At 41.1% G+C, this 70,788-nt stretch overlaps 1 protein-coding gene across 1 annotated transcript; it reads right to left on the bottom strand.

The window, feature by feature from the left end:
• Nucleotides 1–27,457: 27,457 nt before the first annotated feature.
• On the bottom strand, nt 27,458–42,518 carry MAT1A (methionine adenosyltransferase 1A). The gene is made up of 9 exons (XM_081268825.1): nt 42,362–42,518; nt 38,793–38,870; nt 38,410–38,532; nt 35,252–35,364; nt 34,492–34,635; nt 30,061–30,279; nt 28,745–28,927; nt 28,267–28,400; nt 27,458–27,686 (listed from the first exon to the last, which is right to left on the bottom strand). The coding sequence occupies exons 1-9, from the start codon at nt 42,453–42,455 to the stop codon at nt 27,584–27,586; spliced, it is 1,191 nt and encodes a 396-aa protein (XP_081124951.1). The 5' UTR covers nt 42,456–42,518; the 3' UTR covers nt 27,458–27,583.
• Nucleotides 42,519–70,788: the final 28,270 nt, after the last annotated feature.

A 70,788-nucleotide genomic window follows, 5' to 3' on the forward strand; every position in this document is an offset into this window, starting at 1 on the left:
CTAAAGCAGCTTTTCTCTGGGTCCCCTTTTTATTACAATTTTTCTCATCATTATAGATTCACAATACGTCATTGATTATATAACTTAAAACTTTGCCAAGACATGACATTTCCTTAACCATGATTGAGAGCACACCGATCTACATTCTTCCAGGATATGACCCCCAGCGATACAATCATCAAAGTACAGATTCATCAATAAAACATGTCACCAATTTACATCCTTCAGATTTTCCCAAGATTTACTATTTTTCCCAAGATGTTATTTCCTTATTAACTAATGTCAAACTACGTAACCAGACTCTAAGTCTCCTAATTAATCATTAACCTAAAGTACACCTGCACTTTATTTTTAATCTAAAATTCCCATCTAAAAAAGTCCCTTTAAATCTTATATTTAAAATGTCCTAAAGTTTATGAATCATCCTTAAAGCATATCAGAAACCTATATAACTAAAGACTTAATAATTTCTAAACTTAAGAATCTAAATAATATTTTTAACATTATTCTAAAACTGTGTCTTATAAAGCTATTTTAATTAATTCCTAAATTTATTCTCATAAAACTGGTTGAGCTGCTTTCTCAGAGAGTTTCTTTTGTTTCTCAGTCAAGGTACACTAGTTCTCAAAGAATTTGTTTCTCAGTCAAGGTGTACTAGTTCTCAAAGAGTTTGTTTTTCAGAGGATGATTGTTGTCTGTTATTAGGTTTGTCCACAATGTACTAAGATAGAAGAATAGCCTTTTATTTTGTCCTTGATATGTTGAGGGGTGGGTAGCAGAACAGCTTCCAAGGCATGAACTACCTGTTCTGTTCTAGCCATCTGAAATTTAATTGTTTGGCATTTAACATACATACTCATGCCTCCTGTGAGAAACATAAGCATGAAAATGCAAAGTCCCAATTACATAAAAAAGGGTCTCATGGTTTCGGTTACCCACCAACCAGTGTGGCTTTGCCAGCATTCATCCTCACTGTGACCCTGTCAAGACAGTGGGAGAGTGGCTTTGCCAACACTTTTTCTCACTGTGACCCTGTCAAGACAGTGAGTGGGGCATCGCCTTCACCAGATTCCCAGTGGGATGGATTTGTGTTTTAGCCTATGTCATTGCCAGCTGTGGCATGGGCCTGGGTGCAACACTGAGACTGAACAGGTTCTTATGACTGTGAGACTCAGGCATCACCCAGCTTAGAGTCAGCTTTGGTAATCAAGGGACTGCCTCCACCACTGCCCCAACCTTAGACTGCCTAACCTGGAGCAACACTCCATTCACTGATGATAGGACAAGCAGTCAGTGCAGGACTTTGCCTTGGGGCTCAGTGCCAGGCTGGAGAAGCTAATACTGGAAAGATCCTAAGAGCCTCCAACCTCACGCCAGCACCTATGAACAGAATCTGTGAAGCAGCCCCAGTGACAGGCAGAAACACATTATATCAGTCTATTGAGTTTTTATTCTGGCCAGCATCATCTGTGGTTGCTTGCAGCAGGCTTCGGCCATGTATCCACTCAGCCCATGGCACTATGGGCCTTGGCCCTATGCCAGTGCTGTGGTCTTGGCAGGCAATGGGTTCAGGGCATAGCAGTAGGTGGCCATAGGTGTGGCATAAGTGCCTAGAGCTGGACAGAATCCCAGAGTACTCAACCACAGGCTGGAGACTGTGAATGAAGCATCTGGGAAAGGCTTGGGGGAATAGACTCTCTACCAGTTCATGCTGAACAATACACCAATTGCATATTTGGGGCAAATATGGGCTTGGATCACCCTCTAGTGTTAAAACAGTGACATTGCACCAATGGTAGCCTTGGCAACAAACCTGAGCCGAGGACACCTGTAGTGCTGAATTAGAAGTGACTATAGGCTTAGAGAAAATAAACAGCCTGTTTAAGATTTCTGGAAAGACAGGAACACAGACAGGTCACAACGACTGGGATGAATACTTATATCTTTAATGCCCAGAAGGTGGTGCACACCAAGCATCGGAAACATTCAGAAAACCATGACCTCACCTAGTTGTCAAAATAAAGTGCCAGATACGGATCTAATAGTAACCAATATGATAAAACTCACAGATGGAGAGTTTAAAATAATCATTTTAAGGAAATTCAATGAGCTTCAAGAAAACACAGAGAAACAATTCAATATTCCAACAGAAAAACTTAACAGAGAGAAGGAAGCAAATTTTTAAAGCATCCAAGAAAAATCCTTGAGCTGAAAAAAACTATATTAAGTAGAATTTAAAACACAATACAAGACATCCATAGCAGAATTGATCAGAGAAATTAAAAGTAAAACCACAATGAGATACTTCACTTCAGTAAGAATGGATATGGTCAAAAAGACAAAAGACAAAAGTGCTGGTGAGAATGTGGAGAAAGGAGAACTTTTGTACACTCTGAGCAAGAATGCAAACAAGTGTAGTCATTATGGAAAACAGAATGGAGGTTCCTCAGAAAATTAAAAATAGAACTATTTGATCCAGCCATCCTGCTACTTGGTATGTACCAAAGGAAATGAAAGTAGTATGTGGAAGAGACATCTGCATTCCTGTGTTCACTGTGGCGCTATTCACAATAGCCAAGAAAGGGAAGCAATCTAAATGTCAACTGATGGATGGATAAAGAAAATTCCATGCCTGTACTTAATGGAATGGTATTTACCCCATAAAAAGAGAAACCCTTCATTTGTGATAACATGAATAGAATTGGGCATAGACATCATTATGATTAGTGATAAAAGCCACACACAGAGAGACAAGTACCATATGATATAGCTCATGTAAAAAATAAAAAATGTTGATCTCATAGAAATTAAGAGTTAATGGTGGTTGTCAGAGTCTGTGGAAAGCAAGAAGGAGGGGGTGGGTGGAGTTTGTCCAATGGTGATTATGTTGCAATTGGGAGTAAGAAGTTCTGGTGCGCTGTTGCACAATAGGGTGGCCACAGAGAGTGACCGAGTACTATATGTGTCAAAAAAAAAAAAAAAACAGAAGAAAGGATTGTGAATGTTTTTTCTATGGAGTAGTGATAAATATTTGAGGAGATAGATATATTTTACCTGAGTTCAAAATGCATACATGTATGCAAACATCGCATGGTTCCCCATTAATAGGTATGATTTTATGTTTTTATGTTAGTTAAATTTTAAATTATTTACAAAGAAAATGTGATCAAGAGAGTGTAATATTGGTAAAAATATAGTAAAATAGATCAGTATAACAGAATCTAGAGAGCTCAGAAACATAGTCCACTTGTCTTTGATAAGTGAGCAAAAGTGACACCGTGGAGAACAGGTCTTCTTTCTAACAGTGACAGTGGAACAGCAGGACTTCTACATGTGGTGTGGGGGTGGGGGACCTAGACACCTACCTTACACCCTTCACAGAAAGTAACCTAAGACACATCATAGAGTAAATGTAAAATGTGAAACTATAAAACTCCTAGATCATCACACAGGAGAAAGTCTCGATTTGGATTTAGCCATGACTTTTTAGATGCAATCTCAAGGCATATTTCATGAAAAAAAAATGGATGATTTTGTCTTCATTAAACCAAAAGTTTCTCCTCTAAAAAAGATACTCAAAAGAGACCAAAAACTTTCTATGTTTAGTGAAAAAAGAAATTTGCATTCTCCCCCACTCCAAATCACCTGTGTAGGGAGTGGGACATTTAGACTAAGTCAAGGAAGGGTGATGCAAACCGTGACATAGTTCCCCATACTTTAAATAGGATACCAATTCTGTTAAAACCAAGTTCTACGTCTCATGTAGAAACACTTCCAGCAATCTTTTATTAGAGAGATGGGGAAGAAGAAAAATATATAAGGATTACATCCTAGTGACTGGATGTTGGATGCCTAGACCAGATAGATGGAATGGAGAAACCAAATACGCCCAACTGACTTATGACAGAAGGACCAATTCATTCAATGGGTCAGTTTTTCAACACTTGAATAGAGAATGATAGGATGCCCACAGGTTGGAGGATTGGGGGAGGAGGAAGGGAAAGGGAGGGGAGGGGGAAGGGAAAGGGAGGGGAGGGGGGAAGGATAGAAAAAGAGCAGGGGCAGCTGCCGCAAGCAGCTCTCAGGCTGAGACTCTGCCTGCACCTATCTCCCCCCACGAAAGCCACAGGTTGGGCTGCACCAGGACCCCAGCCTGGGGGATGTAGACAAATGGTTGGCCACTTACTCTGTGGAAAGAGAGAGCTTTGAATTGACTGCAAGCTTCTCAGGCTATTCCCAGTGAGGGTCTTTGACTCCTGGGCTGGGAGGCTCCTTGGAGCTAAGCCAATGGACCAACAGTGAACAAGATAGTTAGCATCTCCCTGGCTGCTCAGGCCAAACCTTCAGGATCATATCTCAAGGGTCCAATTTAAAGGAAGACATTCCTAAAGAATGGGCATCTACTTTTTTTTTTTTTTTTTTTTTTTTTTTTTTTTTTGCTATCCTCAGAATTCAGTGGGAAATAGTCATGTGGGGACCAGGCATCAGATTATAAAAAGTCTTGACAAGTTTTCATCATTCTAAAGTATGAACCAAGGTTGTGCCACCTGACCACCACAGAGACACACAGACTTTATTCCTTCCTTCATTTGCTTGTTTTCAACTTCACTATATTTCCCAAGTACTACCTGGTGCCAGCGTAAGGGTAGGAAGCCCAAGGGAGGAAGGGAGAGCAGAACCTGACACAGATGATGGGACATGGAAACAGTGTGTGGGGCAAGGCTCTGGAGAAGACAGAGGGGCCACCTGCATGGGCAACCCCTCAGCACATCCCTGGGCCTCTGAGAGTCTCATGATCTACCTCATTGGGCTGAAAAGATGATATATACAGCAATTCAGGTTGAGCATGTGGAAGAAGACTGGTGTGGAAAAAACTTGATCTATACTGAAAAATGTGCCACTCCTACAAGCTGGCGAGACCTGCTGCCCACATGCCACGGGGAGAAAGACCCTCATCCCAGACAAAAACAGGTCAGCACAGAGCAAAGGGGCAGAGGTTGTCCTCTAGAGGGACCCGTAACAGGTAATACAGAGTTACCTGAGGGTAGTGTTATGGATAAGTATGAACCAGGAAGCAACAGGCTATACAGTGGTAGGGATGTGGGCTGGTATCCCCAGGCTGAAGGGCTCTGGGAGGACCCAACGAAGAATTGGTTCCCAAGCCTGAAACCCTCCTCCAAAAAGAGAACTTCAGCCCCCAAAATAACTGTTTCCATACCAACAGAGCCTGATGCCAGATACCACTTTTCATTACACCAGCAGTGTGGCCAGCCATCCTTTCTGTCTCCCATCAGAGCACCAGCCTAGCATGCGAGGCAGGACAGAGAAAAGAGAAAACAGATGCATGCCAAAGTCCTCTCCATGCTCAATGGGGCTCTGCTTATCACTGATAATGGTGATCCCTGCAGTGGGCCTCAGGTCTTACACCTGTAAAAATGGGCATGAAGACAGCTGCTCCCAGTCGACACATAGGTTACAAATACTGTGTGGAATTGCACCTGTGTGCATTAGCCTTACCTGCAAAGCAAAGAACTTCCCAAAAGAGAAGGGGCACTCTCTGGGACAGGAGAGGAACATAGGAATACCTAGGCTCTGAGAAATCTGGTTGGACTGATAAAGTAACATCCGTTCCAGCAACTCAGGGCCCCTCATGAGATTCACAGAACTCTGAAAAGGGAGCCCCTGCCATCCACAGGGAATGTGTGGGTCAGTGCTTCCCTCTTCTGGCTGCATGAAAAACTGCAGGCAGTTGAGGTACTGTGCAAGCATTCTGTATCCCTCTCTCCTGGGTGGTTCCCTCCATTCACAGAGGGCTACTTTGCATCCGCTTCCCTGATAGGATAGGAGACAGTTTAATTATCTAAGCCTCCCAGTGAGTTTTCTCCTACTTCCCCTGCTTCCCCTGTGACCTGATCTGATAGGAACAGAGTATCCCTTCTGGCTGCTTGTTCCATCCCTATTTGTCATCAGAGCCCACATCAGTGCCATAGCCTTGGAGAAGCCCAACACGAACAACTATCCATTCCAGAAAACCTGCGAGGTACTGGATGTTAGCTAGACCTTTATGTCTACCGCATCCTCACGAGGCTTACCTCAAGCCTGGAACTATCTTTACTCTCTTGTAACAAATGGAGAAACTGAGGCTGGGGGAGGCTCTATAGTACACTAGAGGTAGCTCAACCTGAAGGGTCTGGAACCTGGTTCAAACCTTGCCCTGCCTGACCACAGAATCCTTGTTCATGTTTCTCTGAAGACCTTAGTGCATGTTCTGCCCACAATGGCCACAGCCATGGATCAGCTCTGGTCAGGCTCAGTCTGGATTTCCACTCTACAGGCTGACCTGATCTGGACCTCTGCTCCCAACACTGATCACCATGTTGCCCAGAGGCTCTGACTTTGTTCTTGGCCCATAAGTCACACCCAGTCCTGTACAAGCAGGCTGCTGATCTCAGCAACACTCATTTCCTAATACTTGATCCTTAGGCAGCAGACACCCAGGGCTTGGGGCAGGCAGGCTTTTCTGGTCCAGATGCCCTAGTGAAGTGGAGCAGAGCCGAGGATTCCCAGAATATACCAAACTTTTGCTGCCATAAGCAGCTGAGCTCAGTCCAACCCTGGACAGGGTCCTGGCAGTCAGAAGGCAGCTGGTCTGCTGGGCCCAGACCACTGGAAGCCCTCAGTTCACACACCTGCCCTGCACAAAGTCAGCACATCACAGCCATCGTCAAATCAACTTACATTTGTGGAAAGCAACAGATAGCCTCTACTCTTGTCACTGAGCAGCACAGAAGCATCAACACAAAGTATTCCAACATTTCAAAAGTCTCTGGTGGTTGAACTGCTCCCAGATAATAGCATGTTGTTTAGGACACAGAGGTCTGCGTCATCGAATTCAAATGGACTCCTGGTATGTTCTAGAAATCGTAATATAATAAATAGCATCAATTCATCAAGTACTATTCATAAATTTGTAGCTCTGCTGAGATTCAATTTGAGAAAAAGTAAAACACATAAAAAGTTTTTAAGCTAAAACATTTAATTGATAATTTAAAAATACATTTAAAGAGAAGAGAGAAAATAGGGCCATGTGGTGACTAGGGAGTTGGGCCACCAGGGTCATATGGAGGCTCAGTGAAGCCAGAAGATGACACATTTCCATTTTTTGAATGGTTAAGTCCAGTTCCTGAGGAAAGATAAAGAGGATAGTGACCCCATCTTGAAAGCCAGCTCAAGGGTTCCCCAGGAGGAGAAGGGGAAGAGGATGTCCTATTGCCATGAACAACTCACATGAGTGCACTGGAAATAGGCTTTGGGAATGGAGAAGGAGGTGACAGGAGAAAGCCTAGAAGCCAGCATGGGACATAAAGGGAGCAGAGTGAGGGCTTTCTGTTTTAGAGGAAGCCAAATCCTGTGTCCAGTGTCCTGAATGAGACCAAATTCTCCTTAACAAGTGCTCCTTCTGGATCATAAACTGCATGAGGTTTCGTATATACAGGCTCACATTTAATCAGTGTTTCCACTTTGTCTCAAGTGTGCATCTCCTGTCTAGAGATGATGATCATGATCTTTCTGCTCAAGGAATGGACCTGGCTCCAAGAAGAAGAAATGGTTCTTTTAGTCAGCTTTCCATCACTGAAACAAAACACATGAGATAAGCAATTTATAAGGAAGAAATGTTTATTTGGGTTCATGATTTCAGTCCATGGTTGGCTGCCTCCATTGTTTTAGGCTTGTGGTAAGGCAAAAAGCATAATGGCACATGATAGAACAAAGCTGCTCAGCTCATGGTACCAGAAAGCAAAAGAAAAGGGAAGAAGCCAGGCTTCCAATCTCCCTTTCAAGTGCACACCCTCTATGACCTAACTTCCTTCCACTAGGCCCCACCTCTTTAGAAAGGTTCCACCCCCTTCCAGTAGCACCACCAGCTGCCGATAAAGCATTCAACACATGGGCTTTTGGGAGATATTTAAAATTCAGACCAGATTTTCCAGATTTTCTTTGAGACCCTTGAATCTGTAGCTCTAGCTGAGAAGGTGGACATGTCCAGGCATTAGACATTTCTGAGTTTCTGCCTTCTTCTATCCCAATGTGAAACATCATGACCCCTTTCCAAATTCACTAGAACTAGCACTGAACTGAACCATGCCTGGTGGGTCCCTGGTCCCTCTGTATAGAATATCTTTCTGTCACTGGTTGAACAAGAGAACCATCCAACACTGCCTGCCATGACACCCTCCCTAACTCCCACTGAGATCCAGGAAGAGCAAAACTTGGTCTCACATTCCTAAGGTTCTTCTGCCAAGAAACTGCACAGTGACTCCTGGATCGCAGACAGAAGGGCTGTGTGGAAGGCTGAATCTCCTTGCTAGTTCCCCAGGCTGCTGCAGGCCTCCCTGGGCCACCACAGCCAGCTGGGTCACAACACTGAGATCATTGACCAGGGCTCTGCCCAGAATTGAGCCTATGCCTGGCAACCAGGGAGAGGGGGCAAAGGATGGCAACAACAAAGTCACACACCTTTGACTTCCTTGCGGAAAGGAGGAAGAAATGAGTAAGTGCCTGAATGAAGGAGGCACAGAGTCATCATTTGCCATTCCTTAGAATCCACACATTATCATTCTCCTGTCTTATCAGTTGCTTCTCTAAGGAAAGCTTAAATCCCAGGAATATCTGAATGATATAATTAAAATACATATATGTACAATGTAAATTTAAATATTTAATTTATTGAAATAAATACAAATCTATACCTTGATATCAGCAGGCAAACACACAACATTTATTAAAATTCACCATTGGGATTACAAAGAAAATTTTTGAGGCTTTTTTGAAAAGTGCAAATAATGGAAATTTTTGTCTGCAGTTAGCTGTCAGTGAAACTAGAAACAAGTAAACAGTTGAAGACAAAAACAAAAAAATGGAAATTTTAGAACTTCTTGGATTAAGAAGTCATCCAAACCAACATGCAACTCAGAAAGTTAGAAGTGGAAGAGAAAAACATAAGGAAAGCACAAATTAAAATATCTTCGAATCAGGAATCTAAAGAATTTGATGCACAAAATCCAAAAGCTAAGTACAAAATGACTTATTTTTATTTGTTTATTTTTTTTTCAATAAGAGGCAGAAAAATGCAATTTCATGGAGGTGGAGACATCAGGAAGGGCCTCCTGGAAGGGACAAGGCATACCAGTAGGAGGGGACCAGGGTGGGCTACCGGGTTCTCTCAGGCCCAATAAGAAGATAGAACATCTCAAGATCACCTACCAGGTGAAGAGGCCTCCCCTGCCCACTACATCCACTATCCCATCAAAGGAAGGCACTGGGCTCAGGGAACAGGGAGGTACAAGATCCTGGGGGTCCTGGAAGGGACAGGGGCTGATGTCCATGGTGCTCCACACTCTTCCCAGAGGAGCCTCTAAGAAACCAGAGCAGAGCTGGGAGGCCAGGGCTGCCAAGAACACACCACGCTCAGAACTAAAAGAGAGACCAGATTCTGGCCCCAGGAATAATCCCTCCAGAAACCAGGGACCAGGCTACTGTCAGGGGAGAACCATCTCAGAAAAGTGGAGGGAAATATTGGCCCATCCTGGCCTGCTCCTGCTCTCTACTCACAAGTGTCCTTACCCGTGTGAGCCTCAGTGTCCTCTGTCATTTGGGATCCTGAATAGCCCCTGCAGTGGGGAATTCTTGTCCTCTCAGGCTGCATGATTGGCTCAGTCACTGCATCCTTGGATGTGAGGGCTTCTCGGGTCTGAGCCTGTGTCCCGGGGTCTTTGTGGGGCTAAGTGAACACCCTGAAGTTAGCCCCCTTCAGACTCAGAGACAGAGGTGATCCCTGATACTCAGTAGTCAGGAAGGCCCCCTCCCTCCAGCCAGAACACACTGGTCTTGCCCTCCTACCACCTCCAGGCCAGAGCTCAGCCTCCTGACCCACTGCCCGGGTTGCTAATTCCTCCTCCTTATTTGATGGCACCTCTGACCCAAGGATTAGCCAGGTGAACAGGATATTGACACTTCAAGAAGAAAGAATCAAATTTCCCTCCAGAAAGTTTGTACCAAGTTACACCCCACTAACTATGTTTAGGGATATCTCCTTCCTTCCTTCCTTCTTTCCTTCCTTCCTTCCTTCCTTCCTTCCTTCCTTCCTTCCTTCCTTCCTTCCTTCCTTCCTTCCTTCTTTCCTTCCTTTCTTCCTTTCTTTCATTCTTTCTTTTCTTTTTTGTGAGTCCTGGATTTGAAGAACTTTTTCTTGTTTCTTTTTGTTTTTGCCTTTTGTTTGCCAAGAAAAAAACATGGATTTTTAAAAAGTTTTTATTTTTTAAAATGTACGTGCAGTAGAGCAACTTCTGTTTCTTGTAGTTTTTTTCATTTCTTTCATTATATTTGTTCGTTCCTATTCTTATATTCTGTTTATTTCCCATTGAACTTTTGTTACCTTTTTATTGATGTGTAGTTCATTCAATGTGGCATTACAGATGTTTTTTAATGTGTCACTTATCTTTGCCCTTTATTTACCTTTATTCGTGCATTTTTCTTAATGCATGTGAATTTCATTTTTATGAAATTAAATTTGGCAAGTGATTAAATGTTTGTGTCTTTGCTGTGTTATCAGATTCCCACTTTTGTGACAAAATACCTGGGAACATCAACTTAAAATGAGGAAATATTTATTTTGGCTCATCATTCCAGAAGATTCAGTCCATAGTCACTTGGATCTGTTGTTTTGGATCTGTGGTAAGGTAGGACACCATGGGTGGGAAAGGCTTCATCTCTAGAATCTCTTGCAAGGTTAAAACCACTGTTTTAATCAGTTTTTTCATTGCTAAACAAAAAGACCTGACAAGAACAATTTTAGGAGGAAAAGTTTATTTAGGTCTCGTGGTTTCAGAGGTCTCTGTCCTTAGATGGCCAACTCTGTTGCTTTGGGGCGAAGGTAAGGCAGAACATTATGGCAGAAAGGTGTAGAGGAGGAAAACACCTCAGAACATGGGACCAGAAAGCAGAGAAGAGACTCCACATGCCAGGTGCAAAATATATACCCCCAAAGGACATCCCCAATAACCCACCTCCTCTAGCCGTAGCCTACCTGCCTACAGTTACTACCCAATTAATCCCATGAGGGACTAAGACTCTCATAATCCAATCATTTCATCTCTAAAAGTTTTTGCATTGTGCCACATGTGAGCTTTTGGGGGATACCTCACATCTAACCCATAATCTCTATCACACAATTTTTATTCCTCAGAAAAATGCATTATTTTAAATCCAATGCTAAGGACCAGACATCTTCTCCTGGCACATTAGTCAATACAGTATAAGGGCTTGATAGTATACAGAGTGTAAGTCCTGAACTGCCTCATTATGGTGGGCAGATCTTAATTATCTTTTGAAAATAGGCTGCATGCCCTTCTGTGTTTCCGGTCTTAGCATATGATGATTTACTTATCAGGTTGGGCATATCTTGCTCTTCCTGGAGTCCTGTTTGCCCAAACATTGGTCTTCACTTTCTTATTGATTTCAGATGATGGTGGTTCTGGCCTTTTCTCTGGCAGTCCCAGCAGGACCATCTCTAAACTTTGGGATTATTCCAGAGGAACTTGAACACTGAACCACCCCAGAGCAAAAGTCACTGGGCAGAGATCTCGGCCCAGAACAAAACAGGACATCTTGGCCTGTACATGACACTGTGTTTAGGAGGTGGGTCCCAACACTCCAATGGCTATGGAAATAAACAAGCCTGAATTTCTCCAGAGATATAATTTCGATTAGTTTGTTCCCCATCATCAGTTACACTCAGGACTTCTGTGGAGAAATGTAGGTTGAGTGTCTCAATCCATTGGAGCCCCTGGTCCCCTTTAGTCCTCGTCAGAATATTTATCTCTTTATTAAAATTGCCCTTCCCTGGAGAAGGCTCCTGGCCAACCTGAGTTCCCTCTTCAGTATGAAACAGTGAAAGCCCCACTATTTCAGCTCTCTTCTCCTTTTTTACTTAACTGGTTCATTTCTGCCTCATATCTTTTTTTAAATTTGTTTTTTAAACACTCTTTTTCTGAATTCAGATAAACTCCTTGCATAGAGAATTATACTTGTTAATTTGAATTTTTAAATCTTAATGACCTTCCTTTTTTAAACAACAACTCAGAAAGAAGGCGATCTTGAATTATTTTTCTACAAACCAAAACTGTATGGAAATACACGAAAAGAACCAATTAGATATATAGTCTTTTATATAGTTCAAGAAGCCAAGAGTACTTGGATTTATATGTATTGATGGATGTTTCAGTATTTCAACTTACTTAGAAGTAATTTAAATGTTTTATCTCTATAACATTACTTTTGGACTTCAACAAACAGGCACCTGTGTTAATTTAACAGTTTCAGTTTATGTTGAATTCTCATTTATATGGAAAGTCAACTTGAATAGAATTTCTTGGGTAATTTTATCACAGGGACATAATTGCATGAGCGTAACATACATAAACACATATATACACAAAAGCCTTCAGCTTTAAAAGACATAATTCAAATTATGTTTCTGACAAAATGGAACAGTTAAGGTTGCCTGTTCAGAATAAATAATTCAAAATTGCCTTCTTTCTGAGTTGTTGCTTAAAAAAAATCTCCTTTAATACTTTTTTATAATCTTATGAAGACTGTCGACCAAATTTTTCAGGCAAGTTTTTTCAAGTTCATGTAGCAACTTGGAATTTTTTTTAAAAGTCTCTTTTCCCCTGTTCCCCTCAGTATCAAATAAGTTTATCTCATTTGGGATGACTCTTGAGAGTTTTGTATTTCAGTTAAGACTGTCTGAAATACCAAACTACTGAGTGACCTTGGATAACAAAATTATCTTACTATAAATAGAAGGACAGCAGAAGAAAAAATATACATAAATCCAAGGGTCTTAACATGTAAACCCTATCTGCAGTTTAATAATTATCTTAAAGGTGTTAGCAAGAAATGTTATAAATTGGGCATGCTGCTCAAATTACAAAAATTAAACTAGTCATGAAGACTCAAAAGTGGATTTACCAGAAACAGGCCATTTGTTGTTATCATAAGCTCAATAGTATTAAAAAGGCACATGAGATACCAACCCACAAAATTATAACTACCTTATATTAGACAAAGGTGCTAAAAGCATGCAATGGAGAAAGGATAGCATCTTCAACAAATGGTGCTGGGAAAATTGGAAATCCATATGCAATGAAATGAAATTGAATCTCTTTCTCTCACCATGCATAAAAGTTAACTCAAAATGGATCAAGGAGCTAGGAATCAAACCAGAGACTCTGTGTCTAATAGAAGAAAAAGTTGGCCTTAATCTCCATCACTTGGGGGAAGGCCCCAAATTCCTTAATAAGACACCTATAGCACAAGAGTTAAAACCAAGAATCAACAAATGGGACAAATTCAAACAAAAAAGTTTTTTCTCAGTAAGAGAAATAATATGTGAGGTGAATAGGGAGCCTACATCCTGGGAATAAATTTTTACCCCTCACACATCAGATACAGCTTTAATCTCTAGTGTATACAAAGAACTCAAAAAGTTAAATAACAAAAAAAATAAATAAATAACCCAATCAACAAATGGGCCAAGGACCTGAACAGACACTTCTCAGAAGAGGATATACAATCAATCAACAAATACATGAAAAAATGCTCACCATCTCTAGCAATCAGAGAAATGCAAGATAAGATACCATCTCACTCCAGTAAGAATGGCAGCCATTATGAAGTCAAACAACAACAAGTGCTGGAGAGAATGCAGGGGAAAAGGTACACTCATACATTTCTGGTTGTACACTCATACATTGCTGGTGGGATTGCAAATTAGTGCAGCCAATTTGGAAAGCAGTATGGAGATTCCTTGGAAAGCTGGGAATGGAACCACCATTTGACCCAGCTATTCCTCTTCTCGGACTATACCCAAAAGACCTAAAAACAGCATACTACAGAGACACAGCCACATCAATGTTTATAGCAGCACAATTCACAATAACTACACTGTGGAACCAACTTAGATGCCCTTCAATGGATGAATGGATAAAAAAAAATGTGGCATATATACACAATGGAATATTACTCAGCACTAAAAAATAACAAGATCACGGCATTTGCAGGGAAATGGATGGCATTAGAACAGATTATGCTAAGTTAGCCAATCCCTAAAAAACAAATGCCAAATGTCTTCTCTGATATAAGGGGGGTGGCTCAAAATGGGGTAGGGAGGAAGAGCATGAGAAGATTATCACTATATAGGGAAGAGAAGTGGGAGGGAAAGGGAGGGAGAAGAGGAATTGCACGGAAGATGGAAGGAGACTTTCATCGTTATACAGAATACATGTATGACGATGTGAGGAAAAAGAAAAAAAAAGAAGTGTCACATTAGATTGGATAGAGAGAAGTGATGGGAGGGGAGGGGAGGGGGAGACGGGATAGGAAGGGCGGCAGAATAAAACAGACTTTATTATTGCTGTATGTATATACTTGACTGCATGACCAATGTGATTCTGCAAACTGTACACTCAGAAAAATGAGAAATTATACCCCATCTGATTCAAATGTATGATATGTCAAGATCATTGTACTGTCATGTGTATGTAACTAATTAAAACAATTTTTTTTAAAAAGGCACAGGAGAAATCCTTACCAATAAAGTAGAGCTACCAGCATCTCTGCCAAAGTTGTCCCTAGGAATTCTGGGGGAAGTTGCTATGGTATATTTGAATCAAATCCTGTCCATTTCTGTCTCCAGGACCCATTTTCTCCAGATTACAATACATATCGTGACTAAACACTATTCCAATAGAAAATCATCTCTAGAACAAAAGCCAAACCAAATGCACAGAGTACTCTCCAAGCAAACAAATTTCCCCCTGAAAGTAGACGGTAGTACTAGTCCATAACATTTTATCTCACACCAATTGGTACTGCAAATGACCCAAGCAATATCTAAGTGTCTATTTAGCCCAAAAGAGCAGAAGTAGAGGATTCCCAGTGTTCACACCAGTGCAACTTTACCCAGTCTGGAGTCGGTCACCTTCCCTTCTTCCTAGTCTCCCAAAGACTTTTTTTCCACCCACAAAGCGGTTGTAGGCAACTGATGCTGCAAGGAGGAGAAAAGGCAGAACTTCCTAAACAACTTCTGACAACTTCTAGGAGTTCCCTGAAATCCCAGTCATGGAGTCAGCTTGTCACTAGCAGCTGACACTCATGAGCAATCGTTGTAGCATAAACCCAAAGAGCTGCATGTCCTAGAAAGCACTACTCCTGGCTGGTTTGCCAAATTTGTTACTGGACCCACTCCTCTGCTTACCACTTGAAAGTCAATACCCGGAGACAAGATTTGGTAGGAAGAAAAGCAAGTCTATTTCAGGGCTAATCCTCAGATGATGGTGCAGACAATCACCGCCCCCCCCCTTAAAAAAACTATTTTGTAGCACTCAGGTATGTGGAGGGAAAGGAGATGCAGTTGTACAACAGTCAGGAATGCTGGGTCTTCATCATACAAAGTGTGCCTTTATTTTTCTTTGACTAGAGCAATAAAGTAGATCTTGACCTCTTGCAGTGAGTTTTTGTAATTTCTTTGGAAAAACATTATTTTTCTGAACGCTAAACCTTACAAAAAGTTACAAGCTTTACATTAGTTGAAGCAAAGAACTGAGGATTGGAGAAAGTGAGACACATTCTAGTGCTATCTCAGATACAGATATTCTGATGTTCTGGTGATTCTTTAGCAGATTATTTAATAATTAACTTCTTAATCACTTAGGTGCCTTTCTTTTTTTTTTTTAAATTGGTTGTTCACAACATTACAAAGCTCTTGACATATCATATTTCATACATTAGAATCAAGTTATGAACTGCCATTTTTACCCCAAATACAGATTGCAGAATCACATCGGTTACACATCCACATTTTTACATACTGCCATATTAGTGACTGTTGTATTCTGCTACCTTTCCTATCCTCTACTACCCCCCCTCCCCTACCCTCCCATCTTCTCTCTCTACCCAATCTACTGTAATTCATTTCCCTCCATGTTTATTATCCCATTCCCCTCACAACCCCTTATATGTAATTTTGTATAACAATGAGGGTCTCCCTCCATTTCCATGCAATTTCCCTTTTTTTCTCCTGTTCCCTCCCACCTCATGTCTCTGTTTAATGTTAATCTTTTCTTCCTGCTCTTCCTCCCTGCTCTGTTCTTAGATGCTCTCATTATATCAAAGAAGACATTTGGTATTTGTTTTTTAGGGATTGGCTAGCTTCACTAAGCATAATCTGCTCTAGTGCCATCCATTTCCCTGCAAATTCCATGATTTTGTCATTTTTTAGTGCTGCGTAATACTCCATGGTGTATAAATGCCACATTTTTTTTATCCATTCATCTATTGAAGGGCATCTGGGTTGATTCCACAGTCTAGCAATTGTGAATTGTGCTGCTATGAACATCGATGTGGCAGTATCCCTGTAGTGCGCTCTTTTAAGGTCTTCAGGGAATAGTCCGAGAAGGGCAATAGCTGGGTCAATTGGTGGTTCCATTCCCAGCTTTCCCAGGAATCTCCAAACTGCTTTCCAAATTGGCTGCACCAATTTGCAGTCCCACCAGCAATGAACAAGAGCACCCTTTTCCCCACATCCTCACCAGCACTCGTTGTTGTTTGACTTCATAATGGCTGCCAATCTTACTGGGGTGAGATGGTATCTTAGGGTGGTTTTGATTTGCATTTCCTTGACTGCTACAGATGGTGAGCATTTCTTCATGTACTTGTTGATTGATTGTATGTCCTCCTCTGTGAAGTATTTGTTCATGTCCTTGGCCCATTTGTTGATTGGGTTATTTGTTTTCTTATTGTTTAATTTTTTGAGTTCTTTGTATACTCTGGATATTAGGGCTCTATCTGAAGTGTGAGGAGTAAAAATTTGCTCCCATGATGTAGGCTCCCTATTTACCTCTCTTATTGTTTCTCTTGCTGAGAAAAAACTCTTCAGTTTAAGAAAATCCCATTTGTTGATTCTTGTTATTAACTCTTGGGCTATGGGTGTCCTATTAAGGAATTTGGAGCCCGACCACACAATATGTAGATCGGAGCCAACTTTTTCTTCTATCAGACGCAGAGTCTCTGATTGGATATCTAGCTCCTTGATCCACTTTGAGTTGACTTTTGTGCATGCCGAGAGGAGGGGATTCAGTTTCATTTTGTTGCATATAGATTTCCAGTTTTCCCAACACCATTTGTTGAAGATGCTATCCTTCCTCCATTGCATGCTTTTAGCTCCTTTATCAAATACAAGATAATTGTAGTTTTGTGGATTAGTCTCTGTGTCCTCTATTCTGTACCATTGGTCCACCCGCCTGTTTTGGTACCAGTACCATACTGTTTTTGTTACTATTGCCCTGTAATATAGTTTGAAATCTGGTATCGCTATACCACCTAATTCACACTTCCTGCTTAGAATTGTTTTTCCTATTCTGGGTCTTTTATTTTTCCATATGAATTTCATGATTGCTTTCTCTATTTCTACAAGAAATGCCATTGGGATTTTGATTGGCATTGCATTAAACCTATAGAGAACTTTTGGTAATATCACCATTTTGATAATGTTAGTTCTGCCTATCCATGAACAGGGTATATTTTTCCATCTTCTAAGATCCTCTTCTATTTCTCTCTTTAGGGTTCTACAGTTTTCATAGTATAAGTCTTTCACCTCTTTTGTTAGGTTGATTCCCAAGTTTTTTTTTTTTTTTGAGGATATTGTGAATGGAGTGTTTTTCCTCATTTCCGTTTCAGAAGTTTTGTCGCTGATATACAGAAATGCCTTTGATTTATGTGTGTTGATTTTATATCCTGCCACTTTGCTGAATTCATTTATTAGTTCTAGTAGTTTTTTTGCAGACCCTTTTGGGTCTTCTAGGTATAGAATTATGTCATCCGCAAATAGTGATAATTTAAGTTCTTCTTTTCCTATTTTTATGTCTTTAATTTCTTTCGTCTAATTGCTCTGGCCAGTGTTTTGAGAACTATATTGAATAGAAGTGGTGATGGGGGCATCCCTGTCTTGTTCCAGATTTTAGAGGGAATGCCTTCAATTTTTCTCCATTCAGAATGATGCTAGCCTGAGGCTTAGCATAGATAGCTTTTACAATGTTGAGGTAAGTTCCTGTTATCCCTAGTTTTTCTAATGTTTTGAACATAAAGGGATGCTGTACTTTGTCAAATGCTTTTTCTGCATCTCTCGAGATGATCATATGGTTCTTATCTTTAAGTCTATTGATGTGGTGAATAACATTTATTGATTTCCATATATTGAACCATCCTTGCATCCCAGGGATGAATCCTACTTGATCATGGTGCACAATTTTTTTGATGTGCCTTTGTATCTGATTCTCCAGAATTTTATTGAGGATTTTTGCATCTAGGTTCATCAGAGATATTGGTCTGTAGTTTTCTTTCTTTGAGGTGTCTTTGTCTGGTTTCGGAATCAGGGTGATGTTGGCCTCATAGAATGAATTTGGTAGAGCTCCCTCTTTTTCTATTTCCTGAAATAACTTGAAAAGTATTGATATTAATTCTTCTTTAAAGGTTTTGTAAAACTCCGCTGTGTACCCATCCGGTCCTGGGCTTTTCTTGGTTTGTAGTCTTTTGATTGCTTCTTCTATTTCATCCATTGATATTGGTCTGTTTAAATTGTGTGTATCCTCCTGACTCAGTCTGGGCAAATCATATGACCTAAGAAATTTATCAATGTCTTCACTATCTTCTATTTTATTGGAATATAAGTTTTCAAAATAATTTCTAATTGTCTTCTGTATTTCTGTAGCATCTGTTGTGATATTGCCTTTTTCATCTCGTATGTTAGTAATTTGAGTTCTCTCTCTTCTTCTCTTCATTAGCATGGCTAAGGGTCTGTCGATCTTATTTATTTTTTCAAAGAACCAACTTTTTGTTTTGTTAATTTTTTCAATAGTTTCTTTTGTTTCAATTTCGTTGATTTCTGCTCTGATTTTAATTATTTCTTGCCTTCTGCTACATTTGCTGTTGTTTTGCTCTTCCTTTTCTAGGGCTTTGAGATGAAGTGTGAGCTCATTTATTTGTTGGTTTTTCCTTTTTTTGAGGAATGACCTCCAGGCGATGAGTTTCCCTCTTAAAACTGCTTTCATTGTGTCCCATAGATTCTGATATGTTGTGTCTGTATTTTCATTTATCTCTAAGAATTTTTTGATTTCCTCCTTTATGTCTTCTGTAACCCATTGATCATTCAGTAACATATTGTTCATTTTCCATGTGATGTAGGATTTTTCCTTCCTTCTTTTATCATTGATTTCCAGTTTCATTCCATTATGATCTGATAAAATGCATGGTATTATCTCCACCCCTTTATATTTACTGAGGGTTGCCCTATGGCATAATATATGGTCTATTTTTGAGAAGGATCCATGTGCTGCTGAGAAAAAAGTAAATCCACTTGATGATGGTTGATATATTCTATATATGTCAGTTAAGTCTAGGTTATTGATTGTGATATTGAGGTCAATAGTTTCTTTATTCAACTTTTGTTTGGAGGATCTGTCCAATGCTGAGAGAGGTGTGTTGAAGTCACCCATAATTATTGTGTTGTGGTCTATTTGATTCTTGAACTTGAGGAGAGTTTGTTTTATGAACGTCGTAGCGCCATTATTTGGTGCATAAATATTGATAATTGTTATGTCTTGTTGGTGAATGGTTCCCTTTAACAGTATATAATGTCCTTCCTTATCCCTTTTGATTAACTTAGTCTTGAAGTCGATTTTATTCGATATGAGAATGGCCACCCCTGCTTGCTTACGAGGACCGTATGCGTGGTATATTTTTTCCCAACCTTTCACCTTGAGCCTGTGTTTGTCTTTTCCAATCAGATGTGTATCCTGGAGACAGCATATTGTTGGATTTGTTTTTTTAATCCATGTTACCAGCCTATGTCGCTTTATTGGAGAGTTTAAGCCATTAACGTTTAGAGTTACTATTGATATATGGTTTGTACTTCCTGCCATGTTTGATTATTTATCTCTTTTTTTTCTAATTTAGTTTGTTTCTCCATGATTAGCTTTCCCCCCATCCTCTGTCTTTACCGAGGCACTTCCCACTGGTGGTTTTGGTTATTGTTTTTCATTTCTTCCTCGTGTAGTGTTTTGCTCAAGACGCTTTGCAATGCTGGTTTTCTGGCTACAAATTCTTTTAGCTTTTGTTTATCATGAAAGATTTTTATTTCATTGTTGTACCTGAAGCTTAATTTTGCTGGATACAGAATTCTTGGTTGGCATCCATTGTCTTTCAGTGTTTGAAATACGTTGTTCCAGGATCTTTTCGCTTTCACTGTCTGTGATGAAAAATCCGTTGTTAACCTTATTGGTTTACCCCTAAATGTAATCTGCCTCCTTTCTCTTGTAGCTTTTAATATTTTCTCTTTGTTCTGTATATTGGATATCTTCATAACAATGTGTCTTGGCTTTGGTCTACTGTGATTTTGTGTGCTCGGTGTCCTGTATTCATCTACAATTTGTATATCTGTTTCCTTTTTTATTTCTGGAAAGTTTTCTGTAATTATTTCATTCAGCAGGTTACTCATTCCCTTGGTATGACTCTCTGTACCTTCCTCTATCCCGATGACTCGTAAGTTTGGTTTTTTTATGTTATCCCAAATCTCTTGGATGTTTTTCTCGTGATTTTTTACCAGTCTATCTGAGTTGACTAGACTCTTTTCAAGATGATATATTTTGTCTTCATTATCTGACATTCTGGCTTCTACTTGTTCCACTCTGTTAGTGATACTCTTGATTGAGTTTTTAATTTGGTTTATCATTTCCTTCATTTCTAGAATTATTGTTTGATTTTTTTATAATCTCTATCTCCTGATAAAGATGCTTAACTTCTTCTTTTATCTGTTTATGTAATTCATTTTCAATGTGATCTTTAAGGTTCCTTTCCATCTGTCTAAGGTATTCCTTGAATTCTTTATATGGCCATTTTTCTGATGACTCTAGGTCCTCCTGAATATTTAGGCTGTCCTTCATTGTTTGTACTCCTTTTCTTCCTTGCTTTTTAATGCTCATGTTACTTCTTGTTCTGTTTGACTGCTGTGTTACTGTTTACTCTTATAAATTTATTTGATGCTTGGGAGGAGAGATATTAGAAGGGAAGGGAAGAAGTCACTAAAGAGAATGAGTGTAGGCAGGTAGAATTCAAGGAAGGGGGAATAAGAAAATTGAAAAGAAATGAAAAGACAAAAGAAAAAAGTGAAAAGAAAGAAAGAAAAAATTAAAAAAGCAAAAATTTAAAACCAAAAAAAAATTATAATGATAATAAAAAAATGGAAATTAAAGTTTAAAAAATAGTAGTAATAATAATAAAATAAAAAGAATTAAAAAAAATGAAACCATTAATAAAAAAGTTAAAGAACAACAACATCAACAACAAAAAATGAAAATAAAATTAAAAAATACTAATAATAATCATAAAAAAAATAATAATAAATGCAGTCATGGAGCTCGATTAACTTCTCTTCCAGTAGGTGGAGCTATGCCCACTGGGCCAAGCTTCTCTTCTTGATAGGTGGGATCCAATCACTGTGCATCAGCTCTTCCTCCCAGACTGTGCGGGTCTCCAATCCTGAGTGCCTAGGGCCTTCTCTTGTGTTTCCTCAAGCCAGGCCCCACTCACCTGTGACCCTCACCACAATACTGGCTACACGCCAGGTCTGCTGCTCCTGGGAGCCTTGTTTTCATGGATGCCTGGGCACACCCTTTCTGTTTGCCTCCCTCAGACCCTAAGTTTGTAGAGCTTGGGGCTGAGGACCCCCAGTGAATTTGTTTGCCCTCAGGTAGAAACTCCCCTGGTAGCTGGTGCAAGGAACCTCAGTTATCAGCACAGGTGGGAGCGGTAGCCGGGAGTTCTGCGCCGCTATCCTGCTTCACTCCTGATTCCCTCGGTCTGGCTATCGTGCTCAGTTGGCCTATACCTCTGTGAGTTCAGGTGGGCGGACTAGTTATTTCAGCGGGATCATTAGTGCTGAGTCACGAGAAGCAGGCGAACCGGAGCTAGAATGTAGCCGATCAGGGCTCTGTGTGTTCTGAGAAGGCCAGACTATTCGCCCCGGATCTACTTCAGCTCAACATTGCCTAGTGGTCCTGAGCAAACAGCATTTTGATAGTTTACTTCTCCCTATGCCCGCGCAGCTGAAGGGGTTAGAGACTTGATCTCTCCGCGTCCACCACCATTTTGGATCACTTAGATTTTAAATTGTCACTCATCAGCTGTTCCATTTTACTCAGCGGGTTGGCGGCTTACTCGCACGGTGAAGAGTGCGGCGGCTGCGGCCCAGGTGCGGCCGTCGGAGCGCCCGGGGAGGGGGTGCGGCCTGGGGGAGGGGAGGCAGCCCCGCGGGGCCCACGCGGGGTGTCTGAGCACGCGAGAGAGCGGGCGGGGTGGGGGAAAGAAATTGAGATCTAGATTTAGGGAGTGAGCGTGGGAGGAGAGATGGCGGGGGAGAAGGAAAGCGGGAAGGCGGAGTGGAGAAGGAAAAGGGGCCGAGAGAGCAGGGCAGCTCAGGGGCTGCAGCCTTACTGCTTGCGCTGGAATCATGATGGACTCACTCCACCTTGGCTGGAGTCGTGAGGGATTCACTCCACCTAGGCCCCTTTCTTGACACGGTGCTGAGTCTTTGTCGACAGATCTCCTTTAATGATCTTTACTTTTTCTTTTAAGACGCGGCAACACACGCTGCGGGCGCGGCGGCGCAGAGCACGGAGCGGCTCACTCCTTAGGTGCCTTTCTTTAGAATTTAGAATGCTGGGCAAAGGGAGGGGAAGAAATTCTGCCAAGGTTCACTCCCAAAGAAGCAGTCAGTGTTAAAGTAGGAGACTTCACAGCTCAGAAATCAGGTATCTGTCACAGTGCCTCTTACACTGTGCCTGGGTCACTCCTACTCTGGAGAATTGCTGAAAGTTCACCACCACTCCTCTCATCTCAAGAAAGCACTGCTGAGATACTAAATCTTTTACGCACAGTCTCCCTACATTCCCCTACTTCTCCATCCACTATTACTTCTAAATACCTCTATATGCCTTTCAGTACCAGCTCCTGCCTCCCCATGTACAGTTCATACCTCCTGAGTGCCTACCTCCGTTGATGTCATACTCCTCTGGCCCATCTGTGGGAAAGGGGATGTGTCATTTCAAGTAACTCATGGTTACTTCTAGTGTTGAGAGAAATGCTGAGTCATCATTGTATAAATTCTCACAGGAACAGTGCTACTCTCTCTGCACACCTGAGACTGGAAGGACCAATCAAAGGGTAAGCAGGATTCTCTAGTCCTTTGGAACTTCTTTTCTAAAAAGAGCTTAGGAGATGGGGGAAATGAGCATCTCATTCTCTAAGGTGGACAAAGTTACATCAAGTACATACTCTATGCCAGGCCCTGTACTAGAGCCAGGAATGAAATGAAGAAAGAGAGAGAGAGAGAGAGAGACAGAGAGAGAGAGAGAGAGAGAGAAGAGAGAGCACAATAGATGGAGGGAGGACCAAGGCCTATAGGGCAACAGTCATAAACAAGCCAGCACTAACATCAGTAAAGAATTAACTTGGAAGAAAACTAAATGTGGTGATGGGTGCATTGATAAGCTTGGTTATGGCAATCATTACACCTTGTATTGAATTATTACATTGTATACATTGAATATATACAATATTTATTTATCAATTATACCTCAATAAAACTAGGGAAAAAGTTTTCTTGTTTTCATACATCATCTTCAGTGTATGAGCTATTATTATTGCCATAACATCATTATTAATAATAAAATGGTTACTTAAAAATAATTATAATCTTTGATATCTTAGTGTCAGATAAAGATGGTGTTGTGCTTTGGATTTGGAATGTGCCCCAAAGTCTCATGTGCCCCCAGTGTAGCCATGTCCAGAGGTAGGGCTTTGGGAAGTGATGGATCATGAGGGTTTGGACATCATCAGTGGATTGACCCATTGATGGCTGATTGGACCCACTGGGAGGTGAGACAGTTGGAGGAAGCGGGTCCTGGAAGAGCTGATCTTCTCTACAGCCCCATCCCCTGTCCTGCAGCTTCCTGGCTGCCCTGGGCTGTGCAGCTTTTCTCTGCCACATCCTCCCCCCATGATGTTCTGTCTCACCTCAGGCACAGAGTATATGCATCCAGCTGACCAGTGACTGAAACCATGAGTCAAAAGAAAATTTTCTTCCTCTAAATCGTTCTTGTCTGGTATTTTGGTCACAGTAATGAAAATCTGACTAATACAGATGGGGTTGAGCATCATAAGTTATGGAGGGTATCTGGGAGTATCTTTATACAAGTTGATTTGTAAACTGAGACTGAAAACAATCAGAAGAACTAGCATGTGAAGAAAAGAAGGGAGGCTGGGCAGGTATGGAAGGGTCCAGTGAGGGGGTTGGGCCCCAAGGGAGTTAAACAAGGAAATATATTTTGGCATATTGTGTTGAACACTGAACAAGACCCTGAAAATGAATGGAGGGGTTTTTCAGAAACATAAATTTCATCCAAAACTTATAGGATAAGATGGAAGCATCCACAACAGAATGATGAGCAAAAGTCCTGAGGCAGAAATGAACTTGGCCTGTTTGGAGAAGTCAAAGAACCCAAGGAGTGTGGAGTGAGATGTGGTGGCACAGAACTCAGAGTGTGGGCAGAGAAGTGGGCCTGGGAAGGTACGCAAAGGAGTGACAGCCTCGTCCCACACTTAGAATTGACCTCCCATGCTGGTCACTCCTTCATACCCTCCTTTTCTACTTCTTCATTTCCCTGGCATTTTGACACTTGAGGGTCCCATGGACCAGAAGCTGACTCTGTTGTTTCCAATAATTATTTGCCTTTTCAGCCCAAAAAAAGCCCTTCTTCCACAATCATTACAATGCGTTTCAAAGGGTTTTTTTGTTCCCATGTGTTCTTGCAAAATGGGTATGATTTTCCGTCATGTGCAAATCTCATTGCATGGCCCGTGCCGTGGCTTTTCCGGGCCCAGAGTCTCCTTCATACAAGACCGAGGGCCTCCTGTCTTTTGCCTTTGCCTTTCTACTCTCTTCTCCACCATGGTCCCGGGCCTCTGCTATATCTCTCCCTCCCTGGTACCCAGTTCAGTTTCCTCCTCAGTGAGGGGAAGAGCCACAGAGATCTGCCTTCCACCTGTGTCCCAGAGCTGACTCCTTCCTAGACCAGCTGCTTGTGGGAAACTCCCAGTTCCAGTGCTGCATGACTGGGGTTCCTGCAGCAACTGGTTATGCTCTTCATAGTTGAGAATATGGGAAAAGGAAATGTGCACCCACTAGAAGGTCTGGCTCCTCTCTCTGCAGACCACACCCCTTCACCCACACACTTGACCACTGGGCCATATTCCCATCCCTTTTTTGTGTGTGTATTTTATTTTATTTAGAGACAGTGTCTCACTGAGTTGCTTAGCTCCTTGCCATTGCTGAAACTGGCTTTGAACTCATAATCCTCTTGCCTCAACCTCCCCAGCCTTTGGGATTACAGGCTTGCGCTACCATGCTGGGCCTTACTCAACCTTTTGACTAATGTGGCCTAACTTCTGCCAACCTTACTGTGGGTAATGCACAGTAAGTAAGGTGGAAGAAGGAGACACAGACGCAGACTAGAGGCAACCATGCGTATGGTCAAAGGACTGAGATGCTCTGAGACTGAGGAGCCACTGGCCAGCCTAGGGCCCTTGTCATACTCCCAACACTTTTTGGTCCTTGGGTTTTTATGTGTAAAATGGGGTTTATAAGGATGTCTACTTCAGAGGGATGCAGGGAGTCAACACAATGACTCAACCCAGGAGCTGGCAGATGAGAAAACCTTAGTCCGTGGTGGAGTCGGGGTCCTACACAGACCTGGGTTAGGGTAACCCAAGGGCAGAACCCAACTTCCCTGGGGATGGGGAAGTCAGGTATTACTTCATGGAGAGAGCCGCTCTGGGGTTGGCAGACAAAAACTAAGCATAGGGTAATTGCTCCTAATGAGTTTTTATTCACCACCGTAATAGGAACTATGAACAAATAAATGGTTTACTTTTATATAAACAATGTTGGCCAAAAAAGATCTTGTTTCTCTAGGGGATAGGGAAAGTTTAAAATTTTGAATTTTTAATCCAAATAGAGCCCGAGTTAGAGGAACTTGATCACCTGCAATCCTGACCCTCCCTCTGCTGCAAGAGACTCGAGGGTGGTGAGGCAGCTGGGATCCCTATGGACAGACTCCAGCTTCTGGGTCACTCACTAGCTCAAGGGCTTGATGACCACTGGGGCTTGTGTTTTATCTCCTCTGCAGAGTTTCCCCTCCCTCAATTGAGAGTGCTGGGGTCTCTATGCTCCCCAAGGTACAAGGGAGCAGTGCATCTGCTCCGTAAATGAGGCTTCCTGGGCTGTCTCTCCCAGCCAGATCCAGTGCTGTGTCCCCAGGAAGCCCTTTCCTGAGTCTGCATCCTTGGGAGACGGGGAGAAGGTGGAGGTTTACTGTGTACAATCCAGGTTGAGGATGGATGGGGTGAGTAGTGCCAGCCATGGATGGAAAGGCAGAGGGACAAGTAGCTTTAAAGACTCAGGGGTCCAAGGACCTCCCAGGCCCTTTAAGGGGCAGTGTGTCCCCCAAAAGCTACCCTAGCAAAGGCAGAATATCCTCATGACATCTCAGACAACCATTCCTCCACCAGGAGGCAAGCCCTGCACTGGATCACTATTTAACATTGGGTGTCTTGGCCTTAGCCCTGGAAGGGGACTCTGAGGGGCCTGCACACTTACTCCAGCAGCACTCAGAGCGCAGAAGGCACAAGGGCCAGAGATGTGGGAGGACTACTGAGTCAAAGATCCTCGGATCACATCTAAGTCCTGACACGTGTGGCTGTGAGACCTTGTGAAAGAATTTGCTCCTCAAATTCCCTCTTTGTAAATGGGGATAATAAAAGAGGGCTACCTCATTATGTTGCTGGAATGAATATGTGAGGTCAGTACTTAGCTGGATCCTCACACATTCAGATGCTCAGGAGATATCAGCCCGTTATCCATAGCAGACACTGAGCCATGTAGGGGGTTTGTGAAGGCTGTGGCTCAGCAGGGCAGGGGCAGATGTGGAGGGGAGGCCCAGTATGCCCAGAACCACAAGGGTCCCAAGGTGTGTGTACTGAACTGACCTGGGCACACACCCAGGGTTGAGGAGCTGGCCAGGGTCTAGATTCTGGGAAGAGATGAGTGAGGAACTTTACTCCTGAAAGGAAGAATCTTCCCACTAAATCAACATTGACCTTATCTGAGGGACAGGCAGGGGAACATCGTGACTACGCTCACAAGGAAACTGGACCTGCAGCACCAGGAAGCCACCTGCCCCCTGCCATTCATGGTGATAACAGGATGGACCAAAAATTAGAGGGAGCTGACTCTGCCCTAGGGGGTGGTGGGTGGGGAAGGCACACCCCAGGAGGGTCTGGGAGATGTGAGAGTTCAGATTCTGCAGAATAGGAGCATCCAGGGTGAGGCCAGGCCTAGCTCCCACCAACTCTAAAACACAAGCTTCTTCGGAACCTCCCAGGGGAACTCGCTCCTTCCAAAATGACCATAGCACGCCGTCTTCTGGTAGATTGCCTTCTTCAAATCCAAATCCCTGCATGTTTGGCAGAAGAAAAGGTCGTTTATAAATGGAAAAGAAATTTCTTTGAATACAAGCATAAGAGCAATTCATGGGCAGGCCTTTTGTGGGGCTTTGCCACCCATGTGCATGCTCTATGTAGGCCTCAGCACTATCTTGCTCCACAGCTTAGGAAATGGAAGCTCAGATGTTCAGAGACAGCTGAGCACACAGATGCACCAGGAACCAGGATTTGAACTCTGCCATTCTCCTCTTTACTCAACTCCACTAGATTGGCCCAAGCCAATGTCAACTGGACCAAGCTCCAGAAAACAGGAATAGCATGAGAAATGAGAGCATGTGGGAAAGGACTTGCCTACTTGATTCCCAGCTGTTTTGCCTTACAATAACTTTTCTGAGCTCCCCCAGCTGCTCAAAGATGGCCCCACTCCAGTTAGCATCTGCTGGGCCAGCAGGGATCTCATGCAGCCTCCTTCCATCTGAAAACCGGACATTCCATGCTGGGGGTGTGCATGGTGCTGGGCCAAGAGCTCAAGATCCTCCTCCTTGGGCTGCACATCTGAGCAAGGGAGGGGCAGGGTTCCAGCACTTTTACCGGACAATGACGCCTGGTCGGAGGTCGAAGTTCTTGTTCACCACATCTAGCAGCTCCCTCTCTGTCTTCTGAGAGGTTCCATAGGTGAAGATGGAAATAGACAGTGGCTCCGCCACACCAATGGCATAGGACACCTTCCAAAAAGGCCAGGCTCAGTAACTGAAGCTTCTTACAGAGATGTCCTCAGGCCAAGGCCAAGGGAACACACTTCTCCTGCCCCATGGGTTTTGCCACCTTATCTTACCAGCAGCCCCCACTGTCTTCATGAAGTCCCCTTCTGTAATGCTCATCTCCCTGAACACTTCTGTTCTGCCTCCCTCAGCTTTCCAGAGCACTGACCGCTCCGCCCAACCCATGACACAGAGTCACAACTATTCGCAAATGTGTAGCTTTCTGAACATCTTATTCAGGGTGGAGCTGGACCAGGGCCATCAACAGGGACAGACAGGTGGAGTCAGAGTGGGAGGGGGTGGCCTACCTGGACAAGCACTCTCCGGCAGAGCCCCGCTTTCACCAGGGACTTGGCCACCCAACGGGCAGCATAAGCTGCTGAGCGGTCCACCTTGGTGTAGTCCTTTCCAGAGAAGGCCCCACCACCATGAGCACCCCAGCCGCCATAGGTATCCACAATAATCTTGCGGCCAGTGACACCTGCATCCCCCTGCAGAGGGAAAGAAATGGAAGAGATGAGAACCAGAGCCCTGAATGACTGGAGAGGGACGGAAGTCCTCAAGAAGGAAGTCATCTGCAGGGATTTCTCAAAGACCCCTTGGCTGGTAATTAACCAGAAACCTCAGGCTTTTGTCTGCTTTGTCACTGACCAGCTTTGGGAATCAGGTAACCGATCAAAATCTCATTATAATGTACCAAAGATGAGCCAGAAGTTGCCAGGGGACACAGCCACCCCATGCCCCCTGCTTTTGTTTCTGGGTCCATCATAAGGAGAAATCCAAAAGCAGATAGGAATATTACCACCATAAATGTAACTTTGGGCTATGACCCTGGCTAAGGAAATGCCATGTTGCCCACGTCCTAAGTGTGTCCTGTGCAGCATCAGTCAATAAAAATGCCTTTTAAGGGTGGAGGGTCTATGTAAAATCATTTGGGGAGAGTCTGCTTTCTCTAACCACTCCTTTGGGACATCCACAGTTCACATTGGTGTGTTCAGGCTTTTGAGAAGTCCTGCAAGAATGAACAGTAAGCCCGACCCTTCTCTTACCCTGTGTTTCCACACTACATTTGCTCCCCGAGCCTGATATGGGGCTCACCCCTGTGGCAAGGCGTCTGTGGTCCTCTGGAAGCTGCAGCAGTCAGCTGCCTCTCAGAGGTACTCTGCCAATCTCCACCGCCTCACTCCTGTGGCTCAGGGGAAAGCAGGCAGCAGGTGTCCCCACTCAAAACCCCACCCACCATGTTGCCTACCAGAGCTGGAGGCAGCCACGGTAGATACCAGCAAGTGCCACAGTGGAGGTGTCAGCCATGAGCAGGCACCACAGCTAGGATGCATGCCCCAGCAGGGAGAGGCAGTGGCAGCTGTGGACAGGTAGAATGGCATATGAGATGGCCAGAGTGGAAGGGTCAGGCAGCGCTAAGCGGGAAACTCCTAGAGACAAGTCACACATTCCTGGTGTACTGACAGATACTCAGTAGGCCCCCACAGAGTGCCCCTAAATATAAAATATACTCTCTTTACCTCTTTTCTGCAGCCAGACCTAGCTGAGCCACTCAAAGCTATCTCTAACCATCTGTGTGCTTGTAGACATAAGCAACTTCAGGAACCAAGACCCAGCTCACCTGGGGACCTCCGATAACAAACCGCCCACTGGGCTGCAGGTGGTAAACGGTGTCTTCATCCAAGTACTTGGCTGGCACCACAGCCTTGATCACCTGCTCTTTCAGGGCTTTGCGCATGTCCTCTAGCGTAATGTCTTCATTGTGCTGCACAGAGATGACAATGGTGTGGATGCGCACAGGGATGACTGCGCCATTGTCCTGCATGTACTGAACTGTCACCTGTTCACAAGAAGTGCAGGGGAGGCATGGTGAGGTTGAGGCCTGAGCTGAAGGCACATGGTTGCCAGGCAGATATCCAGCAGGCAGGCAGGTATCCCAGGGATCAAGTGGGACCTCTTGCCTGCAAAGGGCTTCCAGAAAGTTAACATGTCTTTATGTTTGAAGTTCCCTGGTACTATGTACAATGGAGCATACAGCATAGCTATTCCCATGTGTGACCACACTTAGCATGACTTAAAGACTTGAGTTGCAGCTGGGACCCATTAAGCAACTCCTTCTCTTTTATCTTAGAGGTTCCTGGACACCAACAAATGTCTCTCTGGTCAAAGCTCTCTTCTGACCCTCCATGTCCTTGGGGCAAATTATCTCTGCTACTACCAGTGACTACAGGAATCCACAGGCCATATGTCAGTGGCCACAACAGGGATATCTTGGCCCCTGGCTATGAATGTTTAAGGGAAGACTTTGGCCAGAGAGACATCTATTGGCACCAAGAGCCTCTGAGACAGAGGGAGGAGTCTGATTAGTGGCCCCAGCACCCTCAATGGAGGAGCCCTGAGAGTGTCTGGGGCCATCAGACTTGCCTGCTATAGTGACGACATGAGCAGGATCCTGGCCAGGGGATTGAGATGGAGTGGGTAGCAAGCTCTGGACTGCCTGCACCTTGGATTTTTGCCAAAAGAAGGGAGGGGCTGAGGGGCCTGAAGGGAGGGAGCCTTCCCATGGTGCCCGGGCAGGGCAGGCCACAGGCACAAATCTAATATTCCTTTCCACCATAATTGGCTGGTTCTGTGTTCATCCTGTGCATTATCAATTCATGTTTAAGACATCACAAATGAGAAAAACAAAGCAATGGAAGGGAAACGATTTGTGTGATGTCTGTTTGTGAAGGGCCAAAGAGCCAAACTCTGCTCAGTACAGACAAAATGCTTCCCACTGCAGTACAGACAAAATGCTTCTCCAGAGACCCCTGTCCTTTACTGACTCATCACTGAGTACAGGAGCCTGATGTCCCAGATGGATGTCTGTTGGTGACAAAGAAAAGCAGCCTGGGCACTGGGTTTTCAGAGTGAATGGAAAGGAGGTGGTGAGGATGGCAGATGAGGCTGGGAATGGAAATGAACATTGGTTGAATATGCCTGGTATGCTAGAAGCCATGCCAAAGAGGAGAAGCTGTTACTACCCCATTTTACAGACTAGAAAGCCAAGGCTCCAGAAAGTAAGAGACTTGGTCAAGGTCACACACAAGAGCTAAAAGGTCTTATTTGGAGTTAAACGGCCTGATGTTTAGGGTTCTTTTCAGATGAAGTCTGCTACTTAAGACATCTGAAGCATGAGCTAGACCAACCCTGCTTAAGGCAGTGTGTACCTATAAGAGTGATGCCCATAGGACTTGAAGGCATGAGATGCCTGCAGGGATACACCTATGCTGGATAACCCTGGGATGGACACTGGCCCATAGCATAGGACTACTCCCTACCTGAGGGCCTGTTCAGGACCATAGGGCAGCAAGCATGCTATGTTCCCATAGCAATGTCTCTATCTTCCTGTGGCACCTCAGATATCCATCAAATGCTGACTCTTGCTCTGTTTCCTGCCTGGTCTAAAGAGCTAACGGGTGGGATCCAGAAGAAAGGAGAGCAAAAGCCCTGGCCCGCCTGATGCCTGACATTAGTGAGATGGGAAGATGTGCACAGACATCAAGCACTAACCTTAAAACCTCAGCTGTCCACACATGGGGCCCCATAAGAGGGTGTTGAAGGGTGGGGTTTCCCAAGACAGGAAACTCTGGGGCAGGCTCTTGCACCAGATGTGCTGCATGGAGCCTCAGAACAAGGATCAGTTCTGAGCTGCCCAGGCCTGTTCCCACTGCTCCCCTGGAGGACTCCACCCCTCATCCTGGCAAACCACATGCAGTGTCCTTGCAGAGTGGCAGAACTGAGTAGCAGAGCAGAGGGATCTAAGCACTGCTCTTATCTCCTCATGTCAGCAAGATATGGGGAAAAATACACCAGGGAAAACATAGCTCTGACCAGGTACAAAAATAGCCATCACCTTGCCACCCAATTCTCAGTATCAGCAGCAAGAATTTGTTCAGGTGGAAAGACTCATCCCGTTCACGGTCAACACTGGTTAGATGGTGAAAATCCTTTACAAACAGGGCATAGGGAAGGAGGCCTGTGACCGGTTACTGGCACAGTGCCATTCGCACCAAGAGAGCACCAGGAGGGAGCCAGGCACTCAAAGCCCTCCAAGGGGCTAGACAGGGCACCAACTGGCCAACCTGCACCCTCCAACTGGAGCTGGCTCACAGCCCACTGTGGGAGTGAGGCAGACCCTGGAATTTATAACAGCATCTTAAGAGAATTCAGTGCATGCTCACATGAAGGGAAGCCCTAAAAGAGTCATCCTCCCCATTTTCCTCAATGACCCTAGACTTGGACACTTTCTATTTTTTTATCTGAGCAAAACAAGGGAGGCTCTTCTTATTTCAGCTAGCCAGAGAGGTTGATCCTCCATTGCTCACTCTCACCCCCAAAAAGGGAAAGTCCAGTCAGTTCCACTGACTTCCTTCATCCATGTTCTGGAATTTCCTTTCTATGAATCTCCATCCTGCTTCTAAATCATAGCACCATTTGAGGGCATGACAACTTTTCTGTGTCCCTTTCTTACAGTACCATCGAAATCTGTGTTAGCTCTCCAGCTCCACGGCCTCGAACAACAACGAGAGAGAGGCTGGTGATCCCACCTCCCACCTTGAAGGTCACGTGGATAGCACAAGAAGGGCTTTCTTCTGGCCATGAGCACACTTCCTGACCCTAGATACTTCTGCCCTGTGTGTGGCCTCACATATGGGAGAGAGAAGGAGGTGTCTCTGTGACACTGGAGTAACAGGACAGAGCCACACACACCATGCTGAACTATGAAACCACATGTGCCAATTCCAAGCACAGGAGCAAGAGAAGGTGCTGTCTGTGGTGACCAGCCAGGGCATGCAGGAGGAGATGGCAACTTTGTTGGCCACTTGTAGGAAAGTGACGGACCCAGAGGAAGGCAAAAGTTAGGAGCACAGATGTGAAGCACTAAGCCACAAGAGGAACCTGAGGGAAACGGTGCTACTTGAGCAAAGATGGGGTGAGGCATGGGCAGAGAAAGGTGAAGTTCTAAGACCATGCGAGGCTTTGAATGCCAAAGTGACAGCTGGATTTCTCCTTCCCCCATAGGAAGAAAGCAGAAACTTATCGAAAACACTGAAGGGATGTCAGGAAATTGAAGTGAAGCCTGTAGGAGTTTCTAAGCAGGGAGAGCCTCTGGGAGGGAGGGTGCTGATGCAGGCAGGGGGCAGCCTCTGTCATCAGGTGGGCTGGACCAGGGGATGTTCCGCAGGGAAAGTCTCGGGACATAGATAGGGTAGAGACAGAGAGGGCACTGAACAGAACTGGAAACAGGTGACAATGGGCCACACACAGTGGGCTTTCAGGGTGAGAAATGGGGCTCTTGATCTGGAGGGTCATGCAGGTGGGCAGATGTGAGCATTGAGCATGTGAAGGGGCAAGTGGGACCCACAAGCATGAACAGAGGGAGGGAGCACATGGAGGAAGAGGTGCCAAGACTTTGGGGGATGACATGTTGGAATGTGGAAGGGAGCCAGTGCAGGAGGCCACTGGGAAAACAGCCATTGGGGTCATCAGGGTTAAACAGGGAGGCGCCACGGGGACTCAAGGGCAACAGGAGGCCTTCACATGTGCTAATGCTTGCATCACTGCTGACCTTCAAATAGGGACTGCAGGACAGATTGCAACACAGCAGGGAGAGAGAGGCCAGGGCCCATAGGGTTGGCTCTGGACACAGTGCAGGTAAAGGCCTTTTATAAAACAAAGATAAGTAAAAGGGCCACAGTGAGACCCAGGTGGAACAGACAGCCTTCTCAAGATGTGGCGACCTGTGAATGTGCAAAGGCAGGGACCCATATGTCTGAGAATGGTTAAGAAATAAGTTTGTGACAGGAAGTGGGGGATCCACATATAACAGCAAGGCAAAAAAAAAAAAAAAAGAAGGAAAATCTAGAACAATTTGAACAATGTTTTTGTAAGGGGGAGAGACAGACAGGGAGGTACATCTACAGTGGAAGAATTTTCAAATAAGTAATTCTTTTCAAAATGGACAATTCTTTGAGTGCCCAGATTGTGGAGGGCTGAAGAGGCAGCTCACCTGAGTCTTGGAGTCTGGTCTCAGCCAGGGAAGGGCACCAGAGCGCCTCAGATCTGCCATCCGGGCATTGAGCTTGTGAGCGAGGATAATGGTAAGGGGCATGCATTCTTCTGTCTCATCAGTGGCATAGCCAAACATCAAACCCTGCAGCCGAACATCAGGGAATGATAAGCAACACCCACTTAGACTGACAGGACCATGGTTTTCTCCAAATCTAAAATTTCACTAGTGCTTCAACATTATTGGATGCCTCATTCATGGAACACTTTGCACTGGGTATTTTTGAAGGGAAAGACATCATCCCTGGTCCCCAGCACTGTAGGAGCAGGTGGGATGAGAGAACCCAGGCTCTGGGAGTCTCTCTTCACTGGTTCATCCACTGTATTTTTTCAGTAATTGCATACTTGGGTTAGATACCTTAGCTTCTGAATGACATTTAAGGCCCTTGATTTTCATTCAATGCAGTGATTTTTCAAACTGGGTACTGGGGGGCCTCTGGAAAAACCTAAGGGATATAAACAGTCGTAGCCTTTCACAACACAACATGGCCATACCCTGAAGTCACTGCCATGAAGCAGGGATGTCCAAGTCACTCTGGGCATGTTCCCCTACAACTCTCATGCAGCATGATGGGTCTCCCTGATAGTACAACTAATTCATTGCCTGTGAATTTTCTCTTGAAGCCACACATGTCATAGTCTGATCCAAGAGTGAGATCACTGGAGTGATGTCCCACACAGCTCCCACAATGTTGACCTACCTGATCTCCTGCACCAACATCCTCTTCATTTCTGTCTAGATGGACACATTGGGCAATATCTGGGGACTGTTGCTCCAGAGCCACCAGCACATTGCAGGTCTTGAAGTCAAAGCCTAGGCAGAAAGGACACATGTCAGAGAGACAGGGGTTGCCAGCTTCTTGGTAGACTACTCATCGCTGACATGGCCCTTTGTGAAGGGGTCTATGATCTCTAACCAGCAGGGGTCTACCTAGGTTCACAGCTGCCACCCATGATAGTGTGAAGAGGCCATGTCTTCTCCACGCAATCTTTTGTCAGAGAAAATTCTCCGTGGTATATTTTACTGTATTCAATTATACCTTGGTTTAAAAAGTATACCCTACATGGAACTGTAGCATAAAAACCAGGTGACAGTGGCTGATAAACAGGTTGGTGACACTAGGCCTTAGGTTTTTCCAGAGGCATCACCACTACACAGTATGAAAATCACTGCATTGAATGAAAAATCAAGGGCCTTAACTGTCATTCAGAAGCTCAGGAGCCTAACCCAAGTATGAAATTACTGAAAAAATACAGTGTGGATGAACCAGTGTAGAGAGACTCCCAGAGCCCAGGTTCTCTCATTCTGAAATGTTCATGGGGCCAGCAGCAAATGGAAAAACCACACCCTTGGGGTCAAGGCCCCTGTCTGCAAAGCTGAGGCACAGAGTTGGAGGCTGGGTGAAACCAGTGTGCTGGGTGCTGGTGCAAGGAAGTCTTGCAAATTGTCGCCCACTCTAGATATCCCTGGAGGAAGCTGCTAGGTGTGAAAAGCATGTTCCTCTCCCAGTTGGCCCTCACAGAATGAGGAGCTAAACACAGATGCTCACCATGAGTTCTCTTTCCCAGAACCCCAACAGCCATCCCCTTTCCAGTCTGTTCTCCTACTCACAATGCCAACTTATATTGTTTATGTTCAAGCCTCAGGTGGGGATCTCCCACCAGAGAATAAAATGGAAACGTCTCTGTTCGACAGAACTCTTGCTGTGGGAAATCCTTTAGGGTTAGTCTTCAGCACGACATCTTTTCCACCTCTATTGGGTCTCTCTGCCTGCAATGCTCTCGTCCACACACATGCCCAAACCCTACTGGCTCTCAGCAAATGTCCCTGGGTGTTTACCCTTAAAGTTTGGCTCGCTCCTTGTTTACTATGCCACAGACTCTGCATGCTCAGTGATGTCATCTGAGGCCAGGCAGTCCCTTCACCATGGGAAATCAGGTCATCTTTGCCCTTTGCACCCCTCTTTCCCCAGTGACTGTTATTGAGCGTACAAATCAATGGCCAGTTTTTAGAGAGCTGTGAAAGGACTCCCTCATTCCAAATTAGACATTTCTTATTTTACCTTATTACTTTCTATCTAAATAATAACTCTCCCCGGTGCCAAAAACCAAGCAAGGGCTTCAAAAGATTTGGGGAAGCAGAATTTAAAAACCAAAGGGAGGGGGGGAAAGAGTTTGAAAAGAGCTCTTCCCCTTTGTGTAAGGAGCAGCTGGCCCTGCTAAGGTGGCTGTCACCATCCACAATGGGCCATCTGGCACAAGTCCATGGGCCTGCTTGGGTAAGGGAAACTCAACCAGCTGAGCCCAACTTAGACAGAGCTGGGTGCTCTGTCACTTATCTCTTACTGGGGGACATTACCTCCTGGAAAATTTCTCTGCTACAGAGAACAAGGTTTGCTCTTGAACAAGGTCTAAGTATATATACACAAATTGGCTTTTCCTGGTACTGAGAGGAAGGTTCTGCATGGTAACATCTCAGGAAGCTGCTGCTCTAAAACAATGCCTCCCCTCTATGAGCACCCTCATGTCCTGATGGGGGAAACTCATTTGAAGCCTTGCTTTTCTTTCCAGTGATTCTTGACACATTCCTGGAAAACACTTATGCATTCTAGTGACTTCATTCCTCATGAATGCTTTGGGCCAAGTCAGACTATGGTTGAACTGAGTGTCTCATACTGTGATTGGCTCTCTCACTTATAAACTCTCCTCCATGACCCACGAAGATGTGACAGAGGCACAAACAATCAATATGTGACAGATGCAGAAATAAGCATCTTTCAACAGTCATGGTCCTGTTTGTGAGTCTTGATTATAGGTCTGAGTATCAGCAGGTTGTTCTGAAAGAGGACCTTTCTTGCCATTGCCTAAGATCACTACATTTTTCATGGTGACTCCAGAGAATGAGAACCAAGCCAATAAAGACTCAAAAAGAATTTTTCTTTTAAAAAACTGAACTTGTCTAAATATGTACTACCAGGAATTATCACAGAATCTCTAAGAATTGGAGCCCAGCACTCTTCACAGGAGGCCAGCTTAAATAAACAGCCTTTGCAGTGCCCATGGAATGGTGCTGTACACAAGTCCTCAGTACCCAGCATTCATACTTGGGGCCTTTGAAGTACCTTCAGGCCCTGATGCTCCCTGGCCGCCCAAGCTCAGACACTGGAATCTGCTTCCAGGCTCTCATTTCTTCCAAGCTTTCCCCCTCACCTGGTTATATTGGTGTTTCTCCTCAATTCCATCCTAGGACCTGTGCCTCTATCCTGGGTTTTGGCTTCTGCACCATCTGGCACCAGGGCTAACCCGGGCCCTCCTGTCTTCTTCACCTGCCTAGTTCTGGACCAAGTCATCTTTCTCCATGCCTATAATGAGGGAAAGCATGGTTTGGTGGAAAGAACAGGGATTTCAAACCTGGTGGCCTTTCTCTGTGTTACCTTAGGTAAGTCTCTAAGTCTCCATCTGCATAAGAGTTTCAGAAAGGATGAAGACAAATGATGCAAAGAGTAGCACCATTGCCTAGCAGAGAACATTCTCGGCAGAGAGCAGCTCCCTCCATTCCGTGCTTCTTTTTCTTCCAAAGCGTCTGCCAGCAGCAAGAATTAAGACTTCAAATGACACCAATCAACAAAGGACAGGCACATGCTGGTTCCACCAGGTATGTCATACATAGTCAGACTTTCATAATTTTACCAGAGCCTTTGACACCTGAAACCCAGCAGATGGGTCTAGGAAAGGATTTTTTTTTTCTCTTCTAGCAGGGTTTTACTTACATAAAACTGAAAGCTCAGATTTGACAGCTTCAAGGGGGTGTTTTCTGCAAAGACCAACATGGATCCCAGACCCAGGGGCCCGCCCTCACCTTTGGCAGAGTCGTCATAGCCAATGTGCTTGATGGTGTCCCTCACCACCCGCTGGTAGTCCACCATGGCCATTGAGGTGATCTCCCCACACAGTAGCACCATGCCTGTCTTGCATACTGTCTCTGAAAGGGAAGGGGAGAGGTTATCAACCATGGGCCCTGGAGGAAGCCCAAGTACCTAGACCTCTCACAGTATGGAGAGGGGAATAAGGAATGTATTCCAGAAAGATTCAATACACAGAATATCACGGGATGAAGAAATCTGTTGCAGACCAGAGGACATCTCTTTGTAACTCAAGATAATGACTCCATGGTCTTATGCCCACTAAGACCCTCAGTGCAACCCACTCAGGTCTCCAGCAGAAAGGAATGTGGTCTCTTACCACAGGCCACCTTGGCATTGGGATCTTGCTTGAGGTGGGCATCCAGCACTGCATCACTGATCTGGTCGCAGATCTTATCTGAACAAGAATAAACATGAGAATGACACAAATAATAGGTCTAACAAACTGACATGCTAAAATAATTTGAGGTTGTCGATTTACATATCAAACTTACCTGCCAAAGAGAACACTTTCAAATACAAGAAATCAGATATATTTTGAAATTTTTATTTCTTCTCATTTCTGTCTACTTTTTGGAGGGCACATACTATATCATAGCATTTACTAAAAAATGAAGTACATTTCAAACTTCAGCTCTTAGAGACTCTAAGGCAATTCACACACACGTACATTCATTTAACTAAAATATCTCTCATTCTTGGGCACATTCCCTTTAATTCTAATATATGGAAAAGCCCTAGAAATAGAAGTTAAAATTATTATTGATGTCAGTCAGTAAGATTAGGTGCTATGATGAAAAAATCAGATGGGACAGAACAGCTGCATGGCTGTGTGGGTTCCAGAAGATGCCACGCACCATGTATAAGATACCACCAAGAAGGGACGAAACTTGAGGACATTTTGTTAAGTGAAGTGAGCCAAACTCAGAAGGTCAAGAGATATGGTTTTCCTCATATGTAGAAGCTAGAGAGGAAAAAGGAAAAGAAAGTGTGGTGGATCACATGGAAAGTTGAATGGAGATCAGTAGAGGAAAAGGACCATGGGAGGGAGGAGGGAGGAATGAGGAGGGAGGAGGGAAGGGAAAGTGGAAATACCAGGGAATGGTTTTGGCCAAACTGTATTGTTATATTGTGTGCATGTATGAATATGTAACAACAAATCCCACCATTGTGGACTTTTGTACACTGTGCTATACATTATGGGTGCACAATAGTGCACCAATAAAATTATGGAAAAGAAAGACACCACCCCCGAGTACATGGTTCCACCTGCAAGAATTCTACAAGCACACACTATACAGCATTGCTATTCCACAGAACTTTTCCATCAACTTCTCTCAGTTCCTCCTCTGGTTTCTTGGCCTCCTGGAAGTCAGATGTCCTTATACCTGAGAAGGTAGGACTACCAGGGGTTCAACATGGGCTGAGTTTTGATCATATTCTTCCACGATCGGCCTTAAAGACACTACCTGGTCTAATATGTGGATCACTAAATGGCACTGTGGAAAACTCTACTCTTGCTTTGGGGTTATGCAAACTGTGAACACCCACAAAGAAATAAAAGTGACCTCTTTTTACACATGTTACATCTCATTTAGTGTTCAAAATACCCATAGAGTCTGCTCCTCTAAGTAGGTTAATATGTTTTTAAGTTAAGAATCCAGATCCAGAATCAAGTTGTTCAGCTCTCAAAAGCAAATGTTAAGTTCAGAAATTAAAGATATTAGTTAATCTGCCATTAAAAGTGAATTTTCTAATGTCTCTTTTAGAAACTACTCCTAAATATATTTGGGCTTTCCTCTCTTTCTTGCCAGTGGCAAATACTGGTTGTAAATCCAGGCATGTCCAAATCCATAGCCTCTGTACATCCCTACCAACAAAGCCCTCTTTTGGCTAAAATATCCTAAGATTTCAGGCCATGATATTGCAAAAAGTTATCACAGGTTGATTATTAATGTCTCTGCATATTTAAAGGACCCAGCTTACATGTCCCACTCTGGGTAGGGAAAAACAGTTGCTATAGGTACAAAACCAGAGTTCAGCAAGCTTGTTGAGATAACAGTATAGACAGCATAATGCCTAATATAAATAATTCTTTTTAGGCTTTCAAAATTTCTCTAAGTATCACTCAAAAGGCTTACAATAGCTACTAGTCGCTTTTCTTGGAAGTTGAACAAGAAACATGAATTTTATCTTTCTAGTGGAGAAGAATTCAGCCCTGAAATGACAAGCAGAAAGTCACCAAACATTAGAAGAAAATGACTTAGTTGGGCAGTTAATTTACCTTGGCAAGTAAGAGGGGAATCAGACAGATTGGTGGGCTGTCATTAAGCAGACAAGAGAACCGATGGCTTGGTGGGGATTTTCATTTTCTGTCCACTGAAGCACATGACTGTTATGTAAAATGAACCATGCTTGGGACCACTGGCCACTGCATGCCAAAGAACCCACTTCCTTTAGGTGGAACAAATGTTTCTCCTAACCTGCAGATGATCTTTATAGGGCATGGAGCTGAGCAGAGTACATTGGATATTAGCCGCTTACCTGAGATAAGTATAGTAAACCTAGAAACTATAAAGTTGTGCACAATGAAAGAAGCCATTTACATTGAATTAGGTCTCCTACAAATTAATCTAATTCAATGTTTTCAACAGCTGCACTATTGACATTTTGGGCCAAATAGTTGTGGTGGGATTGTCTTATTTATTGCAGGATGTTCAGCAGCATGTCTGGCCTCTATCTAAAAGAAACTGGTAGCATCTTCCTGCCACCCCCATAGTTCTGACAACCCAAATTGTCTCCAGACATTAAAAAATGATCTTGAGGGAAAGGGAGCAATATTTTTTCTGATTGAAAGCCACTGGGTAACACACACAGAAGGATTACTGCAAGAAGATGTCCAAAGCCAAGTTAAAAGGTATGAAAGTTAATTTTCTTTGAGAAAGAACAAGAATAGGGAAGATGGGAAAGGCAGAAACGGTGATCAGTTACCATACACTTCAACTTCTCAAATGGATATGAAGGGGTGTTTAAATACATGCATCAATCTGTCTAGCCCCCAAAGTTCTCCTAGAATCACCTTTCTCAAAGTGTGGTTCCCACATCAGCCATCAGCATCTCCTGGGAATTTGTTGAAAATGCAAATTCTAGAGCCTCTACCAAGACATATTGAGTCTAAAACTTTGAAGATGGGGTCCAAGATCCTGAGTTTCCACAAGCCCTTGAGTAATGCTGATATGCCTGCCCCAAGGCTAGGCAACTTTTGTCCTATAATTTGAATCTCTGCATATCTGAGCATTGTCCTCATTGTCACCAAGGAAGCTTCTCCCACTTTCCCATGTCTAAGTCCACCCACCTTTCAGGGACCAAAACAATGCTTGTATTTTCTTCCTCTTGGAAGTCATCAGTCTTCCTCTTAGAAGATGAAATAGACCCCTCAGCAACTGAAAATCTATGTCAGCACTGCGCGGAATGCAGGGCTGTTCATTTCTAACCTCACATGCTTTACATGCAAAACTTAGTGATCGATGGTCTTCTGTTGCCTTAAAATGCACATTGATAACAGGTTAAAGCTTTAGGGGGGGGGGGGGGAAGACTATAAAAAGTTAAGATCTGATGGTGCATTTTTGTATGTATCATATACTTAGATAACCAACTGCTTGTTATGTCTTGACCCCACTATGCTGAGATGCTGGTGGCGGGCAACTGCATGGACCTTTGACTTCATAATAAGTAACTGTTTTACAAAACTATTATATATTGTTTCTCCAGAGATACCTTATAATAAGTAAATCGCATACATTATTTTAAGACATCCAGTAAAAGTGGCTGCCTTCGTACAGGCTGGGAATGAAGGACTTACCAATCAGTCCAGGACAACCTACTTACCTGGATGTCCCTCTCCTACAGATTCTGATGTGAACATGAAGGCTCCTTCTTCACTTAGAGAATAGTCACACAAGCCATCCACAGGTCCATTCATTTTTCACACTTTTCTACTCCACTCCTTCAAAGTAACAATTTCAGTGCTGTGACTTCGCCTGGGGTTTTTCCTACAGACCCACAGGTTTGTCTTTGGCAGAGTCACAGGGATCACTTCTGCCTAACTGCCCAGTGAGCGAGCACGTGAAAGTAAGGTGAGAATGGGCGAGAGGGGGGGAGTGGATGGAATAGGATATGTCACTCCCCTCGGCTGGTCTGAGTTTGCTCCTGAGTGACTCCTATATATGGGAAAGTGAAAGTGCATGAATAATCATGTGAGAACATTGGAGGAGTCCATTTCCTGGGAGGGGAGTCTTCTTACCTTGAGGAATTTCAGTCCTCTGCTCTGGTTGCCCAAACCCTAGGCATCTGATCAATGTAAGGTGAAGAAATCTGTCTAGATTCTGCAGAAGTGAAGCTTCTTTGGGACTTTCCTTCAGCTCTTCAGCTAATCTCCGTGTTGTTTCAGGGTTAATAGCCCACTTTGGAGGGTCGACGGTCAGGGGGAAGGGGTCAGTGGCTACCCGGACACAAACAAGAGCAAGAAACTCTTTCCCAGAGATATGGTTTAGGCTTAGATTGCAACACTGTGTGACTTTGCTGTTGGGTGCTACCCCTCCTCCCCCACATCTTATCTGGATCAGGTTCCCCACCACCTCCTCAGGGCACAGCAGGAGTGGACACCTGTACTCTGAACCAGCTGTGATATTATACAACAGACTTATTTTAAAGGAAAAGCTTTTGAGTCCACATTTTTCTGCTAACAGAAATCCTCTAGACTATTAACTTCTCTAAGCAGCTGGCAGGCATATATCAGGCAAGGTTTTTTTTTGTTTTGTTTTGTTTTGTTTTTGTTTTGTTTTGTTTTTTAATTATCTGAACAGGTAATGGAGAACAATAGATTCTTTTGGAAAGGGATTTTTGAGAGGTACATTCATTACAGGAAAATCATTGAAGTCCAGTTTCCCAATACTTCCCAGGGATAAAGTAAACATCTGTGCATTTACTTCTACACACTTGACAGACATCTTGTTCACATAACTCCTGCATTATTTTTGCCTTGACACAGAAAAATAGGTAACAGGATTATAACTAGTTTGAGTGCCAAACGACAGCATCTCTTGTCTCGTTGTCTCCTACTTTCAGATCTCCTATTTCAGATCCTCACACTTATGGAATAATAGAGAACTGAGATCACAGAGACTGAGTATGGATGGAGTAACCAGTTTCCAATAGAATGCAATAAAAAGCAATTAGCTACAACCTTGTGCATCAAAGGTAGAACTGTGGGAAGCAAAAGGCAGGAGGCAATAGCTCCAACTAGTAATTCTGCTGACCCAAACCTGGCATAAATGTTCCAGAATGTTTTCCTGGCATAAATTCTAGTGTTCCAAATCTTGGGTTTTTGCCAACTGGCCAGCATAATCCCTCCAGGGAATCAAACAATGTTGAAGTGAACTTTTATGGAATAATCTGAGGGATTCTACATACACATATTGACCAAAGGCCTTTAAAAAAGAGTGAACTAAATTGCTTAAGCACAAGACTGCTGAAAGTTTAGAGAGTAAAAGGGCACTGGGAAGGGACAGACAAATGAGGAATCCAATTGGGACTTTAAACAACACAACCTTGACAGCACACAGGACCTCTCCTATGTGTACTTAAATTATTTCAACATCATCATCCCTTTGTAAATTTATTTGGGGTACATTAGTTTCAAAGCTAGAGATAATATGAGCTAATTTTTAATTTGAACTATAGACCTAGGTTAGCCTAGTAGTTAGAACTGTGTAACGCCATTCTGTTCTAAATTTGCCTGAAGAGTAAGATGAAGTTCAAGTGTCAAGCACTCATCAGAGTTCTTAGATCTAACAAGAAGACAAAAAACAAGGCAATGACTGCTCTTTGAATTCCAAAATGAATAACAACATCACTGGGTAGGGAAGTACTAAGGCTAGGAGATGCACAGAAGTGATAGTTTCAAAAATGTATGCCAGATACTCATGCAGCCTGGCCACCAATTCAGAGTGAGCAAAGGATCTGGGAAGGATCTTAGTTCAGTACCCATATCATATATGAGTTTCTTATAACATCCCTAGTAAACACTAGGAAGCTTAATATTCTTTCAGAAAATAAGTGTTAAGAAACAACATAAAGGACATGGTGATTAGAAGTGCAGGCTTTGAGTCTGGGGACCCAGTGTTGCCTCTAACCTACTAGGCTGCCTAGAGTCAGCCTTCTAGCCTTTCTAGGCTGTTGTTTCTTGAGTTATAAAACAGGTAAAATAATTCCCTCCTAATAGCATTGTTGTGAGAACTAAATTAGACCATTTAGATATGATGAATGCTGAACATACTGCTATCAAACAATAAAAATTTAATAAATACTGCAAAATATTATGATTAAATCTATATACATAAACATGATTTTCTTCTGAACAAAAAAATATCATTGTGTGTATATGTTTGGGTGAATGCATAAGTGTGTATATATGTGTGTGTATACATGCATGTATATATGTACATACATACACATATTTATTTATTTGTTTGTTTGTTTGCTTTTGCATCTTGCTTTTTCCCACAAGGTCTTCTTTTCACATCTCATCTAGATAGACCTCATTTTGAGCACCTGATTAGTATTTCACACTAAAGATGTACCATAAATTATTTAACCAGTCATTCCCCAATTGTTGAATATTTTCAACTTCAGCTATTTAGTATCTCAATAATGCTGTAGTGAAGATACCTATCATAGGCATATTTTTGTAAAAGACAAAATGAAAGGCCCTTGTAAAGCTGAATGAGCCAAAATTTTTCACTTCTGGAATACATTTTTCCAGTTAGATAAAAGTCAATAGCAATCCACTCAAGAGTTAAAATCATAGCTTCAATCTATTTCAGAAAGAATCAGCAGATCTTGGCAAAAACATAATTGCTTTGATAGCTGAAACCACAAGGACTTCCTAGCCCTAATTTGCCATCATAAATGCAAATTGAATCTTACCTTTTGCACAGACTGTCCTGTTCTCCCTTACGCATGAATTGTCCTAATGCCCCCAGCCCCACTAATTACTCAAGTTCAATGTCAAAGGTCCACAGTTGAACTCACTTTCCATGCAGCAATCTTCAACTCTGACACTTCACTGATGAGTCTCAGAAAACACTTGGCTTTGAAAATAGATCTCACTGCAAACCAGATTCACTCCTAATGAGTCTCTGAGTGTGAAAGGGAGAAGCATTTTCAATGGGCAGTGTATTCAGGACACTCTGACAAGTTTATGGAAGGAGCTTTGAGGGCATCTGATCCTCAGCACCACCATGAGGCTAGTGGAAGGGTGCTGACCAGACGGTGCCCTTCATTGGCAGCCATACTACCATGACTGATGGACATGTGACAAAAAGAAGAAAGGGCAAATCTGACAACCTGGAACTCTAGATGCAGAGACACCATGTGCAGGAACTATTTGCTTATTTATTTTTTTAATTTTTTATTTGTTCTTTTTATTTATATATGACAGTAGAGTGTATTTTGACATATCATACATACATGGAGTACAACTTCCCATTTTTGTGGTTGTACATGATGTGGAGTTACACTGCTTGTGTAGTCATATATGAACATAGGAAACTTATGTCTGATTTATTCTGTCTTTCCTATTCCTATCCACCTCCCTTCCCTTCATTCTTCTTTTTCTAATCCATTGAAATTCTATCTCCTCCACTCCACTACCCTGGCTTATTGTGAGTTGGCATACAGGAGCTATTTAAATACAAACATTTCTAAACTTCAGTTAGAAGCTCCTCTGGCTTAAATGGCATAGTAATTGCATAGAATATTTTCAGAAAGAAAGATCTATTTCTTTTGTCTTATTAATTTATTTAAATGCAGACTTTCCCTCACGTATGTCATCCTAGAACCTGGATAACTTATTTGTGAAAGAAAAATAAAATCGATTTAGAATGTACATTTCTAAATTTTTTAGAGAATTTTCATGATATATGGCCTTCATTGGGTAAAAAGTTCTAAATGAGACACACTTCATGAACAATAAACTATTTTGAAAAGAAAAAAAAGAAATATTGAAAGAGTTCGTGCAAAAAGCAGGACATGAACTGGAATGACGGAATTTAGGAAGGCAGCTGAGAGGCCAAGAGACCCTGGAAAGGGGCAATTTCAGTCAAGAGCCACAGCAAAAGATCATTGTCCAATGCCACCTGAGGATGGCAGGGTAAGAGAGGTGGGCAGGGACACAGAGGTCTGGGAAGCTGGATGCTTCAAGCAGTGAGTAGCCCTGAAGAGGCAATGAGATGGAAGTTACAAAAAATTATGTTGTTGTATTGTGTGTTGTGTGCATGGATAGGTATGTAACCACAAATCCCATCAGTGTATTCACCTATAATGCATCAATAAAAAAACAGGGGTGGTGGTGAAGATGGGAGTTACAGCTTGACAGGAAAGTGCAAGCAAAGTTGTAGGAGAAAGAATCTAAATTCAGAAAGAAGAGTTAAGATTCTTGCTTTGATTTAGGAGTAATCTAATAAAAAAAAAACGGACTCTACAATGTAATTGAAGGCAAAACCAGCTATGCCTTGTCATTTTTCAAAACCATGTGGCTTTTCTTGGTAGAATCATTCCTTCCCCCAAACATGCATATTTCCACTTTTAACACTTGAAATTCTGAGAAGTTGATTCAATTCTTGATTAGCTATCATTAATATTCAATTTTTCACAAAACCTGTCAATTCTTCTTCAACAATGCATTGGAATACTCCCCCTCCATTTCCAGGTCCATGTATAGGTATCTGTGCACCCTTCCATGTTATTTCAGATTTGATTCAGGCCCCAGCTGGGCCTGCCATCTTACACCAACAGACCTTCCAGAGGTGGGTACCATGTTGCCCATGGTAGGTATTTTAAAGCTACAACCTGACTCTTACCTGGAAAAAAAAAAAAGAGCAATCTCTTATGCCAACTATCCCTAGTTAAGGCATACAAACAATATTTACATAGTGAAAGCCAAATCACAGTCCCACTCTGCAATCTCTGTCAGCAGTCAAAACATGAACCACAGTGTCACACACAAAGACAGGGAAGAATCACGGCAGTATAGAATTCAGTACCACCCCCCCAAAAAAAAGGCCAAATAAAATATATAATATAATACCCCTTCCACAAAAATAAACACATTTTTAGAAATATGTCAATATGGAATAAAGCATATATAAAGGTAAAGAAGGGAGCAAGCTCACTAAAACTGGTGGGCGCAAGAACTCCAGGGCTCCACAACGTCATCTAATGAGAAAAAACTGTTGAACACAACTTTTGTAGAATGGTAGAAGCTAGTCAAGAACTTGAGAAAAGCTCTGTGAGGAAAGAAGCTGTCCCACCGCTGAAAGACAGGGCTACAACATTAAAACCGTTTGCCTGCCACCACTCTCCAGGAAATAGCAACTGTGATGGAGCCAGCCCAAGCTCTTTGTCTAGGCTGAAAATGCCAGAGGGTGCACATGGAACCTCATTTTCAAAGAACCATGATTGTATATCTGATAACTCCCCGAGGGATGGGTACAAGGGTTGGCCTTTGCTCCTCACTTTGAAGTCCCAGGACTGGACCAGTTTCCCAGGCTGTGAGTGCTTGCAGAATACATTTAAAGGAAAAATGGTATCTGCAGGAGTCTTGGGCAGACCAAAAAGACTGGAAGGAAAAAGGTTGGAAAGGAGATACATGGGGTTGGGCAATAAAGACTTTTAAAAATGCCACATATTCTGGAGAATCGAGATAAGGCTCATGCCCAGAGCTGCACGTGTGTTCAGAAAAGGCCTGAGAAGGTTCTAAGCTATGACTTCAGGCTAAAATTCAAGATTTCTGCAAAAATAAGTGAAGGCTTAGGCAGAGGTGTCAATGTCCAGGCTAAACATTGAAGAATACCCTGACTCAGAAGCAATCTGAAAAGAATGAAAAAGTATTGTGGTCTTTTTCTTTTCTTTTCTTTTTTTTTTTTTTTTTGCTCAAATTCAGTTTCATTATTTTCCCTTGCCTCCCCTTCTCCATTTCCCTGTCTCCTTCCCTCTCCTCTACTGATCTTTCTGCTATTTTCTTAAAGAAATTGGGGGGAGGGGTTATGTATATCCACAAGACACTAACCAAATTCTTTTAAAATAGAAGAAAAACTGGTAGACTAGTTGAAGGGGACTGATGGGAAGGAAGAAGGAACAGGATAAGGCAAGAACAGAGGAATGAATCTAACCTACCTTTTCTAGTATATATATGAATATATCACAGTAAATGGACAAATCCTAATGGAAACAAAAACTAATGGAAACAAATAAGAATATCAAAATAGTGATAAAAATTATAAAAAGAAACCAAATTTGGATTCAAAAAGTATAACAGAAATACAGATTTCACTAGAGGAGTTCATCAGTAGATTTGGGCAGGCAGAAGAAGGAAAAAATCAACAAATATGAAGAGAAGCTGTATTAGTCTGCTTTTCTGATACTATACCAAAATACCTGACACAGGTTAACTATGTACAGCAAAGGGGTTTATTTAATTCACATCTCTGGAGGTTCAAAATCCAAGATTGGGTAACCCCATTGATTTGGCCTCTCGTGAGGGTCTAATGATGAATTGTGTCATGACAGCAGGAGTTTGTTTGTGTGGGAAAGGATGGCAGAGTGTAATTCAGGACTCAGATTTACTTTTTTTAATGTTTATTTTTTAGTTGTAGTTGGGCACAATACCTTTATTTTATTTATTTATTTTTATGTGGTGTTGAGGATCAAACCCAGGGCCTTGCACGTGCTAGGTGAACGCTCTACCGCTGAGCCACAACCCTAGTCCTCAGATTTACTTTTAAAACAACTTACTCTATGAGTGCTCATGAAAAACTACCCATGAAGACTACTTTAATCCCTTCCAAGGGCATCTTCCCCAATGACCCAAGAACCTCCCATTAGACTCCACCTCTTAAAAGTTTCACTCCCTACATCACTACACTGGGGTCAAGCTCCCAACATAAGAACATGTGGGGGTACACTCAAACCACATTCAAACCTATACCATAGGCCAATTGGTACATTCCATCTGAGGAGGAGAAATGAAAAATAAATAAAAATGAACCAAGCCTAAGAAACCTGTGGGACAATATCAACTATAACAACACATGTATAATGAGAGTTTCACAGGGATAGGAGAAACCAAAAAAAAGAAGATAAAAAATACTTGAAGGGATAATGACCAAAAACTCCCCCAAATTTGGTAAAATACATGAATCTCCATATTCAAGAATATCAACAAACTCCAAGCAGGATAAATTTTAATATATCCCTACCAAGACAACAAATGGGTCAAAGAAAAAAATCACAAGTAAAATTTAAAAATATTTAGAGATAAATTAAAATGAAAAGAGACATACCAAAACTTATGAGATATAGAGAAAAGGGTATTCAAATTCATATTTATATCTATAAATCCTTAGACTAAAAAAGAAGAGGAGTCTCAAACCAATAACCTAACTGCACATCTCAAGAAATTAACAAGAGCAAGATAAACCCAAGCCTGGCATAAAGAATTAAACAATACAAATGGCAATTATCAAGAGTACAAACAACAATAAATGTTGGTGAGGATGTGAGGAAAAAGATACATTCATAAATTGCTGGTGGGACTGCAAATTGGTACAACCGCTCTGAAAATCAGCGTGGAGATTCTTCAGAAATCTTGGAATGGAACCACCATTTGATCCAGATATTTCACTCCTCCACATATACCCAAGAGACTTAAAATCAGCATACTATAGTGATGCAGCCACATCAATTTTTATAGTTGTTCAATTCATAATGGCTAAGCTATGGAATAAACCTAGGTGTTCTTCAACTGAATGAAGAAAATGTGGTATATACACAATGGAATATTATTCAATCTTAAAGAAGAATGGAGTTATGGCATTTATCTGTAAATGGATGCAACTGGAGACTATCATGCTAAGTGAAGTAAGCCAATCCCCCAAAAAACAAAGGCTGAATATTCTCTCTGATATATGAACGCTAACACTCAACAAGGGAGTGGGGAGGGAAGAATAGAAGTTCATTGGATTACACAAATGGGGGTGAAGGGAAGGGAAGGGGATGGGAATAGGAAAGACAGTAGAATTAATCAGACATAACTTTCCTATGTTCATATATTAATACACAACCAGTATAACTCCACATCACATACAACCACAAGAATGGGAAGTTATACTTCATTTATGTATAAGATGTCAAAACACATTCTACTGTCATGTACATATAAAAAGAACAAATAAAAAAATTTAAAATGACAAAAAAAGAATTAAACAGTACATAGTATATTGAAGGTAAATTAAATAGAAAAGTAATGAAGCCAGAATGATTGAGAGAGAGCAACAAAACTGAAAACATTTAGATCAACAGACCAAAATAGGAGAAGAAAGAAGCCTCAAATAACTTAAATGAAAAATGAAATGGGGTATATGACTATGGACTTTACAGAAATAAAAATAATCATAAAAGAATACCATGAACAACTATATGCCAATAAGATAACCAAAATGAAATTATCAAATTCTTAGAAGTATAAAAACTACCAAAACTGGCTTTAAAAGTAATAGAAAATCTAAATAGAAATATAAGAAGTAAAAAGATTGAAATAGTTATCAAAACATAGAGAAGGCGTGGTCCAAAATAGGTGGAGTCAATACCTGTTGCTTTCTTTGTCTGTGTCCTCCATGATTTTACTTCAGGTGTAAACATAGTCATGGAAAGTATGCAACAGGCTGGGTTAACTAAAACTGGGTTTCTGCATAAAAAGCCAATCATGGGAATCCTAGAGAATGAGGGCAAACTAAGAACACAAAGTGAAAGCTGCTCAGGAAAGTATCATTGTAAAGTTGAACATGCATGGAACTGATCCTTAACAGTATGCAAAATATATTGATAAATGAACTAAATTACATATGATTGCCCTGGTCCCAATTTATTTGAGCTAATTAATTTAAGTCCACTATGATTGGAAAACACATTTTGTTTGATTTCAAATCTTTTAAACTTCTTAAGACTTGATTTATAGTCTTGCATATGTGGTCTTTTCTGAAAAATGTTCCATCTATGCTACTATGATTTGGGGAATGTTGGATAAATAGCAGTTAGAGCAATTTAATTGATAAAGTTATTCAAGTTTTCTATATTGTTGTGGGCTTTCTGGCTGGTTGTTCTATAAATAACCACAAGTCAGGTATTGAAGTCACCAACTATTTTTGTTGATTTGTCTGTTTCTCCAGTCATTTTTGCTTTATGCATTTTGGGGCACTGTTGTTAGGTACATGTATATTTAAAATTGTTATATCTTCTTAATGATTTTGACCTTTTTATTATTATGTTACTCTTTGACATGTTTTTAATCTTGAAGTTTACTATATACATTACCTTTCCATATCTCTTGTAGACAACATATGTCTGGATCTTGATTTTTCATCCAATCTGACAAATTCCATGGAAGTGTTTGACCATTAAAATTTAATGCAATTATTGAAATGGTTATGTTAATATTGCCATTTTTCAATCTAACTTTTTAAATTAAATCTTCAGAATTATAAACATCAGTGTGAACTCATGTTTAGCTTAAATATATACAAATACATAGAAATGTTTATATATACATATGTATAATTGTGTTTGGATTAGTATATATAAATATATCTCTTTATTATATTGGCTGAGCAATAGCATTTCTGTAACAACCAACTACCTAGATCCTGGCTTCTAATATCATTCCCTATTTAAAGGAAAGAGAGCTCCTTGAACCTAGGACTGGGGTATAAAAAATACATAAGATGAACCTGGGGTATACCTTTATAGTGCCAGAAAACGAGGAAATGCTAAAAAATAATGATGATGTTATGTCAAAGGGATCTAGGAGACCACTGAAAGAGCTCTTAAAGGTCAAAGCTAAAATAATTTGAGTAAGAAAATAAATGAGGTCTAATTTATAACCCAAAGTATAAAATAAAAATTCATGTGTCCATACCAACATAAATAAATTATTGAATAAACAAATATGGAATACCAGATGAATCTCCCATTTATGAGAATTCTAAATAATTTGTTTTGATGCTGTAGAGGTAGAGTGTAACTCATGCTCCTAAAGTCTAAGCTGCACATGTAATTTTTTTTCCAAAAAGTACACCATAGAAAGGGAGGGGAGGGAAAGTGACTTATAGTGCACTCACGTGACAAATACTAGCTCAGCCAGTGACCAAGGTGACAGATATCAACAGTGATACAGCATACTGATGACAGTTTGTGCTCTTGATATGTGATAATAATGATGTTGCTGTCTTACTCTTCCTCCTAAGAACACATAACTTCAGTCTAAAAGGATCAAACTTCAGATAAAAGGATCAAACAAATGCACACTGAAGGATACTCTACAAGATACCCGACTAGACTTCTTAAAACTGGGAAAGTCAACTAAGTGAGGAAAATCTGAGATATGTCACACTCAAGAGTAGCCTAATAAAACCTACCTCATAAATACAGGAAACCTAATGGGATCCTAGGGCTGAAAAAAAAGAAAAGACATTAGGGAAAAACTAAAGAAATGTGAATAATGTATGGATACTAGACAATACTAGATGAACTTATTACTTAATTGTCACAAATAAACCATATTAATATAAAATGCTAATGACAGGAGAAACTAGGTATAGGCTACACGGAAACTTTCTGTGGTATCTTCATAATAATTCTGTAAAGCTAAAGTAGTTCTTATTTTTCCCGAAATTTTAAAACTTAAATAATGATCTTGGCTTATTCATTCCTGTCTTCATTTAATCATTTAACTTAATCATTTTCTGAGCACCAACTATATCCTAGACACTGCTCTAGACTCTGGAGTTACAAACCACAAATAAAATCTAACATGTCTTGCTTTCAAAGAGCTTATCTTCCAGTGGAAAATGAAAGAACACTAAGTTACCATTAAACCCCATAAGAAATAAGCAACTACCTTCCAAATCAACACTCATCTTCTTGAGTCTTCATTATAGACAAGAAAACTTTTGAGAAAGATCTAGGCAATCTGACAACTGAGAATCGAAGTCAGCTCCTGAACCAAACAATGCAAATCCCTAGGAGGAAACTCAGCTTCCTGACCTTAGCAGGAAAAATTATTCTGAGTCTAGGGCTATGCCACAGGAACAGGCTAGCTGTTGGTTCTCTAAAAGCCAGATGAGTGCTTGACAATGCGATATGGTTAGGAGACATCATGCCCTTGGGTGCTGTCTCAGCAGTAGCCCTGCTGGCAGGAAAGATGGGTAGGCAGCCAATAGATAGACCAGGCTCCATTCCAGCTGTGCAGGCAGCCACCTGTCCTCTGTTCTCCATCCCACTCCTCCATTCTCTGACCGTGAATTAAACACCGCCTGAACACTACCATTAGACCTAACGGGCATCAACATGTATACCAGGTGACACTGGGAATCAGTGTTCCAGGCAACTGGAAGAACATGTAAGACCCAGGAAGTGAGCCATGGGTAAAACCCTCAGGACATTTCAAGGGGTTCCGTGGGTTGTGGGTTGAGAAATGGAGTGTGGGCTGGCAAATGGCCACAGAGGATAGTGTAGATGGTGGCAGAGGCCAGATATGAACAGCTCTGTGGCTCCTGCACAGAGTTGAGACTTTATCCTGAAGACAAAGAAAAACAAAGAAAGGGGTTTGAACAAAATCTGTTTACACCTGGGGCAGACAATCAGGTATGGATGTTTAGGAAAACTGTGTCGCTAGCTGCTGTTTGTGGTACCCAGGCTAGACAGGGCTGCCCTGAAGGCAGGAAATCACATGGCAAAGTCAGAAAGCAGGGGTAGAATTTTATACCTCCCTGGATGTAGTAAGGAAAGGAGCAGGAGGATTCAGGGATGACTTCCAAGTTTCTGGCCTGGGTAAATACGCAGGATTCCAGATTAGAGTAATAATGACAATAAACACAAATACTGAGTGTTGCCAGGATGTATCAGGCAAAGCAAGGGGGTGAATGCTGGTCCCTAGGGGAAAGTGAGGGACCTAGTCTAGATTCCTACCATTCAAATACTGGTGTTCCCTCTTACACACAAGCCAACATCTCACTTGACAGACAAAAATGGGTTTAATGAGCATTCAAAAATCTGAAACAGTTAGTTATATGATGAAGACTAGAGTGGAAAACTGTTCTTGCTTTCAAACAAACAGGAGCATTGTATCATGTCAAGCCTTTCATAAGAAGCATGGACACTTTATTAATGATTCTTAGTAGAGAAAGAATTTTAAACTTACTAGATGAAATTAAGAACAGGTAGTATAATTAGATCATCTTTGTTTTCTGGAATGGTTGCTGAGGGCTATGGGTGCGATGATGTTGGGAACACAGGGCAGATTTACCAAAAATTGAGAGTGATAGAAATTGCCAAAAATGGGAAATGTTGAGCATTGTTATGATTAGATTGGTGAACTAATTTGATTTAGAATAAAAAAAAAAGCTTTTTCACAAAATTAAAAGAAAAATACAAAATAAGGCTGGGGATGTAGCTCAGTGGCTGAGTGCCCCTGAATTCAAACCCCAGTACCCCCCCAAAAAAAACTGAAATAAACATTCTTTTTATAGATATAAAATATAAAAGTAATCACAAACCATGAAGAGCAACTTGTACAAGGAATTTTAATAATATATGAGTGTATATTAAATAAGCAATATTTCACAGGTTGTTGGGATCACTAAGTAAATCCTATTCATCTTACACAAGCAAATGCGTCCACCAAGATAAATATACAACTGAGACAAAAATGAAAATAGCATGAGTGTGTTCAGAATTAGTCAGTAATTTCAGAGGGGAAAGTACAGGGCTGGGTGGGATAGAAAAGCGGGATGTGATTGGCCAGTTAATTTCCCAACCAAGGGTAACATCAGTAGAAGGGAAGGAGGAGGAGGACTGTAGAAATTCAACTGTTGGACAGAGTATCATGAATTACATGTGCCTCTCTGGGCTTCTCTTTCCAGCTACTAGTAGCTCCTGTTGTAGGATGGCTTTTAACCTTTTCATAGAAAAACACTAAGCCAACTCTATGAACTGACAGGTGCTACATATGGTTTTAGGAAATTATCTATGATGTCTCAACTCTAAATCTCTTCACTTAGAACACTGCTAAGAGGTATCTAGATTTCTACCAGGCATGCCTGAAGACTTCTATGTGCACACAAAAATCTCCATTTTGAAATAGAATCATGATGATCATAGACAGTGTAAATTAGTTGAATTTTTAAAACTGAAGATGATCTCAACTGACATTATTAAATCTATAAAAATTTTAAAATACCACATCTTTCCCTCTAAGTCAACTCACCATAAACTCGATAACACACTGGGATGTACAGAGATTGACAGGGGACGATGTGGCCTCAGTCCATACTTCACTCTCTGGGATTATGTCATTGGCCTAAGATTACACAGTACCACCAAAGACTATAACAGAGACAGATTCTGTCATCTTCTCCCTAGTTTCTTCACTAAAAAAATCCCCATCCCAAAAAAATGAAACAGAGTTACAACATTTGAAGGTAAATTTGGTAGAAAAAGATAATTATAGTTGTGATATTAGTTTTCTCTCAACATTCTATTTTTCTTTTATTTTCTCTGGAACATTTTTTATATAAATACTATATCATTGGAGTCTAGATATTTTAAGTGAAATAAAAAAACTAATATTTAGGGAATTTGAGCCAACCTGGGTCCCCCCACCCAAGCTTTCATTCCCAAACCAGGAATGCTGCTGTGCCCCCAAACTTCTGGAGAAGCTTCTATCAAACTCTTTCCTTTCCTTTCTAGTCCACACTCTGAACTTCCCCTCTGCCTCTGTGAAATGTATCTGTGCTACAAAAGAAACCAAGATCATGCAAAGTGTGTTATGTACCATGCTTGGCTCACAGTAGGTGCTTTCTTCCTTTTAAATGAATGTACAGTAATGTCAGAGATAACTGGACGTCAAGATACTATTGATGCAAGTAAACATCTAGCTGACGTCCCTTCAGCCAGGGTGATCAAGAGAGACACTCTGGAGAATGTAAACATTTCTTGTAACTCATAAAATCCCACCATCAGCCTAGCTACACTAGAAGTCACCCATGAGGTCTCCTTGTGCTAATGTATTTTGGAGTGTTCTGATTTAAAAACTATTTCCCTTTCTTCTTAAAGTTTTCTGGTTTATCAGCAAACTAAAGAGCCAATGTAACAGCAAGTCTGTAAGCAGGTTGAAATGTCTAAACTGCAATAGATGAGCTCATTTGCTGCTTTAAAAATACCTTTTCAGGGCTGGAGTTGTGGCTTAGTGGTAGAGCACTTGCCTGGCACTTGTGAGGCACTGGGTTCAATCCTCAGCACCACATAAAAAATAATAATAAACAAATAAAATTATAAAAATAACTTTTTTCAGCAATATAACCAATGTACAAATAATGAACTAGAATTTTTATTCTTCAGTATAACTGTGAAAGTGTGCTTTCACAAATGCAGTATCCTAAAAAGGTAAAAATAAAAATAAGAACCTACTTGGATCATTGCAAACATATTTTCAATCTGTTGAATTGCAAACAAAGTTGAGAATTACTTAAGAATATTAAGAAATTTACCTTTGGGAAGGTACCCTCCAGATACATTTATCACAGAAAATTTCTATTTTTAAATGGATATAGTTTAAAAGTATGAAATGTGTAGTATCTGTATTAAAATAACTTTTGTTTGGGAAAAAATAGTGTGCTTTCACTCATATTTAAATTGTCAGTTTTATCATTGGCTATACTTGAAGGGAATTCACTTGAAAAGATAATCCTTAAATCAAACTACATATCCCAGAAGTTTTCAGAATTAATACTGGTTCAACTCATGAAACAAGACCAAAAAAAGGGACAAGACATACATGAAAAATAACACATTTACATAAAATCAAACTTGACATTCTTGCCACAAAAGAAATATGGTAAACCACGTTAAAGGACAACCTGCCACCTGGGAGATTTCCCACCTGGGAGATTTCCCAACACATATAACCAACAAAGAAAGTCAATAAGAAAGAGAAAAACAAATCGATAGTGAATGTAAGCAAATAATCTGAACATGTACTTCCCAGAAGAACAAATCTGTTGTCCATGAACCATGAGAAGAGGTGTAGCCTCACTATTAATCAAAGAAATGCAAATTGAACAACAAAGAAGCTACCATGTTACACTAAGGTGGGCAAAAACTGTTGAAATGACATAATGTGACAGGGCCTCCCATATCCTGCCTGTCAGGGTGTACACTCACATGACCACTCTGGAAATCAATTGAGCATTATCTAGCAGCTTGAGAATGGACATGACCTGTGCCCAGGACTCTTGCAAGTGTGCCTTGTATACCCTAGTAAGGTTTTTCCCACGGGTGATTGCTGACCAACCACAGAAGCAGAATCTGGAATTATTTAGAAATGCATATTCTCCAGCGTCAGCCGAGGTATATTAACTTAACCAGGAGTGGGTTCTTTTTATTTAAAAAATTGGTTCTTCTTAGTTATACATGACAGTAGAATCCATTTTGATAAAATTATACAAACATGGAATATATCTTATTCTAATCAGGACCCCATTCTTGTGGGTGGGCACAATGGTAAGATTAACTTAAGTATTTTCAAATGTATACATAGGAAAATTATGTTAGATTCATTCTATTGTCTTTCCTATTCCTATCCCCACCTCCCTTCCTTTCATTCCCTTTGTCTAATCTACTGAACTTCTCTTCTTCACCTCCCCACCTTTATTGTAGTTCAGCTTCCACATATCAGTGAAAACATTCTGCCCAGGAGTGGGTTTTAAGGAGCCCTCCTGCAGATTATGATACACGCTGAGGTTTCAGAACTAATAGAGAAATTTCTTGCTTGTTTCAACAGAGGATTGCATCAAAAGGTTATTAGATACATGGTCCTTGACACATTCTGTAGACAGGATGAGTCTGAAAGAACTTGGCTTACTAATAAATATAGTGTCACTTAAGAGTCAAAGGGACAGTGTGCAATTTGATTTCCTCAAATGCCTATATTTGCATAAAGAAATACATACATATATATATATGTGTGTGTGCATGTAAGTATATACAAAAATAGAGTATTAAAAGCCATCTAAACACCCATCAATAGAAGAATGGGTACAATGTGCTATGAAGTCCACTGAATTTCCATCTGTGTCTCCATCTGTTTCTGGCGAGGAGGAAGGCAATAAATGAAGTAGTTATATGTGTATTGATGTATTGATTGAAAATACTGGAAAAAAGCAAGTTGCAGCATAACAACTATAGAATGATACCATTGTACATTAGTTTAAAAATCACACTCAAAAGAAACTGTCTTTTATTTGGATAAACAAATACACATGTATTTGAAAACATCAAGGATGTATAACTGTAAAGTGTGTCTGCTGATCTCAAGATAATGGTTACCTGTGGGCCAGAAAGGAGAGAACTGGGATGGAGGAGAATATCAACTGGTTAGTTTTTTAAAAAGCTTCAAGCTTATGGAAAAGAGATAATATTTGATAAATCTGGGTCAGGAGAAAAGATACTGCTAAGGTATTCTTTGTACTCTTCCACATGCTTAAACTATTTCATAATGCTTTTAAAGTAAAAAGGAGTAGAGATGGTCTGCTATGAAAGTTTAACTTATGATTTCTTTGATTTTGCAGAGCTTTCAGTAAAATCCATATTTCAAATTTTGAATTTTGATCTTTTCCTTGGCTAGCAATGTATAGTATCAGGACACTCCTGCAGTTGGCTGGGCAGTGAGTCACAGCACCCAGCCAGCCACGCCATCATGAAGAAAGCAACTAACACTGGACAGAGTACTGTGTTGGCAGCAATGTTGGGATATTGTGTTCTATGTTTTCCACATGCCATCACGTCCATGGAACTCCCATCTGTGACTCCAGTCTCTGGTGAGGAGGAAGGCAATTCCTTTTGAGAGGCAACTTAAGACACCTGCCCAGCATGAAGGCCACATGCCAAAAATGACCATTGCATGTGAGTTCAAACTTTCACAGTAGATTATCTTGAACAGCTTAGAGGATAAGAAGTGAGTTAGTTGGTAATTCAGTGAAATTATCAGCATTAGTTAATTCACCATCTTGTAAAGGAAACAGCCAGACCAACTGCTGATGGGTAGACATTACTTGCAATGTGGGTGGAAGACCAGATGCAGAAGTGCATGCAATATCGTCTCCTGATGACACAGTCTTGGGTAAGATATCTTTCCCATGAGCATGCTGGATACCCTACAAGTTTGCCAATATTTGTAGAAAGTGACAAATGATACCAACACTTCAGAAGGCATCAGTTTAATTTTCTTAACGTGAAGGTAAGCAGCAAGCAGCAAGGTGCTAGTCCTGAAGGTGTTAAGGGAGAGCTGCATGGGACAATTGTGTATGAGAAATATTTGCAAGACAAAATATTTAATATGGATGAAATGAGCCTGTTCTGGAGACACATGATGAAGCATACATATATTCATCAAGAGTCCCAGACGATGTCAGGTGTCTAAACATTCAAAGACTGTGTGATGCTGCTTTGGGGGAGAAATTTTGCAGAGTTCACATTAAAGTCATTCCTCATCTACCACTGATAACCCTAGAGCATTCAAGAATATGAGTCATTTCGTATTTTTTATGACCACACAATAAAGCCTGAATGACATCAGCATCGTTCTTGAATTGGTTTTTGGACTATTTCATTCTACAGGTGAAACCATAGGCAAAACAAACAGCTATTCAATCAGCAGGGCATCTGCAGCACAGGCCAATGTGCATCCTAATGCAAAGGCTCTGTATTTGTCCCTGGACACGATGGCACTCATTCAGCCAATGGGTCAAGTTGTGATAGCAGAGTTCAAAGCATACTATTTATGCCTAATGTTTGCTTGAGTTAGTTGTCAAAGTGACTGATTCTGGCTGAAAGCTCACAGTTTTGGAAAGTTTTTAACATTCTAAAGGCTAACCAAAATATTGCCGAAGCCTAGGGAGAAGTCACACAGCAATGCATGAAGGGCATTTGGGAAAAAAAAATTTAAAACATGAATGCATTCAAAAGTTTTGACAGAGATTCTGCTGTTAATGAAATAGTAACAAGGTATTAGAGCTTGGGAGATAATTAGGATTGCAAGTTGATGAAGAGGAGACTCATGAACTTATTACAGTGGAGGCCAAAGAGCTTTCCAATGAGTAATTGATCAAACTGGAAGAAGAAGTAAGTAAAAAAGTTGAAGCAGAAGGAAAGTACCCAAGGAATCAAGAGTGTTCATGGCAAAGAAACTGGTGGAGGTGTTTGCTGCTATCAGTGATGGTATACAGATATTGAAAGAAATGGACATCAACCATGAGAGAGTCACATGAACTGACAGGTAAATACAAGATGTTCTTGCTTTCTAGAAAGAAATATGTGATGAAAAGAAGCAACACACTCTACAGTTAAAATTTTATATCTTTCTGAAGAACAATATGCCTGCTAAATCAGCAAGTGTTGATGTCCCAGTGCCTTCTAACTCCTATTCATTTTTTTTTTTTTGGCAGGAAGGTACTACTGGGGATTGAACTCAGGGGCACTCTACCACTGAGCCATATCCCCAGTCCTATTTTGTATATTATTGAGAGACAGGGTCTCACTGAATTGCTTAGCACCTCACTTTTGCTCAGACTGGCTTTGAACTTGCAACCCTCCTGCCTCAGCCTCCTGAGCCACTGGGATTACAGGCGTGCACCACAGTGCCCAACTCTACTTCCTATTCTTGAGCCTCATCAAGAGAGAAGTGGATACCCTGTCACTGAAACATCCCCATCAACCAGCAATGGATTTTAATTTAATGACTTAAACTTCCTTCAGGCTCAGTTGTGCTTTCAGTTAATGTGTGTTAATAAATTATATGAGTTATTTAACACTTTATTATAATATAAGGCTTGTGTTCAACAATTTTGGCTAATGTGAGTATTCTGAGCATGTTTGAGGCTAAGCTATGATGAGTGACAGGCTACTTGTATTTAAATGCATGTTTAACTTACAGTTTTTTCAACATAGATTGGCATATCAGGTTGCAATGCATCAGAAGTTAAGGAACATTTGTAGTTTGTCATACTTACTAACACTAGAAACCCTTATTTCTGCAAAAGAAATTTTCCAAAAGGACCTCAAGAGCTTTTTAAAAATTGAACTTTTGTGACATCTAGTGGTAGTATAAATTATTACAATTTAAAACAATTAGAAACAAACTTGGCTCAATGTAATATTAATATCTGAATTTTTGGTTTAATTGGGTTTTCATGGAAATTTAATATGAATTTTAAAAGCTTGTGCTTTTGATTTTTATTTGCTATTTCGGGTGGTACACACCTGAAGGTTTTTATGAATGTGAGACTTTAAAAATAAGCTAATTTTCTTGTATACATTAACTAATGTGGTTAGCCACTGGCTTCTTAGAAAATGTATCAATTATATACAGATGAACCCCTGCTGTCCCACTCTCTAGGTCATATATAGCAACAGGAAGAAGTTTTTCCCATTATACCCTGCTACACACCAGCTGGGACAGGTGTCCCTCCCAACCCAGACCTGCAACTCTGCCTCACCTCCTGAGCTCTCAAAGCCCACCATGTTCCAGAAACCAGGCTTTTCTTTGTCCTTCACTTCCATCCAGTAAGCTGCCAAGCCCATCTTTGAAATGTATCTTACCCACCACTGGTTTTCTTTATATCTTCTACAAATTTTTAATTACTTGAGAGCAGGGAACATGTCTTGCACACATGCTCCCCACAAGAACCTAATACAGTGCATTTTCACCACCATGATCTGGGTTCAGGCCTTCACTACCTCAACCCTGGATCTCTACTTTTTAATGCTTTTGGTATATCCAAATACATTTAGTAGTTATATGTCAAACATACTAGGTAACAAGACCAGTTCCCACCCTTAGTAGTCATATGACTCTTAACATTAATTTCTACCACCATAACCTAGGTTCAGACCTTCACTGCATCAGTCCTGGACCTTGACAGACAACAGCTTCCTAATCTCTAAATACACCATTTGAGCTTTTTAAAACATCTTTTTGCTCTGCCTCCCCTGAGCCACATCTCCAGTCCCTACCTCTTGTCTTGCCTACTTTCTTATTACCAGAACACTAAAAAACAACTTTCTCCACACAAGGAGAATATCTTCCAACCTTGCTACAGCCTCAAGCCACTCACTCTTCATCACCAAACTTCTCCACATAACAGCTTTACCATTCATTCCCTTCTTTCAGAATTCATGACCTTAAACCACATGATGTGAATTTCACCCCCCGAAAATAGTGAAAAGTCACCAAAGGACATCATGGATCTCTGCACACATCCCTCCTATTCTTCTTCCCCTCTGTGACATGTGTCGCTCTCACTGACACTTTTATAGGGAGGTTGAGAGTCTCCTTTTGTCCATCCACTTGAGGCTTCTTTTCCACTAACTCCCCTTTAACCTGTTTGCTGCTCCACTGCCCCCACCCTACCCCTCCAAATTCAAATAGGCATAATTCCCTTCAGTGATCTCTGCAAGTAGCTCCCACACCATTACACCCATTCTCAACTTTCTCCTGAGTTACATTCTGCCTTTCTAACAGCTTACTAAATGAGTTTGCATACATGTCAAGATGATTCCTTAAACTTAGTAAATCTAAACTGAAACTTTAGCCCCAATATCCCATTTTTCCATAACAATTCTAAAGTGGATATTTCTGGCTGGTCTCTTTCAGTACACTGTTTCATTCCCCTGTATATCTTTGCCAAAAGAAAATTCAATTCCTATTCTCCAAGTCACCAGGGTTCCAATGAGAGTCAGCAATGATTGCTTTCCTTGGCCTCCTTGTTGAATCCTCAAGTTCTGACTATTCATCCTTTATGGGAACACGGGCATCTGACTCTTCCTTTCCATTTGCATTGCCACATCAAAAATCATTTATTGAACAAAAGAAGATTCTGTCCTAAGTCTCTAATCCATCTGACTCACTCCCTAAGAATTTGGTTTTCCTATAAAACCAGTTTGATCCTATGGACAAAACTTTCAGTGCCAGGAAAACACGCCTTCACTCAAGCCCACACCTTTGGAGCTCGTGTTCTGATCCGCCATGATCTGTTCCTAACAGCCTGTCTATTCCTCTTTTGCCACTCCTCCTCATCCCCATAGGTTTCATAATACTGTGAAACCATGTCTAAAGAAATAAAGGGAAGTATGTTGATGATGTGTTATCAGAAGAAAAATGTCAACAAAGAGAATCATAAAAAAGCAAATCAAAATTCTAGAACTGGGTTCAATCCTCAGCACAACATAAAAATAAATGAAATAAAGATTTTGTGTTACCAATAAAAAAAAAAGATTTTGTGTTCATCTACAACTAAAAGAAATCCTAGAACTGAAAAATTTACAAGTGGGACTCAACAGCTGGTCTGAGCTGGCACAAGAATTAATCAGTGACTTCAGAGACAGGTCAAATGAGATTATCCTTCTGAGAACAAATGAAAGAGTAAAGATTTTAAAAAAAAAAACATCTCAGAGCCCAGTGGGACACTATCAAGTGTAACAAATATACGCATAATAGTTACAGGAGAGAGAAAAGAGTAAAAAGAACATTTGAGAATACCCAAAACAACCTCAATTTGATGAAAAACAAGGTACAGCTGCACAAGGAGACAAATCATATTCGATCTTCCTGAAGAAAAAAACAAAGACTGAATTTGACTAAGTAAAGAAGAGAGAAGACTCAAATTACTAATGAAAGAAATGGACATTACTACTGAACTTACAGAAATACAAAGGATTTCAAGGGAATATTATGATCATTGCATGCTAATAAGTGAGGTCTCCTAGATGAAATACACTAACTGCTAGGAAGATACAAACTACCAAAACTGACTCAATAATAAAAGAAACCCTGAAAGTAAAGAAAATTAATTAGTAAATCAAAAAGCTTCCAAAGAAGAAAACTCAAGCCCATATGGCATCAGAGGTGAATTCTATCAATTTTTTTTATATTTCCAACTTTATTTTAATCTTGGCTGTCATGAAAACATTGTCTGGGATTCTAGTTTCTATTCTGTCATCTGTGTTCGGTTTTATTATATCCTGTTAGCATTGAGAGCCAGAAGAGAGCAGCCACCTATGCCATGTGAGCCCACCATTTTTTTACTTTTTTTATTGGTTGTTCAAAACATTACAAAACTCTTGACATCTCATATTTCATACATTCGATTCAAGTGGGTTATGAACTCCCATTTTTACCCCAAATACAGATTGCAGAATCACATCAATTACACATCCACATTTGTACATAATGCCATATTAGTAACTGATGTATTCTGCTACCTTTCCTATCCTCTACTATCTCCCCTCCCCTCCCCTCCCATCTTCTCTTTCTACCCCATCTGTTCTAATTTAATTCTTTCCCTTGTTTTTTTCCCTTCCCCCTCACAACCTCTTATATGTAATTTTGTATAACAATGAGGGTCTCCTTCCATTTCCATGCAATTTCTCTTTTCTCTCCCTTTCCCTCCAACCTCATGTCTCTGTTTAATGTTAATCTTTTCCTCCTGCTCTTCCTCCCTGCTCTGTTCTTAGTTGCTTTCATTATATCAAAGAAGACATTTGGCATTTGTTTTTTAGGGATTGGCTAGCTTCACTTAGCATAATCTGCTCTAATGCCATCCATTTCCCTGCAACTTCCATGATTTTGTCATTTTTTAGTGCTGCGTAATACTCCATTGTGTATAAATGCCACATTTTTTTATCCATTCATCTATTGAAGGGCACCTGGGTTGGTTCCACAATCTAGCTATTGTGAATTGTGCTGCTATGAACATCGATGTGGCAGTATCCCTGTAGCATGCTCTTTTAAGGTCTTCAGGGAATAGTCCGAGAAGGGCAATAGCTGGGTCAAATGGTGGTTCCATTCCCAGCTTTCCCAGGAATCTCCATACTGCTTTCCAAATTGGCCGCACCCATTTGCAGTCCCACCAGCAATGTACAAGAGTACCCTTTTCCCCACATCCTCTCCAGCACTTGTTGTTGTTTGACTTCATAATGGCTGCCAATCTTACTGGAGTGAAATGGTATCTTAGGGTGGTTTTGATTTGCATTTCTCTGACTGCTAGTGATGGTGAGCATTTTTTCATGTACTTGTTGATTGATTGTATGTCCTCCTCTGAGAAGTGTCTGTTCAGGTCCTTGGCCCATTTATTGATTGGGTTATTATCTTATTGTTTAATTTTTTGAGTTCTTTGTATACTCTGGATATTAGGGCTGTATCTGAAGTGTGAGGAGTAAAAAAATTTGTTCCCAGGATGTAGGCTCCCTATTTACCTCTCTTATTGTTTCTCTTGTTGAGAAAAAACTTTTTAGTTTGAGTAAGTCCCATTTGTTGATTCTAGTTATTAACTCTTGTGCTATGGGTATTCTGTTAAGGAATTTGGAGCCCGACCCCACAATATGTAGATCGGAGCCAACTTTTTCTTCTATCAGGTGCAGAGTCTCTGATTTGATATCAAGCTCTTTGATCCATTTTGAGTTAACTTTTGTGCATGGCGGCGAGAGAAAGGGATTCAGTTTCATTTTGTTGCATATGGATTTCCAGTTTTCCCAGGACCATTTGTTGAAGATGCTATCCTTCCTCCATTGCATGCTTTTAGCCCCTTTATCAAATATAAGAAAGTTGTAATTTTGTGGATTGGTCTCTGTGTCCTCTATTCTGTACCATTAGTCCACCCACCTGTTTTGGTACCAGTACCATGCTGTTTTTGTTACTATTGCTCTGTAGTACAGTTTGAAATCTGGTATCGCTAAACCTCCTGATTCACACTTCCTGCTTAGAATTGCTTTTGCTATTCTGGGTCTTTTGTTTTTCCATATGAATTTCACGATTGCTTTATCTATTTCTACAAGAAATGCCTTTGGGATTTTGATTGGCATTGCATTAAACCTATAGAGAACTTTGGGTAATATCATCATTTTGATGATGTTAGTTCTTCCTATCCATGAACAGGGTATATTTTTCCATCTTCTAAGGTCTTCTTCTATTTCTCTCTTTAGGGTTCTGTAGTTTTCACTGTATAAATCTTTCACCTCTTTTGTTAGGTTGATTCCCAAGTATTTTATATTTTTTTTTTGAGGATATTGTGAATGGGGTGGTTGTCCTCATTTCCATTTCAGATTTGTCGCTGATATACAGGAATGCCTTTGATTTATGCGTGTTGATTTTATATCCTGCCACTTTGCTGAATTCACTTATTAGCTCTAGTAGTTTCTTTGTAGACCCTTTGGGTCTGTTAGATATAGTATCATATCATCCTCATATAGTGATAATTTAAGTTCTTCTTTTCCTATTTTTATGCCTTTAATTTCTTTTGTCTAATTGCTCTGGCTAGTATTTCGAGGACTAAATTGAATAGAAGTGGTGATAGAGGGCATCCCTGTCTTGTTCCAGATTTTAGAGGGAATGCCTTCAATTTTTCTCCATTCAGAATGATGCTATCCTGAGGCTTAGCATAGATAGCTTTTACAATGTCGAGGTAAGTTCCTGTTATCCCTAGTTTTTCTAGTGTTTTGAACATAAAGGGATGCTGAACTTTGTCAAATGCTTTTTCTGCATCTATCGAGATGATCATGTGGTTCTTATGGTTAAGTCTATTGGTGTGGTGAATAACATTTATTGATTTCCATATATTGAACCATCCTTGCATCCCAGGGATGAATCCTACTTGATCATGGTGCACAATTTTTTTGATATGCTTTTGTATTCGATTCGCCAGGATTTTATTGAGGATTTTTGCATCTAAGCTCATTAGAGATATTGGTCTGTAGTTTTCTTTCTTTGAAGTGTCTTTGTCTGGTTTCGGGATCAGGGTGATGTTGGCCTCATAGAATGAATTTGGAAGAGCACCTTCTTTTTCTATTTCTTGAAATAACTTGAAAAGTATTGGTAATAATTCTTCTTTGAAGGTTTTGTAAAACTCTGCTGTATATCCATCCGGTCCAGGACTTTTCTTGGTTGGTAGTCTTTTGATGGCTTCTTCTATTTCCTCCTTTGTTATTGGTCTGTTTAAATTGTGTGTATCTTCCTGACTCAATCTGGGAAAATCCTATGACTTAAGAAATTTATTGATATCTTCACCATCTTCTATTTTATTGGAATATGGGGTTTCGAAATAATTTCTAATTATCTTCTATATTTCTGTAGTGTCTGTTGTGATATTGCCTTTTTCATCCCGTATGTTAGTAATTTGAGCTCTCTCTCTTCTTCTCTTCGTTAGCATGGCTAAGGGTCTGTCGATCTTATTTATTTTTTCAAAGAACCAACTTTTAGTTTTATCAATTTTTTCAATTTTTTTTTTGTTTGTTTCAATTTCGTTGATTTCCGCTCTGATTTTAATTATTTCTTGCCTTCTACTACATTTGCTGTTGTTTTGCTCTTCCTTTTCTAGGGTTTTGAGATGACGTGTGAGCTCACTTATTTGTTGGTTTTTTCTTTTTTTTAGGAATGAACTCCAAGAAATTAATTTCCCTCTTAAAACTGCTTTCATTGTGTCCCATAGATTCCGGTATGTTGTGTCTGTATTGTCATTTGTCTCTAAGAATTTTTTTTATCTCCTCCTTTATGTCTTCTGTAACCCATTGATCATTCAGTAACATATTATTCATTTTCCAGGTGATGCAGGATTTTTCCTTCCTTCTTTTATCATTGATTTCCAGTTTCATTCCATTATGATCAGATAAGATGCATGGTATTATCTCCACACCTTTATATTTACTAAGAGTTGCCCCATGGCATAAACTATGGTCTATCTTTGAGAAGGATCCATGTGCTGCTGAGAAGAACGTGTATCCACTTGATGATGGTTGATATATTCTATATATGTCAGTTAAGTCTAGGTTATTGATTGTGATATTGAGTTCTATAGTTTCTTTATTCAGCTTTTGTCTGAAGGATCTGTCCAATGGAGAGAGCAGTGTGTTGAAGTCACCCATAATTATTGTGTTGTGGTCTATTTGACTCTTGAACTTGAGGAGAGTTTGTTTTATGAACGTTGCAGCACCATTGTTTGGTGCATACATATTGATAATTGTTATGTCTTGTTGGTGGATGGTTCCTTTTAACAGTATATAGTGTCCTTCTTTATCCCTTTTGATTAACTTAGGTTTAAAGTTGATTTTATTTGATATGAGTATGGCCACTCCTGCTTGCTTCCAAGGACCATGTGAGTGGTATGATTTTTCCCAACCTTTCACCTTCAGCCTGTGTATGTCTTTTCCTATCATATGAGTCTCCTGAAGGCAGCATATTGTTAGATTTGTTTTTTGAATCCAGGTTACTAGCCTATGTCTCTTGATTGGTGAATTTAAGCCATTAACATTTAAGGTTACTATTGATATATGGTTTGTACTTCCCGTCATGCTTGTTTATTTATTTATTTTAATATGGCTAGTTTTTCCTTTTTGGTTATTTTTTTTCCTTCCCTTTATTGAGTTACCTCCCACTGTTAGTTTTGGATGCTGTTTTTCAATTCCTGTTCTTGTAGTGTTTTGCTCAAAATGCCTTGCAGTGCTGGTTTTCTGGCTGCGAATTCTTTTAACTTTTGTTTATCATGAAATATTTTAATTTCATTGTCAAATCTGAAGTTTAATTTTGCTGGATACAGTATTTAAAGAACAACTAGCATTGATCCTTCACTACCTGCTTCAAAAGTAAAAGAAGGAATACTTCCCACTTATTATATAAAACCAGTATTACTGTGATACCAAAGCCAGACAAGAAAACAATTCCAACATGTTTTGAATATAGGTGCAAAAATCCACAACAAATCACAATTAAACTGACTCAAACAATATATAAAAGGATCAGATATCAAGAACAAGCAGAACTCTCTAGCTGCCATCTTGCATCCTCACATGTGTATGCCTAATCTCAGCTGGTCTGCCTGAGACCCCTTGAGTGCCAACCCTAGTCCACCCCCAACCAAAGTATTGAAGAGGTGAATATGTTTACATGTGATGTATGTACAGTGATTCACCTTAACAACCCTAAAGTTCAGGCGTCTCTGACAGCAAACACTTTCACCATTACAGGCCATGCAGAGACAAAGCAACTGACAGAAATGCTACCCAGCATCTTAAACCAGCTTGGTGAAGACCATCTGATTAGTTTAAGGAGACTGGCTGAAGCTCTGCTCAAACAATCTGTAGATGGAAAAGCATTAATTGCTATTGAAGAGGATGATGATGATCAAGTTCCAGATTTTGTGGAGAATTTTGATGAGCCTTCTAAGATGCGGTAAACTGAACTGATGAACTTCTGAAGAAGATAAACTTGAAGAAGTTACTGGGAGCTGCTATTTTATATTATGACTGATATTTAAAATTGTTTTGTTTCTGGAACTCATAAAATTGAGATCTCTAATATTTTTAAGCCCAAGCTCCTTGGACACTGCAGCTCTTTTCAGTTTTTGCTTATATACAATTGACTCTTTGAAGCTAATTAAGCTGAAGAAGCCTGGGAATAAAGTTTAAAAAAGAACAAGCAGAACTTACCCCCAAGACATCAATATTTGTTAAAAAAAAAATAGAAATCAATCAATGTAATACATCATACTGATAGGATAAAGGACAAAAATAAATAATCCTCTTAGGGCTGGGGATGTGACTTAGTGCTTTCCTGGCAGGTGTGAGGCCTTGGGTGTGATCCATAGCATCACACACACTAAGAAAAATGATCATCTCAGTATATACAGAAAATGGATTTTGTCAAAACCCAACATCTGGACTGGGAATGCAGCTCACTGGTAGAGCACATGCCTAGCAAATGTGGGGCCCTGGGTTCCATCCCCAGTGCACGTGCACACACACAAAAATGAATTATGTATACAAACCAACTACCTCAATTTGCTTAAAAGCATCTATAAAAAAATAGTAACATCACACTAAATGGTCAAAGACTTAAAGCTTTTTCTATTAAGTCCCTCAAATCAGAAACAAAACAAGGATGTGCACTTTCAACACTTTTATTCAACATCATGCTGGAAGTTCCATCCAGATCAATTAAGAAAAACTGTGTGGGGAGGAGAGAGGCAGGACATACAAAGTGGAAAAGAATCAGGAATGTATAAAAATAAAGAATAAAATATAAAAATAAAGAATCACATATATTTAATATTTATAAAGGACATAATCTTGAATATAGAGAATCCTAAATCCGAGAGAGA

The sequence above is a fragment of the Spermophilus citellus genome (assembly GCF_964194105.1).
Source record: "Spermophilus citellus genome assembly, chromosome: 15".
NCBI classification, from domain to species: Eukaryota; Metazoa; Chordata; class Mammalia; order Rodentia; family Sciuridae; genus Spermophilus; species Spermophilus citellus.

Bases quoted from the DNA above. Each gene is read 5' to 3' on its own strand.
- MAT1A (XM_081268825.1), bottom strand. From the start codon at position 42,455: ATGAATGGACCTGTGGATGGCTTGTGTGACTATTCTCTAAGTGAAGAA. The intron at 35,365-38,409 runs GTGAGGGCGGGC...CTTTCTGCCTAG, and splicing joins CTATGACGACTCTGCCAAAG to GCTTTGACTTCAAGACCTGC. The intron at 28,928-30,060 runs GTGAGCTGGGTC...TTCCCTCTGCAG, and splicing joins TTGTTATCGGAGGTCCCCAG to GGGGATGCAGGTGTCACTGG.